This window comes from Canis lupus, chromosome 15 (assembly GCF_011100685.1).
Source record: "Canis lupus familiaris isolate Mischka breed German Shepherd chromosome 15, alternate assembly UU_Cfam_GSD_1.0, whole genome shotgun sequence".
Taxonomy (NCBI): Eukaryota; Metazoa; Chordata; class Mammalia; order Carnivora; family Canidae; genus Canis; species Canis lupus.
In genome coordinates, this window is record NC_049236.1 from 6,580,638 (window position 1) to 6,650,215 (window position 69,578).

The 69,578-nt window shown below is 50.9% G+C and overlaps 3 protein-coding genes across 7 annotated transcripts in view; 1 reads left to right on the forward strand and 2 right to left on the reverse strand.

Annotated features, from left to right (window-relative positions):
- The first annotated feature begins 2,073 nt into the window (after window positions 1-2,073).
- Window positions 2,074-35,549, forward strand: PSMB2 (proteasome 20S subunit beta 2). 2 transcript variants are annotated; one of them, XM_038557931.1, is made up of 6 exons: window positions 2,074-2,273; window positions 7,508-7,630; window positions 10,816-10,886; window positions 31,579-31,741; window positions 33,264-33,313; window positions 35,314-35,549. In XM_038557931.1, exons 1-6 carry the CDS (start codon window positions 2,183-2,185, stop codon window positions 35,419-35,421), a joined length of 606 nt encoding a protein of 201 aa, XP_038413859.1. In that variant the 5' UTR covers window positions 2,074-2,182; the 3' UTR covers window positions 35,422-35,549. The 2 variants fall into 2 exon arrangements, with proteins under 2 accessions (XP_038413859.1, XP_038413860.1); XM_038557932.1 differs by having other exon boundaries at window positions 2,103-2,239.
- Window positions 35,550-42,993: 7,444 nt separating this feature from the next.
- TFAP2E (transcription factor AP-2 epsilon) lies at window positions 42,994-58,476 on the reverse strand. Its single transcript, XM_038557562.1, has 7 exons — window positions 58,450-58,476; window positions 57,407-57,871; window positions 56,937-56,988; window positions 45,812-46,034; window positions 44,404-44,522; window positions 43,820-43,961; window positions 42,994-43,273 (listed from the first exon to the last, which is right to left on the reverse strand). Exons 1-7 carry the CDS (start codon window positions 58,474-58,476, stop codon window positions 42,994-42,996), a joined length of 1,308 nt encoding a protein of 435 aa, XP_038413490.1.
- Window positions 58,477-64,445: 5,969 nt separating this feature from the next.
- Window positions 64,446-69,578, reverse strand: part of NCDN (neurochondrin) — a 9,262-nt gene continuing 4,129 nt past the window's right edge. For 3 of the 4 annotated variants that reach the window (XM_038557937.1, XM_038557938.1, XM_038557935.1), the window contains 4 exons: window positions 69,055-69,296; window positions 68,248-68,472; window positions 67,754-67,896; window positions 65,519-65,955 (listed from right to left, as the gene is read on the reverse strand). In XM_038557937.1, the coding sequence (XP_038413865.1) occupies window positions 65,519-65,955; window positions 67,754-67,896; window positions 68,248-68,472; window positions 69,055-69,296 (1,047 nt within the window). Of the gene's footprint in view, window positions 65,956-67,753; window positions 67,897-68,247; window positions 68,473-69,054; window positions 69,297-69,578 lie in introns of all 4 variants that reach the window. The other variant, XM_038557936.1, reaches the window with a different exon arrangement.

Sequence of the window (69,578 nt, forward strand, 5' to 3'; positions counted from 1 at the left end):
TTTTTCCTTTAAATACTCAATTATTTCTTAATTTTTTAACTTTAATTTTTATTTTTTTTACACAGGGAGGAGGGGGAAGGGCAGAGAGAGAAAAAAAAATCCTAAGCAGGCTCCACACCCAGCAGAGAGCCCAACATGGGGCTTGATCTCATGACCCTGAGCTGAAATCAAGAGTCAGAGGCTGAACAGAATGAGCCATCCAGGTGCCCCTATTTTAAGACTTTAAGTAGAGAAAGGATTCACCCTGATTCTTGGTGAGAAAAGGTAGGTCTTGCAAATCTACTATCTTTTATCCTAACAAGAAGTTAGAGACTCTCTAGTGTGACTTAACTAGAGGGAATTTCCTGGGAGGAAGAGGGAAGATACAGCTTAAAAGATCATTGGGTCTTTTGGGCGGCAAGGGGGTACATTTTAAAACTTGGATTTTCCAATTCAGCATGCTGCAGTTTTTGTGAATGAATGAATGAATGAATGAATGAATGAATATTGGTATGTACAAAGGGGGGAAAAAAGGTCTGGAAGGATACAGATATCTGGTGGGTAGTTACCAGTTACCTCTGGTGGGAGGAGGAGAGAGATTTAACTCTGTATTTCTTCTGTATGATTTGTGTGTATAGTACAACTGTGTACTTTTTGCAATTAAAAAAATATACAAACACACAAAGAAAGGGGGCGGGAGAGAGACTCAGGAGACTTCTTTCACAGTGGAGTTTAAGAAAAGAATCTTTTTGGCAGCCAGGGTGGCTCAGGGGTTTAGCGCCACCTTGGGCCCAGGGTGTGACCCTGGGGTCCCGGGATCCAGTCCCATGTGGGGCTCCCTGCATGGAGCCTGCTTCTCCCTATGCCTGTGTCTCCGCCTCTCTCTGTCATGAATAAATAAATAAAATCTTTTAAAAAAATGAAAGGAGATGATCATGCCTATTTAAAAGGTTAAATGAAGGGTTCCCTGGGTGGCTCAGTGGTTGAGCATCTGCCTTCGGCCCAGGGTGTGATCTTGGAGACCCTGGATCGAGTCCCAGGTCGGGCTCCCCGTATGGAGCCTGCTCCTCCCTCTGCCTGTGTCTCTGCCTCTGTGTCTCTCATAAATAAAATCTTTAAAAAAGAGAAAATAATCTTTCTAGGATGATGGATGCATCTGTGTTTTTAGCGGTATGGCTGACTTAATGACCTCACTTGCCCCTGGCATCCAGCATCCAGCCCATGATAGATGGACTGCCCCTAACTCCTCAGGCTCTGCATTCCTTCACAGGCCGGGAGCTGGAAGAAACGTTCTGAAGGGAGTGAGAGGACTGCAGATTTCTGCAGAAGCAAATGAATCGCACAGTAGTGTTGGAACTGGAATTGCAACTGTTTTGCCATTTCCCAGGAAGCTGGGAAGGCCAAATTGTGAGTGTCCGGAACCAATCAGGGAGTATTTCAGATTTCCCCAGAATGGCTGCAAGATACAAAGAGATGGTCATGCTTGCCCCTATTTAAAAGAGAGGAGCGCTGCAGTAGCAGTGCAAAAACACGCAAACGATGCTTGCCCCTGTTTAAAAGAGAGGAGCGCTCCAGGAGCATTGCAAAAACATGCAAACGATGCTTGGCCCTATTTTTTTTTTTTTTTTTTTTTTTTTTTGCTTGGCCCTATTTAAAAGAGAGGAGCGCTAGAGGAGAATTGCAAACACGCATGCAATGCAGGTAAGTCTAAAATAAAGTAAGAGTCCTCCCTTCGAGTCGCTCTTCACCAGAAGTAACAAGTGCACATAATCTGCAGCGGGGACAAGTGTCAGTCGAGCTTTTGCAATTAGCCTCCGCGCTCAGATAGTGAACCGGAACACTTCTGCGAAGCACGGACGGAGGGACTTTCCGGAGGCACTTTACCGCCTCGTAGGGACGTGCCTTCTCGGCACCCACGCGTGCTCGGCGCTTCCCGTGCAGCTCGTGACGTCACCCCCACGTCGGGTTTAAGCTCAGCGTACGAGGACACGCGGCGTCACCCAAGGCAACCCGGGGGCGAGCGCGGAGCTCCCGGCGCCTGAGGCCCCGCCCACTCCCCCACCTCTCGCGAGAGTCATGCGTCATCCGAAGGCGCCGGCGTTCCCGGGCGGTCGCGCGGGATCTCCGGCCGGCGGTGCTGTCTCACCGGCGAGGCCAGAAGCCGCAGCGGAGCCCGGCGCGCCGGGCCGTCGCCTCCGCCGCCATGGAGTACCTCATCGGCATCCAGGGCCCCGACTACGTCCTCGTCGCCTCCGACCAGGTGGCCGCCAGCAGTATTGTCCAGATGAAGGACGGTGCGAGGAGGCGGGGAGGCCCGGCCGGGCCTGGGCGAGGGGAGGGAGGGGGAAGGCCGCGGGAGGGGGATGGGGGGGACCCCGCGGGGCGCCAGGCTCCCCGGTCCCCGCACCTCTGATAACGTCTTCCTGTTGTGGTCGCTCGTAACGAGGGAAACGGGCGGGCGGGGGGCTCCTGGGGACGCCGAGGCCGTGGGCACCGCCGGCTGCCAAGTGTCCCAGTGGAGTTCGGGGACTGGAGCCTTAGGGTGCAGGAAGTCCGGCGCCGGGCTTAGCGGAGCGACGCATAGGGGGCAGCAGTGCGGCTACGCGCCTGGGTAACAGGTGGGGTCTTAAGTGATTTACATGAATTCGTTTTTATTTTTTTTAAAGATTTATTTATTTATTCAGAGAGAGAGAGAGGCAGAGACTCGGGCAGAGGGAGAAGCAGGCTCCATGCAGGGAGCCCGATGGTGGGTCTCGACCCCAGGACCCTGGGGTCACACCCTGGACTGCAGGCGGCGCTAAACCGCTGAGCCACCCCGGCTGCCCGATTTACATGAATTCATTTAACCCTTTTTTTTTTTTTTAAATAAAATTTTATTTATTTATTCATGAGACTCACACAGAAGCAGAGACCCAGGCAGAGGGAGAAGCAGGCTCCACGCAGGGAGCGCAACGTGGGACTCCATCCCAGGGACCCCAGGGTCACGACCTGAGCTGAAGGCAGATGCTCAACCCCTGAGCCACCCAGAGATCCCTTCATTTAACCTATTAAGATAGGCACGATCATCTCATTTTACAGGTGTTCGTGCTGAGGCCCAGGGGGAAGAAACTCGCCTAAGGCCACGGGAGGCAGAACCCAGATTCACACCACGCAGTTTGACTCTGACCTTTTTGCTGGTAGCTACTATAGTATACTGTCTCCCCATAGGCCAGACTTAATAATTTTTTTAAAGATTTTATTTATTCATGGGGGGGGGGGTGCAGAGACACAGGCATAGGGAGAAGCAGGCTCCATGCAGGGAGCCCAACATGGGATTCCATCCCAGGACCCTGGGATCATGCCCTGAGCCAAAGACGGATGCTCAGCCGCTGAGCCAGCCACTCAGGAGTCCCAATACCTAGGGTTTTTTTTTTTTTTTTTTTTTTTTTAAAGATCTCGGTTGTTTCCTGTGAAATCTAAGAGTGTGTTTTCATGATGGATCATAGACATGCTCCTGTTGAAAAAGTATTCTACTTTGGCTCAGGTGGCTTAATGTTTATTTGGCCAATAGACTTTGAGCACCTGTGTTGCCCATTACGGTGCTGGCTTCTGAAGGGATGCAAAGAAGAAGATGTGGACTGTTCTCTTTAAAGTTACAGTTTAATAAGACACTCAGATGTGTATACGAATTATTATAGTGCAAGCTAGGAAATTTTGCTGCATATAAAAAAAACTCAGCACAGAGGAAGAAGATAGTGTTTAGGTAATTCAGAGGAAGAAGAGATTCTTTTTGATTGTAGAGATTAGGGAAAGCTCTTTTTTTTTTTAAGATTTTATTTATTCATGAGAGACACAGAGAGAGGCAGAGACACAGGCAGAGGGAGAAGCAGGCTCCATGCAGGGAGCCCAGTGGGGACTCGATCCCAGGACCCCGGGGTCACGAGCTGAAGGCAAACGCTCAACCGCTGGGCCACCCAGGCGTCCCAAGACTAGGGAAAGCTTTGAGGGCAGGTTATGATTCATCTTTGGTTTAAGTAAAGAAAAATTACTAAATCTGGGATTTTCTGAAGTAAGTGTCCATGACTGCTTTTATAAGTGACAGGCATCTGATTGTCAGGCTGTCATCACTTGGGGAGATGGAAAGCACTCTGAGGGACTTTGCTGGAGTTCTGTGATACCTGAAGAAGAGAGAGGCCTGGAAATGGTTTGGTAGACATTTATGGTATGGATTATTCCTCAAGTCAAATGACTTTATGTAATTCCGTGATCAATTCGTAGAGATTTTATTTGTAGATCCTGCTTTCTAAAGGAGTCCATTTGTTTTGAGGGTAAGTCTGTCCATTTTGAAACCTAAGACCTTCGATAATACAGGTGATTTTAGCAGGTAGCACAATAACCACGTCAGTACCTTTACCGCTATTCTATATAATCCATACAGGGGTCTAAGGCATTAAGAAAACGAGGAAATAGGGACAGGTTGGGTGTCTGGCTTCAGCTCAGGTCATGTTACCAGGGTCCTGGAATCAAGCTTCATGTGGGGCTCCCTGCTTCCCAGGGAGCTTGCTTCTCTCTCTGCCTCTGCTGCTCCTCTTGATTGTGCGCGCGCTCGCTCTCTCTCCTATAAATAAATAAAATCTTTTAAAAAAGAAAGAAGACAAGGAAATAAGTACCACAAAATGATTTTGTATGATAAAAGAAGTTTCATTAGTCAGTATTAGGTTAATTTTTCAACTACTGATTTCAGGATTAAAGCCTAAGGGTATTTAGAGGAAAGAAAGATCACTGTGGTGTGGAAAAAAGATGAATTTGAGTTAGTTCTTGAAAAGTGGTTGGAAATAATTCCACTCAACTCTAATTTTCCCTATTGTCTTTTCTGGTATAAAATGTTTTATGATAGGAGCTTTAGGATTCCATGAGGACCTTTTCCTACCTTTCGTTTCATGAAGGAACTTGTAGGTTAAGCAAGAATGCTGAAAATGAGTAAACCTTTTGGGATTTTTTTTGTTTTCTGAGTATAAAATAAGGATGATACTTTGATTTTTTTTTTTTCTCATCACTTTTTAAGATATTTTGATATAGGGAAGATATTTCCCAGAGATTGCTTGCTTATGCAAGTGCCCCAAGTCTTCAGTTTGGTTATATGCTATATTTCATGTCTCTGGTCTCCTGGTCTGTTTTAAATTACTCAGAGCATTTAAACCCACACAGAGTGTTTTTTTCCCTGAATTCATACAGCAGGTGTAATCTGAACTACACATGCTAGGTAATAATATTATACATGTACAGTTTTCCCTAACTATGAGTTAGGTAGGGGTGATAGTATAACCATTTAAAATTTTTGGGGGATCCCTGGGTGGCGCAGCGGTTTGGCGCCTGCCTTTGGCCCAGGGCGCGATCCTGGAGACCCGGGATCGAATCCCACATCAGGCTCCCGGTGCATGGAGCCTGCTTCTCCCTCTGCCTGTGTCTCTGCCTCTCTCTCTCTCTCTGTAACTATCATAAATAAATAAAAATTAAAAAAAAATAAAAATAAAAAAAAATAAAATTTTTGGAAACTAGGGCCCAAGTACATAGTGCTGAGGCCAGATTATAACGAAGGTCTATTGGGGCACTTGGCTGGCTCAGTATGTGGAGCATGCAACTCTTGATCCTTGGGGTCATGAGTTCAAGACCCACCTTGGTTGCAGAGCCTACTTAAAAAAATAAAAATAACCAAGGTCTTTTGGGTTCTAGTGCAGTTGGCCTTTTCACAGTATTGTTTACTGATGTTGTTCAGTTTGTTGTCCATTTGTTTCATCTATGTGGATCTTCTAAGTTCCTTGTCAAGGATCAGAAATTCCCTAGTGCTATGCAGGCTGTTTCCTCAGGAGCCATTAGTATGTATAATATATCCCTTTATTACTCACTAGACACATGATAAATGTTTAAAAAACACTTTGGCTTTGTATTAATAAGTTCATTTCAAAATGACCTTAAAATAGTTTACTTCAAAACAGTTTACTGCCTAGAATTTTAACATTTCTTCTAAGTGTGACATTAGTTCTTTGTAAACAAACTTTCTTCTTTCCAAAATAAAAACAGCTTTTTTCCTCATTATTAAAACAATGAAAACTTTTTTTTTTTAAGATTTTATTTATTTATTCATGAGAGACACACAGAGAGAGGCAGAGACACAGGGAGAAGCAGGCTCCATCCAGGGAGCCTGATGTGGCACTTGATCCCAGGACCTCGGCACCACGTCCTGGGCTGAAGGCGGCACTAAACCACTGAGCCACCCAGGCTGCCCAAAAAATGAAAACTAAGTAATGTGTTCTTAAAAAAGTGATACAGATTTAGCATAGGCATTTTAGGAAATGCTAAAAAGCAGAAAGAAAGAAATAAAAATTGCCTATACTCTTGTCACCGGCAAGAAGTTAGATGCCAGTGGCAGTTAATACTCTTCTCCTTTTTCTTTGCATAGATAGTATATCCATAAGTGAATTTTTTTTCGTTATGACCAAGTTTGCAAACTCTAACAGTCTTTGAGTCTCCATAGCCTATAACAAATAAAAGTATGTTTGTTTAGGAGTTTCAAGGCAGTTTGATACTATCTGCAGGTACAATTTATGTGTTTTTTCCAAAGTTTAAGAAGCTGTATTATGGTTCTACAACTCTCAAATGTTTGTAGAATATTTGTAACATTTTGTTCTTTAAATCCTATTAAGGGATTTTGACATTTCATAAGCTTTCAGACAGGAAACATGTCTCCCAGGGAAGATTATTCAGTACTATTTGAAAAATGAAAAGTGAGAGTGAGATAGGGAGAATTATGCTTTTTCTGAAACTACAGACTGAATATGGAGTTTTCTTCCTTAGGCACTAGTTGCTATTTGAATATTTATCTATGTAATCTAAATGAGTCTGGTTCAACTAGATAAGAGTAGACTATTGGGATGTTTTAGGTGTTTTTAAATAGCTCAGTGTTAAAATATTAGTGTTAGAATTTTTGCTCTGGCAGTCATTTTAATTTTCTCTTTGCTTTTGAAGTGGTGTTGATTTACCTTTAAAGTTGATTTATATTCTAAGTTGATTTGTTCTTTCTCGAGGTGATCCTTAATTTTCATTGTAGCACTGGTTCTTAGGTGCTTTTGTGTGTAAATAAATAAAATAACTAACATTTGTATTTGTAGAGACATTTCAGGGCTTTGAAATCATAAACCTGAAGATCAAGCCATTGGCTTGATTCCTTCAGTTTCTTTGAAGGTTCAGTTTTTGTGTTTCAAGCACCTTCAAACGCATTTAACTGTATTTTCAGTTGTCCGCTTTCAAATATATTCTCCAACTGGGATTGACCTTAATACAATATGCCAGTGCGTTTAACATGGAGCGTGAAAGAGAATAATTAACATAGTTGCCCATTAAAGTCTTCTAAAAACAGTGATTAGTAAAATTATTCAACATGGTGATTGATCAACCTGTTTGTGGTTGCCTATAAAATAGTAAATTTCTGATGAGGTAATTTTTTTTTTTTGATGAGGTAATTTTTAACGCTATTTTTTTCTTTGTGCAGATCATGACAAGATGTTTAAGATGAGTGAAAAAATCTTACTCCTATGTGTTGGAGAGGCTGGAGACACTGTACAGTTTGCAGAATATATTCAGAAAAATGTGCAACTTTATAAGATGCGAAATGGTGGGTAATACTTGGAATGTAACTTTGGTTGAGTCCTCTTTAAATTTGAACTAAAAAAAAGAATACGCTCTACTGACAATTCTACACATGAGCAGACCAGTGTGGTCATATTTTTATTTGACTCTTCCTACTTTTGAAACTTTATCTAGATCCTCCTTCTGATCCTAAAGATTTTCTGCAAAAATCCCAGAGTCGAAAAGGGAACCATTTTACCACTGATACTTGAGGGCTACTTTGGAGATGAATATGGTAGTATCAGACTTTTTAAGTGTTAGATATTTCGGAGGATGTTTTTGGAGCCAAAGTATATCTGAACCTCAGAGCTAAAAGATTTCAGCTAAACTTGGTTTTACTTTTTATAGTGTGACAAGTCACTTAGCCTCCCTGGGTCTTTATTTGCCTCACATCTAAAATGGGATAATAATATTAATGAATTATATTTATATTAATGAATTATAAAAGTTTGTAAACTTAAAACTCTGTAATTGTGGGAGATTTACTGTCATAGAAGAGTACCTTGCCTTTTAGGTAGATTCTTGTTCAGAAAGATAATTAGGATTTTTGTGAGTTCTTTCTGGGGCTAATGAGCTCCAATCCTCATTAGAGGATTCCTCACTGGATATCCTCATTAGAGAAAGCCTCACTATCAAATGACACTAACCACTGGCCATGTGATCCAGGAAAGTTTATCGTGACACCCTAGCAGAAAGGACCTTCAGTTGCTTACTTCACAGTTTAATACACTTATACACAGCACTGGTATGTGGAACCGTAAAAGAACTTAATTTGAGTATAATTGTATAAAATGGCTAGATAGGACTCATCTATATAGATTTTAGGCAGCAAATTTAGCATCATGCGTTCAGTTCCAGTTTGAGGGTCTCCTCTCTATTAAGCACTCTGGCTAGTACCACAGAGAACTCAGATGAAAAAAGAACCTAAAGCATGTGGCACTTAGGTTTAAGCAAGTTGAGAATGTTTCAAAAATTATTTTTCAGTGGTTCAACTTTGTGCCTACATGGCAGATGAGGGATGCCAATGTTTCTCAAATACAGTATAGCTACAGCAATATTTCACTGCCCTCTCTTGGGTGAGGAAAGGATAGTAAACAAGAGTTGAGAGGGTTGCATGTTGCATGGCTGTCATGGTTTATTTTATTTATTTATTTTTTTTATTTTTTTAATTTTTATTTATTTATGATAGTCACAGAGAGAGAGAGGCAGAGACACAGGCAGAGGGAGAAGCAGGCTCCATGCACCGGGAGCCTGATGTGGGATTCGATCCCGGGTCTCCAGGATCGCGCCCTGGGCCAAAGGCAGACGCCAAACCGCTGCGCCACCCAGGGATCCCCTGTCATGGTTTAAACTCTGCACAAAATAAAAATCGTGTATGGTTAAAATTGCCTTTAAAATCTCTTAAATTGGACAGCACCGGTGGCTCGGAGGTTTTGCGCTGCCTTCAGCCCAGGGCCTGATCCTGGAGAGCCAGGATCGAGTCCCACATCGGGCTTCCTGCGTGGAGACTGATTTCCCTCTGCCTGTCTCTCTCTCTCTCTCTCTCTCTCATAAATAAATAAAATCTTAAAAAAAAACACAACTTAAAAAAAATCTCTTAAATTACCTGTCAGTGTTGTTTTGTGTGTGTAACCCTACCCTACGTAGCAGTTGTTACGCATATTAAAGGTCAAGAACTGAGTTAAGGGAAGGGAGGAAAAGTCTCTATGTAAATAGGCATCAGACCTTTTCTGCTTTTCAGATAACTATCAAATCCTTAGTGGTATTTAGGGGATTAGGTATAGAATTGTAAAGTATTTCCTGCTTGTTCAGAGTTGCTTGCATTATGATTTATATGCAGTAATAGACTGGTTGTAAGGATGAAATACAGTAAACTATGGAAGCACCTGGCATAGACCCTGAAATATAGCTGCTGTTCAATAAATATTTGTTAGAATTTTAACCTAAATCATATCTGCTGTAACACAGGTGTTTGAAATGTTGTAGGGAACAACTTAACCACATGCTGTTGGTCTTTCCAAAGTGACATTTTCTGCATGGGTCTGCTCAATTGTGGGTCATTCATGGCTTTTGGCTCTGGTCCCATTTTACTAGGGGTGGGGGCTAAGTTCCAGAGTGAGTGCATCATTAAACGCACATGTGATGGCATCCCTCTGGGCTATAGTTTTGTTGCCATTGCAACTTTAGGTTTTATGCTTGAGATATCTATTTTTTAAAATGTTGATAGTGATGGAAACTTTTTTTCTATTGCTTGTATTTTTGAAAATCATATTTAACAAACTTTTTTTTAAAGAAAACCATATGAAGTATGACCCTGAGGCAACCCCAACTTCCAGCCTCTCTTTTCCCAATATTCTTTTTATTTTTTTTTAAAGATTTTATTTATTTATTCATGAGAGACACACACAGAGAGAGGCAGATACACAGGCAGAGGGAGAAGCAGGCTCCATGCAGGGAGCCCGACGTGGGACTCGATCCGGGGACTCCAGGATCAGGCCCTGAGCTGAAGGCGGTGCTAAACCGCTGGGCCACCAGGGCTGCCCCCCAATATTCTTTTAAAATAAACTTTAAAAATCAGTATCTTGGGCACCCTGGATGGCTCAGCGGTTTAGCGCCGCCTGCAGCCTAGGGCCTGATCCTGGAGACCCAGGATCGAGTCCCACGTCGGGCTCCCTGCATGGAGCCTGCTTCTCCCTCTGCCTGTGTATCTGCCTCTCTCTCTCTCTCTCTCTCTCTCTCTGTCTCTCATGAATAAATAAATAAATAAATACATTTTTTAAAAAAGAAAATGATTAAAAAAAATCAGCATCTTGTGACTTCTTTCTTTTTTTCCCAATACCTATATATTTGTACCCCCTTCCTTCTATAGAGGAAACCAGTCTGTTGATGAATGAACAGCTTAAGCAAGGCTGTGCATTTGCTCTCACCATGCAATAGTTACCTTGGTTCTGTGTTGTGACCAGGAATTACTGTTGGTGTTAACCAGCTATTTCACAGCTGTTGAGTGGGAAAAGGGATAAGAAGTAGGATTGTACTCCTCATTCTGTGTACTTCATGTACTCTGGGTGTACAGGGAGTGGAAAGATGTGAGAAAAGGAGTAGTGGAATGGTTTGGGGTGCTGTTACTCCTTCTGGTTTACTTTAAGTATGACTATTTATCTCTTGTACCAGGTTACGAATTGTCTCCCACAGCAGCAGCTAATTTCACGCGCCGAAACTTGGCTGACTGTCTTCGGAGTCGGGTAAGCAATATAGCAAGCAGCCTTATGTGACGGTAGAAAAATTACAGTGCTTTTTCTATATTATTATTATACAAAGAAAAGTATTTTTACCTTTTTTTGGACTTCCTACACCCTTCTCCTTAGTACTTGTTCATTCTTAAGTCTCTTTGGATTTGTTTTCTTTTTCTGTGTAGTTGCTAATTAAATCCCAAAGGGCAAATGTACACTTCCCTAGAGAATTTGGATGGAGCACACCAACATGAAGGCCTATGAAAGCCTTTAAACTTTTTTTTTTTTTTTTCCAAAGTGTTTTCATAGCAAACCATGTTCCTTAATTCCTGTGGCTGAAGGTTCTTACATGGCAGTGGGGGCGAAACTTTGAAAATAACAATGCAAATTTCATCTTGAGATTATGTGTCTTTCTGTGATTATTCTTGCCAAAGCACACAGAATTATTCATCTTCACTTGCTTTGGCCTTGTTGCTATCGTAGAGCTGTTTTTGTTCCATCAACAGTATGTTAAAAGATGGCAGCATCAAGTTAAGAACTTGTATTAAAGACTGTGTAGGATGTGCCAAGAAAGTGCATATGATTGCTAAAGGTGTGTATTATTCCCTTCCCACTGGGACTAAGTGAATGGAGCCTTACCACGTGACCTTACCCCCTGTGCCTGTTTACTCATCTATGTAATCGAGATAACTTCCTAACCCCACAGGAGTGCTAGGAAAATGAATGCTTGTAAATCATAATACTTAACATTCATATGACTTTTGCCCTAAGCATTTTGCTTAATAATTTAATCTACTCACTATTCCACTGAGATATAGTAGTCAGTTCTCTATCACTGATACGGAATGAAATGGCATAAAGTGGCAAAGGGACTAGCTCCAGGTCACACAGCAGGTCAGACCGCTACACTAATGGTGCTGTAATTGCTTGACTTATCTGCCTCACATTGGTTTTTCAGTAGTGTTGCTGGAACATCAATGGTATTCATGTTTTTATTATGGTTTTAGTTTTATCTGCACTCGCTTAAGCTGAGTTATGACAGAAATCTAAACACGTACAGATGTTATTTTTTTAAAGTTTCTTATTACAACTCTTTAAAACAGTTTATTTTCTAGTACCTAATAACTGGATTGAGAACTTCTCAATAAATAGATTATCTTTTTCTCAGTGCTACCTTTGGCCCAGGGACTTGTGCAATATAACAATCATGGGGTTTGAAGAGTTAGAGATATACCTACATTGTTTTGATCTGGGTTAAAGGTCAGTGGCCTTTCCTTGTTCACTGCTCTGTGAGAGAGGAAAATGGGTTAGATACGACCTTTTCTGCTGCTCAGACATTCCTGTGGCATTTGGTAAACAGTATGCTGTGGCTTGCTGTGTAAAATATTCCTCTGACTTGTCAGGCAGGACTGGAATAAGAATTTCAGCTTTGGGCACAATAAATACTTTATCATAAATACAGCAGATGTTAAGTGAAATAAGCTCCTTTTAGAATGGAGATAAGAGTGGCAATGTGCTTCATGCAAATGCAGTGGATCTAGTTAATCTCCTAGCAGAAATGTTTGATGTCTTAACAGATAAATATCCCTTGTAGACCGTGACATAGGGCTCTAGTAAATATTGACTACCTCTGCCTATGGTTCTGAGTCCAGTCTCTGCTCCCACACCCTTCTATCAAGTTAGATGGTTAGCTCTAAAATATGAGCCTATATTTTAGTCCTTTTATTCTGGGGAGAAAGGTGATTTTCTAATAAGTGTGAAATCACTAGATTTGGTACATTTATACAGTCACATCAGTTGGTACATGAGACTTATTTTGGGTCAGCCACTTACCATGTATAACTTTGTGTCTGTAGCTCAAATTGATTTCTAATTTGGGGTGTGTGTTTGGGGGTGGTATGTGGTTGGGTGGACATTTGTTGCAGAGTATATAATGAATTTTTTGTAAACTGGTTCTTTAAAATGCAAGCAGGTTTATCATTGTGGTTAAGCACTGTCCCTGGATTTAAGCTGCTGAGGTTTTTGTGTTTTGTTTTTTTTTAAAGATTTTATTTTATTTTTTTATTTTATTTTATTATTTTATTTTATTTTTTATTTTATTTTTTATTTTATTTATTTTATTTTATTTTATTTTATTTTATTTTATTTTTTATTTTATTTATTTTATTTTATTTGATAGAGAGAATGAGCAGCGGGAGGGGCCCGGGGAAGGGAGAAGGAAAACCAGATTGATTCTGTGCTGAGCATGGAGCAGTTGCGAGGCTCAGTCTCATGACCTCTGAGATCAGGACTTGAGCCAAAATCAGGAATTGTATACTTAACCACCTGAGCCACACCCAGGCGCCCCTAGACTGTCTGAGTTAGCTCACTGATTTACTAGCTGTGCGTCTTTGGACAGATTCTAACTTAATTTTTCTATTTACAAAATAATAGCACTTACTTACAAAATTATTATAAATAGTAAATGAAGTAATCTTGCAAAGCTGTTAGCACAGTGTGTGGCACATATGACTAATCACTTGTTTCAGTGCTGTTATTGCTCCTTGGTTGAAGAAAAAAAATTATTTATTTATTTTTTAAGATTTTATTTGTTCATGAGAGACACACAGAGAGGGAGAGACATAGACAGAGGGAGAAGCAGGCTCCATACAGGGACCCTGATGTGGGACTTGATCCCTGTACTCTGGGATCACGCCCTGAGCCAAAGGCAGACGCTCAACCACTGAGCCACCCAGGCGTCCCGAAGAAGCAATTTAATAGTTATAAGTTAGTTTCTTATGGGAGATTCTGTGTTGTGCTATTTCAGTTGAATGTATTTGCTGGTAAAGAAGATATGAAAAAGTATTAAAAAAAAAAAAAAGAAAGAAAAAGTATTGATATGGATAAGGAAGATAGAAATAAAGCAACATTGATCATTTATTACGCAAGGCTTTGTTCTAGATCAACACATCCCACTATGGTAGCCACTAGTCATAAATGGCAATTAAAATTTTAAATAAAATAATTAAATTAAATTTAAAATTAAATTTAATTCCTAGGTGAGAGTCTCTTGGGCTTTGAATGAAAAATAAGCTTTTGTTTCTATAAGAAAATTTGGTTCCTCATTCACATTAGCCACTTTTCAAGTGCTCAATAGTCACATGTGGGTAATGGCTACCATATTGGACATTGCAGATGTCATTGTCATAGGAGGTTCTCTTAGTGCTACTCTACCTAGTTATATATGTGACCTTATTTAGTGCTCACTAGACACCATAAGATGAATGTTATCCCCATTTTACTTATAAGCCTACTTAGACTGGTCAATAAAGAGCTTAAGTATTTCTGGTATGTGTCCAAGTATACCAAAGACACATATATAGCCTGTCAAAGGCTGAGGTAAGATTCTAACTTCAAATACCATCCTCTTTCATACTGTCTCCTTACTTTACTGGACTAGTGGTACAAATATGTGCATTTGGGGAAGCATAAAATTTCCAGTTTTATTAAAATGTCAAGATCTCCATATAGGGGGGCACTGAGTGGTTCAATTGGTTGAGCATCTAATTCTTGATTTGGGCTCTAATCATAATCTTGGGGGTCATGAAGTCTGAGGTCAGGCCCTGTATCCAGCTCCATGCTCTGTGTGAAGTCTGCTTGGGATTCTCTCCTCTCCCTTTACCACCCGCCCCAGCTCCCATGCACACACACACACATTCTCATTCTCTCTCTCTCTCTCTCTCAAATAATGAAATCTTTTCTTTTTTCAAATAATGAAATCTTAAAAAAAAAATCTCCATATAGGATTATGTGGGTAACATATAAATAGGTACTCATTGTAGGTGTTTAGTAAATGTTTGCTGAGTGAATGTCATCTAGTTGGTCCATAGATACCACTGAAAATGTTATTGTATATTTATATACTGGAAGGGAATTTCATTAAAATAAATGTTTTTAAAGATTTTATTGATTTATTTGAGAGAGTGTGTGTATGAGCATGGGGGGAGGGGCGGGGGAAGCAGACTCCTTGCTGAGTAGGGTACCTGATGCTGGTACCGTCCCTGGACCCAGAGATCATGACCTGAGCTGAAGGCAGACACTTAACCAACTGAGCCACCCAGGTGCCCTTCATTAAAAATTTTTGTTTTTTATTTTTTAAAGATTTTATTTATTCATGACAGAACGAGAGGCAGAGACACAGGGAGAGGGAGAGAAGCAGGGTCCGTGCAGGGAGCCCGATGTGGGACTCAATCCCAGGTCTCCAGGATCATGCCCTGGGCTGAAGGCAGCGCTAAACTGCTGAGCCATCCAGGCTGTCCAACTAGTTGGATTTTTAATAGGATTATTTTGAAAATTTTGTAATGGCTTATAAGCATAGTTTGCAATGATGCTTATTTAAGTTCTCTTTATGATTTGATTAATGGACTATAGAAGAGGAGTGATAAGTTAATGGGACTGTTTCTTGCTTGAAATTAATTAGGTGGCATATTTGGTGTAGTATTTGAATGCCCTAAAACTATGTTATTATCCAGGGATCCCTGGGTGGCTCAGCAGTTTAGTGCCTGCCTTTGGCCCAGGGCGTGATCCTGGAGCCCCGGGATCGAGTCCCACGTCGGGCTCCCGGCATGGAAGCTAGTACTAAACCTTCTGAAACAGAGCTCTTTCAATTACACCACTGGTTTTCAAACTTTGGTGGGAAGGGAACAGCAAAGCTGCTTTTTTCAAATAAAATTTTACATGGAACCTCAACATATAAAATAAATAATAGTGCTGATCTATGTGAAGCAGAGCTAAAGTTTTACCATACTGGTCTTCCTTGGTGACTTTCCTGAGGCAGCTTCATGGAACAGAGTTTGAAAACCACTACGCTAGGCTGGCTGATATATTTTACTTCTATTTTTTAGGTGCTAAATATTAACAAATATAGCCCTATAAAAAGATAAATTACCAAAGGCTTACCAAGTACTTGGCAGAAAAGGTTCTATGAGAACACTATGGCCAACAAGTAAAGCCCTGAAGATTACATACCAAAGAGGGCAGTGTTCTACTCTAAACCTTGCCATGAAACTCCACATTCCCCAAAGATACCGGATTTGGCTGATTCATATCTGTTTCTACATACGCAAAATGGAGATCTGGGTGGATAATAACATAATTTTTTAAAAAGATTTTATTTATTTATTCATGATAGACATAGAAAGAGAGAGGGGGGCAGAGACACAGGCAGGAGGAGAAGCAGGCTCCATGCCGGGAGCCCGACGTGGGACTCGATCCCGGGGCTCCAGGATCACAGATTCCTGAAGCTGCCTCAGGAAAGTCACCAAGGAAGACCAGTATGGTAAAACTTTAGCTCTGCTTCACATAGATCAGCACTATTATTTATTTTATATGTTGAGGTTCCATGTAAAATTTTATTTGATAAAAGCAGCTTTGCTGTCCCCTTCCCACCAAAGTTTGAAAACCAGTGGTGTAATTGAAAGAGCTCTGTTTCAGAAGGTTTAGTACTAGCTTCCCTGAGAGAGAATTGAAAAAAACCTTGGGATAAAGAAGGAATTTGATTGGAAATTTAATAGTATCTTCTAGACTCCAAATGGTATAACTTAAAGATCTAATGTCAAGACCATAACCAGACTTAAATTCATTTTTTCAGGGAAACAATATGTCAGAAAGAATTTCAAGTATTAGTCATTTCTAGAAGTGACCATGACTTGTCCCAAAACCCTGGCCTGAATTTGAGTGTGTTACATCTGGCTTATAGTAGGCATGTATAGTGTGTCCTAGAAGAATCCTGGTTGCTTTGAGCCTCTAATCTGACCCCTAGAGTTATTGTCCTCTTGCCTTTGGTGGGTGTCACAAAGACATCATCTGTTTATTGGTATCAGTGAGGTCATGTGACATGGTGAGCAGATGGCCCTGGTGAAACCTTGGCTTTGCAGGTCTTGTCCTCTAAACACGATTAACCATTTGTTACATATGATTAAAATATCCCTAACAAGGGTAATTTCACATGCTTTTTGTCAAATGGGGTTAGCAGGATGTGACATGACACAGCATTACCTTCTTCCTCCATGTGCCATCTCCCTTGAGGCCGTGTCTCCCCTGTTCACCTCCGTCTCACCCATGCCTAGTCTTGCCTTCCAGCTCACCTGCTCCAGATGGGCGACACAGTGGGAGGACACTGGCAAAGACAGATGTGTTTATTTTCCGGAGACAAAATGTTTTGCTGCCACAGATGGCAGTGCCTTCAAGCAAATGGCAGCCTTTGACACCACTGCCACACAGCCTGGGCATCTTGACAGACAAAGCTGGCTTACTTTTGGTGATGAGGAAATTGAAAAAAAAAAAAAAATCAAGAGGTTCATCATGAAACTCATGGAATTTCAGTGCGAGCAGCAGTCCATTTAGACCTGGAGAACAGTTCTTTCCCCCCAGACCCCAGGCAGCTAGTCAGCTAACTAGATTTTCATGATGGGCCCAGAGTTATATGTCTGTTGATTACTTTGTTTCCTAGCCTGAATAGGACATACAATAAAAACTGAAAACATATGGCTACCTTTAGATGGATATTCAGTGGTATGCAAAACACATGTGCATCCCAGGTCACATCTCACAGGAGTTGCTGAGGATTGAGGTGGCTTATGTCTGTCCCATTGGAGATAGCTCTGTTCTATTTTTAGTGGTCATTTTGATTATCTAACGGCCCAGTGACAGATATGCCTTAAAGTTGAGATGACTTAATGTGACACTTTGTGCTTATAGTGTTTTCCTACCAAGTAGAATAAGACTTCTGACAGCTGCCCTTTAAATAAAGCACTTTACTTACGCAGTCATTAGGGTTTGACTAAGTCCATTAGGAAGACAAAGACCTATATGTTGAATCATTACACTTACTCATTTTCTAAGAAAAAATGGTTTAAGAAGATCCTTCTTTGAAAGTGACTGGCTTTATCAGGAATCCTTCTTTTTTTTTTTTTTTTTTTTAAATATGTGCTGTTTTTCCCAGCCCTAGTGCTGATGGAATTAGGAGTTCGCAGGTGTAAAGCCCTCCTCCCTCCCACTCCCCATCTCTCTCCAGGGGGTTGTATGTGAGAAGGTGTTGCTTTCTCACTCAGAGAGCATATCTGTGCTACCCTGTGGATGCCTGCTGTGAGCTGAGAGAACCCCGTTCTGGTTGAAAGGAATGAGCTTATTGGGTAGCCGGGATCATGCAACCCCGTAATGCCACCTTGTACCTTAGAGCATCTTTCCTTCTCACAATGGGGTTGAAGGTAATTGATACTGTTTTGTTTTTGACAGTAAATTCATACTGTTTTTGAAACTTGTGTAGTGAAAATTACACGGTTTCCTATTAAGGTATGGTTTAAGGCAGGAGCAGCAGAGTACTGTGTCTGCTTAGTAAAAACATGCTTTTGTTTTGAAAATATTTACCACTAGAAGTACAGGTTTATCCTACCTTTTAGGATTGCTTCAAACGTGGTGTGTGTGGGCATTTCCTCACACATGCTCACAGATACAAGTACACATATACTCTGACATCTTGATGCCTCTTCCTGTGCCCGTCCCAATCTCTAATGCTTGTTTTATTTTTAAATTTTAATTCCAGTATAGTTCGCATATGGTGTTATATTAGTTTCAGGTGTACAATATGTGATTCAACCTGGTGTCTCTTTTTTTTTGGCCTGGCCCAGGATCACTCAGGCATGTGAATTCAGGGGCTAATGCCAAAAATTCTGTGAGATTTTCCTATACTCTCCCCAAAAAGTGATCTAAAGTGAAGGACAGTGGGACATTTTTGAAGGGGGAAGGAGTTGACTGTTCTATTTCTCAATCTAGAAGGTAGTTACATGTATAATCATTTTATTCATTAAGCTATGTATGTATATTGTATGCACCTTTATGTGTGCACAAAAAAAGTTTAAGCAAATAAAAAGGGTAAAAGGGCAAGAAAGCATAACACATTTTTTGAAAAGTTAAAGAAGGGGCACCTGGGTGTCTCAGTGGGTGAGCGTCTGCCTTTGGCTCAGGATGTGATACTGGGGTCCTGAGACTGAGTTCCGCATTGGGCTCCAACAGGGAACCTGCGTCTCCCTCTGCCTGTGTCTCTCCCTCTCTGTATGTCTCATGAATAAAATCTTTATTTAAAAAATTGAAGAAAAGAAGTTCAAATTTACCATTGCTTTGGAGTGTAGACGGTAGAACAAATAGGATTAACTAGATTGGAAAGAAAAAAGGCAGGGAGAGGAAATAATGATATCTGAATCTTTATAAACTAAAATAACCTGCTGAAACTCTATATTGCCGTTCTGATGCCTCCTAACGTGTAGTTTTCCATAGCTGAGAAGTCCCACTGGTGCTGATAATCATTCATTCAGTAAATCTGCCTGCATTGTCCTTGGGGCTGGGGAAACAGGTGCAGAGCTCAGTGAGTGCCTTTAGATGGAGAAATTGCACTGCAGAGGGACAAGTGCCACAATGGCTATACAGTTAGATCGGTGCTCTGGGAACAGAACCTAACCTGAGCCTTAAAGGACCAGCGGTCATTAAGGCAAAGGTAAAGCAAAAAGGAAAACCAGAAGCACAGACCACCAGAGAGTTGTGTAAGGGAGTGTGTTAAGTGAGGCACAGGGTTTTTCTAATGATGTTTGGGACAAGGACAGAGTTCTCTAAGTCTCCTCCTAATTTTCTGTTTTAACTAGTATACAATTTGTACTGTATACAAATTAGGGCTCTATTGATTGAAAAACATATATAAATACCTATCTCTATTTAGCTTTTACTACGTGTTCTACATATGTAAAATCCACAATCTAAATAGTTTGTTAAATATGGCTGAGATTTTCAGGGGAATGGAAGAGATCGAAACTAGAGAGGTAGTCCATGTTATGAACACTGATGAAAAAGCTTTTTGCTAAAGCAGTGGGGCTCTCTGGAAGCTTGTTGACTAAGAGGGGGAGTTAGCATAATCAGATAAGATTTGGTTAGACCATTGTCTCCTCTTTGGTGAAGTGTTTGGGGAAAGAAGAGAAAAGCAGGGAGACCAATGAGGAGCTTCTATGTCAATTGAAGAGGTAAGACTATCTTGTGTTGAACATAGGCTGCTAATGGGGAGCACTGTGTTCTAATAGAGGGGCTCGTAAACACGGTTTCCTTAGTGTTCTATATCTGATTGCTGTGGACATCCAGAAACATACACAGTCATATATAGTCCTAAGTATCTTTTCTAGCAGACTTACTTATTGACTCGGGAAGGTGAATCAGCTCTGATGTTCAATATTCATAGATACTCATGGGTATGCTTAGTATGTACAACCTAATATTTGCCTTGTAGTATACAAGGCATGGCTTCTGCACTTAATTTTTTGAGAACTGGCTTAAAGGTATATGGGATCTTAAATTTTCCCTGGAAACTGCCAGCTCATGAAAAAAGTTCAAGTGGTCTTGTTGCAGACATGGTGGTGTTGGTTTTACCATTGCACAATCAGCAATTTTATTTTGATGTTATTTAGGAGAAAGCAGTATTTTTGATTAGCAAGTAAAATTAATGTAGAAAACAAATCCCGTGTTAACTAGTTGGTATAATAAGGCATCTGTGCCATGTTGCATTTCAACTCATTAAATTTCTAAAGTTCTAATTACGGTAAGATTACAACTTTAACAGGAGAACTGTTCAAACTTGGGGTTAGTGATGGCTTTAGAGAAGTAAAATTTACAGAAATTTTGGAATTCTTGAAGGGGACCTTTAAAATCTAGTTTTGTTAAAAATTGAAATATGCACAATATTCAAATTTTTTGCTCCTTAGTTTCAGATTCAGTTGACATTATTTGGGCACCTACTACTTACTAGGCCTTCTTTCAGGAACTTTAAGAGAGACTAGCATTCTTTATTCCTCACAGCTGTCAGGCAAGCAATCCTATCCCCATATTCAGATGGGGCACTTGGCAGCTCCAGGACCAAATGACAACTCAAGTAACAAATGTAAAATGATAAAGCTGCATTTGATCTTGGGTCTTCATTGCTTTTTTCACAAAAATACATCCCTATCTTCTGACTTATAGCATTTAAAATCATAGTTTATTCAAATAATTTAAAAGATGTTTGCTTTTAAAGTTTAACATCTTGGTTGTAATTGCAATAACATTGCCGATCTTAAGTTCAAGAACTCAGCCGTTGTAAGGATTGTTGCCAGTGTGGTAAGCAAAACATTTGACACGAGCTAATCATTATAAAAGGAAAGTGAGGACAGTTCTTATATTAGGATGATTTCACATGCCAGCATCAAACAGATACACCAAGTAGACTTCCAGAGAAGGACCTACGGTGGAGAAAAGAGAAAGGGAAATTTTGGTTAGTCTCATTTTCAGGATAATGCTGCTTTTGTCTTGGGCCTCTAAAGATCAGAGGTTTGCTTGTTTCTATATTTTTCAAGTTAGTGTGAGACTCTGTAAACATGGGCCATTTTGTTTTTTAGTGCTACAAAGATAAATGTATCCGAAACAAGAGAAAACAAGGCAAGTCAAGCAGTCCGTTTAATTTAGCTTCCTTGTTGTGAAGCTCAGATAATATTCTGATCCTGATCAGTTTAAACTCCCTACTTTTTTTCAGTCGCAGGATTAGGCCAAGACTGTTTACAGCTTCCAACTTCATACCTCCTTTTTCCCTGCCCTCAAAGTGGATAACAGAGCTGGTCCCAGCTTGTGATTTTGAAAGTCCAGTTTTTTCCCAACTCCCCAGAATGTCTCCCCAAACTTAGTGCAGTCTTTGAGATCAGCCTCTGCTCATCAGTCGCCATCTACTGTTTGCCTGGTCTCTCCAGACCTGCCTCACCCCTGTCACACTCACTTTCTCCACTTTATGTCCAGTCGTTCACACTCCCCAGTCTGCTGTGTGTTCTTTCTTGTCTCTTTGCTTTTGCTGACTCTGCCTGTTTACCAGGCATTCACGCCTGAATGTACCTCCACATCTCCAGATGGCTAGCTTTTAATAGTTAAGACTCAGTTTTCCAGGGAAGCTTTCTCTGTATTCCCCACCCCCCAAACACACGTCACCCTCAGTTTCTTGGTGGTCTCATGGCAGCCTAGGAATGGCTCTGCTCTGGTGTCCTGTTGTAATGGGTCACTTTCTTCCACATATGAATACAGGAATGAGTGTTTGTGGAAATGAAAAACATCCCAACTAGCTGGCTCTTCATTCAAATCAAATCCTGATTTGGATTGTATACTCTTTTCTCTTTCCAGCTGCCTCTGGACAGCTCAACCGAATAAGCTCATAGGATCCAAATTGAGTTTTTTATGTTTGCTCTACCTTCTTTCCCCTTACTGAGAGCCTACTTAACGCCTCTTTCTCCTTCATTTTCTGTTCTATTAGGTATTAATACCTGTCAGTTCTACCTTCTAACTAAAGTTCATATTCCATTTCTCCCCCTCTATCCCTACCACTTCTGGAGTGTCCTGTGACATGAAAAAGGCTTGGCCCAGCAGGGGGATAGGAGTGGTTTTCACCGGATCCTCTTTGATTGATATGCTGAAGTTCATATTCTTTAGGAAGCCAATGACAGCACCACCCCAGGTCTTCTGCTTCCTGCTAAAATCACCTAATTCACTCAGCATACATGTTCCCATCATCGCCAGTACCCACACAGTCCATGTCCTCCATGTTGTTTTACCTTCACATGTACTGTTTCCTTCATCTGGAATCCTCCTATCCCTGTCTATTTTATGAGCTCTTTCCACAACCAGGCTTCCATTTTCATCACCTGCCATAATGCTTTTCACATAGTAAATGCTCAGTAAGTAACATCTATTAAGTTTAGAATAAAGGGGCCCCTGGCTGGCTCAGTTAGTAGAGCATGCAGCTCTTGATCTTGTGGTTGTGAGTTCAAGCCCCATGTTAGGTATAGATACAGAGATTACTTAAAAATAATAATAAAATATAATCCCATTTCATTTTTGTCTAAGATTTTATTTATGTATTCATAGAGATGCAGAGAGAGACGCAGAGACGCAGGCAGAGGGAGAAGCAGGCTCCATGCAGAGAACCTGATGTGGGACTCGATCCCAGGTCTCCAGGATCACGCCCTGGGCTGCAGGCGGTGCTAAACCGCTGCACCACCGGGACTGCCCTATAATCCCATTTCAAATGCAAAAGCAAAGTTGGCTGGAATATCTGCCCATTTCATAATAACTCTGTGTTCTGGTCTCAGCTCTTGCAGGATTTGGTTAAAGCCTTTTATAAATTGTGTACGTTTATACTTAAGGCATAATTAGCATTGTTGTTAAAGAGATTGATGGATTTCCTTAAAAAGGACTGTGTTGCAGAGGATTAAAGTCAGAATACACATGAACTATATTGTTTGGGCAGTATGGGTAGATCTTCCCCAGCCCCATCCATAGAGCCACAGTCTTTTAGAGCTAGAAAAGGTTCATAGGTTGTGAAGACAGAAGTTGCTGAAATCTCTGAGATTTTTTTTTAGTCTTTATATAGTGAACAGTGCAATTCCAACATAAGTACAGAGTCTTTTAAATAAAATGGCAAAATTGACATTGAAATTTCAAGTTTATTTATCATTTTAGAGAGCGAGCGAGCAAGCATGCTAGTGGGGAAGGGACAGAGGGAGAGTGAGAATCTCAAGCAGACTCCCCACTGAGCATGGAGCCTGATGTAGGGCTCAATCCCATGACCTTGAGATCATGACTAGAGCGGAAATCAAGAGTTGGGTACTCAACCCAGCCACTCAGGTGCCCCGATACTGAAATTTCACAATTATTCCATCAAACCCATGCAAAGCAAGTAGCTAGTGAATTCTATTGATGATTGGAAACAAGCTCTTGATTCAGAGTTCAGAGCATTAGTATAAGAAAATGATAACTGATCCATTTTGTTTATTAATGAATTTGTAAAATTGGGCATTGGCAAAGCATTTATGGTATCGATATCTGCTTATCACAGGTGCTTATTGAGTACTTATTACATGTTTTATATAGTTTCAGACCCTATAGGGGAGCTGTGCGGTCCAACATTAAATTTATCTCTTTAAAACTTGGGGATCCCTGGGTGGCTCAGTGGTTTAATGCCTGCCTTCGGCCCAGGGCGTGATCCTGGAGTCCCAGGATTGAGTCCCACATTAGGCTCCCAGCATGGAGCCTGCTTCTCCCTCTGCCTGTGTCTCTGCCTCTCTCTCTCTCTCTCTGTCTCTCATGAATAAATAAATAAAATCTTTAAAAAATAATAAAACTTAAAAGTATTATTGGTCTTGTAAGATGTGATACATGAAATAGCAATAGATACTGGTATGCAAAATAGTATATTCTGAAATATTTGAGTGTGAAACTGACATTTACATATTGAATCGTATTTTCACACTAATTTCCATTTTGTGGAGGCAGCATGGTTTCCTAGAAAAGCATGCAAGCTTGGAATCAGAAAGCCTAAACTCTGGTCCTGACACTAACTAGCTGTGTGGCTTAGGGCACATCACTGTCTCTTCTTTAAAATTGAGTCCTCACATTTGTAAAAGGGATGTTGGGCAGACTAGTTGAGCTTTCTTCAACTCTATAGATGGCATTTTTGTGAAATACTCTCAATGCCAAAGATGAGATTTTTAGGAAGCTTTGACAGTTGATGGGGTAAAAGAAATTAGCATGCACTGTCCCTTTAAAACCTAGTCTCTGTTTAAAATAAATAAAATAAAATAAAACCCAGTCTCTGTTTAGTTTATTTAGAAGTCTATTGATTAAAACACTGTCCTCACTAGACAGACTCCTTTGTCCTATTGGTAGTTCTGCATCTCCTTCCAGATCACTCCAGGAATGGAAATATGCTTTACACACTGTGTAATGTTCCAGGGTACAGCACAGTGCAAAAGAAACTGCACCTCCAGAGCACCTCACTCATAGCGACATCATCCTATTCAATTAGAGGTGGCAAAGGCTGGCCTGGCTCCAAAGGAAGACTGTCAATTCCTCTCTTTTTCTGTGTCCACGCTCGGCAGGATGCTTCCTCACGCCCACCTCTCTCCCCCTTGCTGTGACTTTGGCTTCCGCCAGATGTCACACCGCTGCTTGTCACCGCCCAGACTCTCGTCGCTGATTTTGTTGTTTCTGTGTATTTATCACAACTGTTCTCTTTAGCTGTAAAATTTATGGAATTTCACACTTTTCTTAATCACTACAGTGTTTCTTTTTCATGAGAGAGGGAATATACGGAGTTGTATGTACCAGAGTTGGAAGGCTGGAAATGCTCCACCTAACTTGAGGGAAGTTTGCTTGTGTGTACCATGTACACCCCCCAACCCTCCATATGCACAGTGAAACAGAGCTCAGTTCTGCCGGACTTGGGTACTTAGGAAGTCCATTTCAGTCCCAGGGAGAAGTGCACAAGAGATGTGCTTATTGGTTAATTTCCCTAGCTTAAATTTTATCCCTTTTCGCAACCCAATAAAGGGTGTGTGTGATTTGATTGGTTCTTTGTGGGACATCTTGATCTTATTAATGCAGTCAGATCCTGAAAGTGACGGTGCTGATTATGGTCATAATAACTACTCTGTATTACTATCTAACAGGCATTTGTAATGGGCAGTTTATTATTATTGTCCCTGTCGTATAGGTGAAGAAATCTCAAAATGACTTTAAAGCTCTCCATTTAAAAATAACCTTATATCATGTATTGTGGGAGAGGGAGTAAAAGGAGAGGGAGAGACTGAATCTTAAGCAGGCTCCTCCCCTATTGTAGAGCCTGTTGCTGGTCTCAATCTCACAACCCTGGGATCATGACCTTAGCCAAAATCAAGAGTTGGATGCCTAACTGAGCCACCCAGGTGCCCCTCGTGTGTGTGTGTGTGTGTGTGTGTGTGTGTGTGTGTAAATTCATGAGAGACAGAGGCAGAGACAGAGGCAGAGACAAAGGCAGACGGAGAAGCAGGCTCCATGCAGGGAGCCCAATGGGGACTCGATCCTGGGATTCCGGGATCACACCCTGAGCCAAAGGCAGACGCTCCACTGCTGAGCCACACAGGTGTCCCCCTCATATATTTTTTTAAGGGAGGAAAAGAGCACATTTTTTAGCATTCCCCCTTACACTTGTAAACAGAGGCAAAATTTTGGCAGTACTTTGTTTTAGAAGCTAAAATTCATTTTGAATTACTAGGACGGTTCATTAAAATTTTTTTCTTTGTCAATTAGATAGATATATCTTTAAAACTAAGTATTCTGGTGTTTACACTGCAAACGGTTGACGATAATCCTCAGGGCTATCGGGCAGAGAATGTCTCATCTAAATGTTTGGATTCATTTATTGGTCATCTGGATGTTTAGTTCAGAATTGTATATAATATTTGGTCCTACCCTTTGTTGTGAAAGATGCCTTGACATTCAAGATACGGTTCTTGCCTTGGGGACCTCATAACTTTGTTTTATTACCTAGACTTGCTATCTAAATAATTAGAATAGTGGTGACAACCAAAGAGTCGATTATATCATGCACAGAACAAGAACTACTTTATAAAGGATAGAGGTTTCCCAGCAAATCTGTCATGAGTGATTAGTGTTTCCATTTCCCCAGAATAATTGGCAGATTCTCACAGGTAAAGCTAATCATGGGATAGAAAGGAATTGATGAAAAAATAAGTAGAAAGTGAGTCTTGGCACTCAGATGGATATATTTATATCAGCAGAAACAGCATGAAAGTACTTAATAAATAAATGGTACTTAACTCTCCAAGTCTGCATGTGGGGTTTGTTTTTGTTTTTATTTTTTCAGACTTCCAGAAAATCTCTTAAGTCTCCAAGCCTGTGTCAATCTCAAGATAGGTTAGGGTTGGTTGACTGTGAAGTGGATATGCTCTAAGTTAAGATGTTTGTGAATGTCTTCAACAGTGAATACAATCACCTTGAGGCCTCTGAAACAAGTCAGGGAAGCGGAGGGAAGGAAACTGTCATTCACGGCATTTCTGCCATGTGTCCGGCAGTGTGCTGGGCACTTGTTACTAACATCTCTCTGTGTCCCCTTTTGAAGACACCTATGAGAAATTGTATTTCAGTGCTAGGAGTAAGTGGGCTTCTCCTGAGTACTTGCCCTCTGTATTTCATGGACACCATGAACTTCATAGATGATTGTGTTTCTCTAGTAATAATTTTAGTATTTATTGAGTGTTTACTGTGTCTTGGCACTATGCTTATTGTTTATATGCATGATCTCTTTGAATCTTCACTGTAGCTCTTTTGTGTAGGTATTAGCCCATGTTTTTATTTTTTATTTATTTATTTTTTAAGATTTATTTATTTATTCATAGAGAGAGAGAGAGGCAGAGACACAGGCAGAGGGAGAAGCAGGCATCATACAGAGAGCCCGATGTGGGACTCACTCCAGGGTCCCCAGGATCACACCCTGGGCTGCAGGCGGCGCTAAACCGCTGCGCCACCGGGGGCTGCCCCTAGCCCATGTTTTTAATGAGGACACTAAGATTCAGAGAAGTGACTAGCTTTTCTAAAGCCACACATTGATTGGTAAGACAGCCAGATTTCGAACTCAGGTCTAACTGTACAGTGTAAGCCATCTGTTTCTTCCAAAGATACTTATTTATGCTATTGTTCTCTGCTTCGTTGAATTCTAAGTGCCTAACCTGTAGCCTCATTTTTTCTTTACTTAGCAACCATGTCTAAAGGGAGGTAGAAATAGAAGGACCCAGGAGTCTAGCAAAAAGCAACAATGTATGTACATTCAGAGAGAGCTGGCCCTCCATAAACATGAGTAAATTCTTGGAAATAAGACCTAGTACTACTTTATGACATTTGTCTAGTGATTTTCCTCATCATCTTGTGATACCTAGGCAGTAGCTACATATAAATTAAAACGTGTAATGCTTTCTGGTATGATTATTACTCATTCAAATACTTATTGAGCGTGTATGATATGCTTGTATATCATTGAACAAATCATACATAATCCTGCCTTCGTGGAGCTTAGAATTGACATAAATATTTGAATAGGTGAGTTGTAGCTTACAGGTAAGAATTTACCTAAACACACCACCAGTAGTCACACACTGTGTATGCTGTCAGAATAGCACAAAATTGAAGTGCTTGGAAATTGTCTCATTCCAGGAAAGTGGTGAGGAATCAATATGAGGGACTATAACAGTCAAGAAACCCATAACTATGGCTTTGTCACTTTGAACACCGTGATTCTGAGAGGAGCAAGAGTGACAGTATACAAGACTTTATTTGAAATTAAAAAAAAAAAAAAAAAAAAAAACTAGTGTGAGCCAGGGATCTTTGATGGAGCATTGTCAGAATTTCAGAAACTGCAAGTTGTTACACAGATGTATTGATTTAATTAGTCTAGATAACACCATTTATTTATGCTTGAGCATCTCACACTTGCAAAAGTTGGTAATTCAAAGTCACACAATAATTTGTGAGTTTTCTTCTCTACCACGTGTTGTGGCTTCTGAATACCAACTTTGATGAGTGTATCAGATGCTTCAGCATAAATAAATGATATTATATAGACCAGTTTGGCAGTACAGTTTGCTTTTGAAGTTCCATTGATACAGTTTCATGTAAAATCTTTTGGTGGTGGCCTTTAAAATCCCATGTTTTAAACACAGTGCAGTCTCATAGGATGGGCAGGATCCTCCCTGGAGACAGAGCATATCTGAGTTCCGTTGCTTAGACTTCTTTGGGTAGCTGAGTGCATCCTTAACTCACCGTTACAACTTGATAAAATTGTTCTGGTTGACTGTACAGTGGGTATTTTGGCCTGAGAATGAAGAATAGTAGTTAGCCTCTTAAGAAAAAGATGAACCTTTTTTTTGTTTTTAAATAGGTAAGAGGGATCCCTGGGTGGTGTAGTGGTTTAGCGCCTGCCTTTGGCCCAGGGCGCGATCCTGGAGACCTGGGATTGAATCCCACGTCGGGCTCCCGGTGCATGGAGCCTGCTTCTCCCTCTGCCTGTGTCTCTGCCTCTCTCTCTCTCTCTCTATCATAAATAAATAAAAATTAAAAAAAAAAAAGCTATTGTGTTAAATAAATAAATAAATAGGTAAGAGACTTTATTATGAAATTTCTTGGATTTGCTGAGATGCTAGAATCCGCATCTCAGCCGTCTGTCTCTCCCCTGCCCCCACTTTCCTTCTCTCTGTTTCCTCTTTGCTGTTCCACTTTGAATCATAACAACACGAAGGTATTCTATGTCGGCCTGATTTTACAGGACTGTTTTCACACTTAGAAAAAATTCTATTAGATATATATTTTTATCTTTAGCTAATTTAAACAGTTTTGTCTTTGTTGTTTAAAGTGGTAAGCTACTAAAAGGAGACTGGGGTATGGCTAATATAGGGAGATTTAGGCAGCATCTTTTTTTTTTAATTTTTATTTATTTATGATAGAGAGAGAGGCAGAGACACAGGCAGATGGAGAAACAGGCTCCATGCACCGGGAGCCCGACGTGGGATTTGATCCTGGGTCTCCAGGATCGCACCCTGGGCCAAAGGCAGGCGCTAAACCACTGTGCCACCCAGGGATCCCTAGGCAGCATCTTTTCTTCCAGAGTTTAGGATGCCTCACCTCTATTATTTTTTCTCACAATACCCCCTGGAAAATGGAAAGGGGAAGGATTAATTAACCCAGTTTTACACATAAGGAAATAAAAACTCATAGGGGTTAAATGTCTTGTCTAAGATCAGACTTACTAAGAACATAGTTGCAGAATGTGGCGGAGAGTGTGGAGCCTGGAGGCTGGCGGAGTGTAGCAAGCTGCCCACTAGGCAGGCAGGTAATTATTTTCAATAATTCGTCAATTAAGTCTTGACTGTTGCTGGTCAGTTCTTCCTCCTCTCAGCCTGTCCACCATCTTATTCCCGAGGCAGAAACTTGTTTGCAGTTTAGGGCTATTCTGTAGTCTTTAGGAAATGTTACTAGGATAACTGGCTTGGAGTTCCAAGTAGCATATGATGTTTTCCTGTGTTCTTCTAACATCTGTTTCTTCAAGCTTCCTAGTGCCCATGTTAATCATTGTTAAAGGAATGTACAGTGTCACTAGCTCTGACTTCTTTATGGTCTATAAAAGGGTGTGTAAATATATTGTTTCATTTAATGTGAATTTAATTGAATATATAAATTTAAGAATGGGCACATAGCCTTAAGCAGAGCCTCACTACCCACTGGAGCAAATGTAAGACAAAAACACATTTTACAGAGAAAAAGAAAGCCATTAAAATGGGAATCTCACCACTGATGCCTAGGGGCATAGACAGGCTGACTTTAACATGGTAAATAGCTGGTTTAGAAAAAAAAAAAATCATCCATTTGGAGATGAAGAGCAAGGCAGACTTAGTCAAGGTTCTTTGTAGAAATTTGCATGAGATTTGCTGGTAATGCAAAGAAAGGACACCTGTTATTACCTTGTATTTGTCTCATTGATATAAGTTACCTTTTAGTTACCTTAGGAGAGCCTTGTTACATGAGAAAAATATTACTAGCATTTCACTTAAATCTACGGTTCTCCTAGTATTACTCTTGCCACAGTCTAACATATTTATGGACTTCCATTATTACTCCCTGCATTAAAAGTTTAGTGATTTGAAGGATACCTGGCTGGCTGACTCTTGATCTAGGTAGGGGTTGTGAATTCAAGCCCCTCATTAGGTGTGGAGCCTACTTAAAATTTTTTTAAAAACTAAAAAAAAAAAAAAAAATGTATAGTGATTTGACTTAAATTTTTGAGACCTACTGTCCTTTTGCACCCCAAGAGTTGTTTCTTTAATACTGGGGCATACAGTCTACCACTTGAGATTTTGGTGCCCAGACTGAACTTGTTTATTTTGGAAGAGGTAATTGGGGTTGCTGCTTTCTTAGTCTGTGGCCTGACACTCTCAGAACTGTGTGTGTTGGTTTCAGCAATTAGGAAAGATATAAGAGCAACGATGCTTTGCCTTTGAAATGCTTTCATACGCCGGGATACCTGCACCCCGATATTTATAGCAGCAATGGCCACGATAGCCAAACTGTGGAAGGAGCCTCGGTGTCCAACGAAAGATGAATGGATAAAGAAGATGTGGTTTATGTATACAATGGAATATTACTCAGCTATTAGAAATGACAAATACCCACCATTTGCTTCAACGTGGATGGAACTGGAGGGTATTATGCTGAGTGAAGTAAGCCAGTCGGAGAAGGACAAACATATGTTCTCATTCATTTGGGGAATATAAATAATAGTGAAAGGGAATATAAGGGAAGGGGGAAGAAATGTGTGGGAAATATCAGAAAGGGAGACAGAACGTAAAGACTGCTAACTCTGGGAAACGAACTAGGGGTGTTGGAAGGGGAGGAGGGCGGGGGGTGGGAGTGAATGGGTGACGGGCACTGGGGGTTATTCTGTATGTTAGTAAATTGAACACCAATAAAAAATAAATAAAAAATAAAAAAATAAAATAAATCCTTGATGCAAAAAAAAAAAAAAAAAAAAAGAAATGCTTTCATAGGCTTTAAGAAGAAAGCAGTTTTTTTTGAATACCTCTAAGTGCTCTCAAAGCTCTCCAGAGAAAAAAAAGCCAACCTCCCTTTACGTCTTACCACACTCTTGGGCCTTTAAATTCCCCTCAATTTTTACTTTCATCATGACTTGCTTAGCTACTGCTGTTTTCTTACTCATCAATAATGGGAATGTTCCCTTTGTCACAGAAAGGGATGTTGGTGTCATTGCTTTGACCGTGTCTTTCTTTCGCAGACCCCGTATCATGTCAACCTCCTCCTGGCTGGCTACGATGAGCATGAGGGTCCAGCGCTCTACTACATGGACTACTTGGCAGCCTTGGCCAAGGCCCCTTTTGCAGCCCATGGCTATGGTGCTTTCCTGACTCTCAGTATCCTGGACCGATACTACACACCAAGTAAGTCCTCGCACTCCAGGTAGGGAGTAGTAGCAGAGTCCCGTCCTGAGTTGCTTCCCGGTTTTGTACACTACCCCTTGGAGTTGGGTGGTCAGGGTTTGAATAGCGCATGGATCTTAGGAAGCACATCCAGGTACCTTGTGGAAGCTGTTCTCGCCTGCAGGTCAGTAGGATTATTAAAAGGCTAGTAAAAATCCCTTTTTTGCCAGACAAAAAGAGATACTGTTGGTGTCCAGAGCTGGGGTTTTTTTGTTTGTTTTAAAGAGTGTTGGAGTAGTAAAACTAATTTTTCAGTTTTTTTTTTTTTTTAATTTTTCAGTTTTTTAACTCATTTTGTCCTGCCAAGATGCTTATTACCATCTCAGCTATAAAGAATGAGAGAGTAAACCAAATGATTTGTATGTTTGTTTTGAGCTTGTGAGGAAGAACAGGTTCCCCAGCATGACAACTGAGGATTTCTTTGCTTGAACGTTAATGCTTTCGAAGGCCACAACCTGGGCCCTTCCCTTGGTTCTCATCACCTAATGGCTGCTCAGCCTGTAAGAAAAAGCTGGCTTTCTACTTGTCAGTGAAATGTTAGCTTGGCAAAGCTTCCAGCACAGGGATGCTTTTGTGCTCATAACTTGTATCTTCTGATTCCAATCCTAAGCTTGACTTTAGCCACTGTGAGCAATAGGCACTTGGGATTTTTCGCTCTTACAGGCTGTATGTGCAGCACAGGGAGCCATTTCTTTCCTTAAGTTCCATTCTTCCCTGTCAGTACAGGAGAAATCTGGCTTCTCCAGTCTTTTTTGGTGCTGCCCTCTCACTCAACCTTAGCCATGACAGAGGTCTAGGCCACATCCTGAAAAGAATTAGCCTGACCTATTAGTGACTGTTTCTTGATTTGGCATCTGTCAGTAATGCAGCTGACTTGCCCACCGAAACCACGACTAACCACCCCTGAAGCCTAACTGCATAATATGTCATCCCAGTTTGCCATGCTTGTGGACAGTTCCTTTGGCTTCTGTTTTATGAGAGTCTTAGCCCTGCCCATGAATTCTCTTTCCATTGTTAAACTGAGACCCAGCTGGGAAAATGAGACTAAAACTCTGGCCCTATCCTCCTTTCCCCTGATTTGCAGCTGGCCTGGGCAGATGGAACTGATTTAAGCTCTGTTCTAAAAGGGGTGGTGGTGGTGGTGCGTGTAGGGTGAGGGGGATGGGCTATAAAGAGGCAAGCTGCTGGACCTTCTAGAGGCTGGCCCTGGCCCTGGGAAGCAGAATTCCGTCATGCTTACCCTTCTCTGTAGCAAATCAATTTGCCACGGCCGGTGGCGGCCAGAGTACGGGGTCTGGGGCGCCTTCCACTGCATATGGAATAAGTTTGTCGCAAGCTAAAGATTAGGCATTTTTTTTTGTGTGTGTGCCATTTCCATTTGTGTGACATACTGACCTGAAGAAGTTTGAAATGTAAAAGTTGTGGCAGAGAGCTGGACTTCCTGGCCACACCCTGAGTGCATGGCCTCTGTGTTCTCTTTCAGCCATCTCTCGGGAGAGGGCCGTGGAGCTCCTTAGGAAATGTCTGGAGGAGGTGAGTAGCTCCCACAGGATCCTGAAAGGAATGTTTATCTCTGTTTGCCAGTGTTGTTCCATTCCTTGGTTGTATTTTTCTAATCTTTGCCAGAAGGTATAATAAATACCCACTAACCAGATGTGAACTTGTTACCAGGGATAGAATTTGGTGGCTAACAAGCTGATTTTTTTTCCCCTCATGGGTTTTCTCCTCATTGATGTCCGTTTTACCATTTAGTTACTTCAAAAAAAAAAAAAAAAAAAATTCAAAAAAATAAAATTAAATAAATAAATAAATAAAACAGATTCATGACTACCCCACTCCCATCCCCACCCCCAGTTCTGATTCATTTGTCCTGGTGTAGAGCCTGAGTGTTGAATTCACAGTGCCAGGTGATTTGCTGCAGGTGGTAGCTGAGCCATACTTTAAGAACTACTACTGCCCAAACTTTGTGCCTATTTTTGTGCCACCTGCAGTTGCCATACTGTCTGCTCTCTCAATAGTGCATTAGTCCTGGAGAGAGCCTTCCCTGAGAATTCAAGAGGCCATAGAAAGCCCTGGGAAGCTTTAGACAGAAGAGGAGAGTAGCCTCTAGTTTACGAGTCCTAGGATACAGACCTCACGCATTCCACTACTACTCCTCAGAGTCTAAGGCTTTTGGGGTATGTCTGGGGGATAAGGAAGAGAAAGCATCTCCCTTAGGCTTTTTAATTCTTCTACTGTTCTTGGGGCCTAAGGATAAACTTGAATTTGTGGTCTAATGGCAGTGGGAGGGTGGGAGCAGGTGGGAGCATTGGGCATAATGTCAATTTGCCTCTTACACAGTCCTGTCATTTTCAGTCCACAGTACCCCCTTCTCTCTCTTGTTAGCAAATCCCCTTTCCAAAGCAAAAGCTGAGAATTGACTCATGTGCTTTCCTTAACCATGCAGGTAAGAGGCCATACTAGTCCAGCAGTCATAAGTGTTACAGGAGGCAACTAGAGAGAAGCCACTGGCATTTGAAAGTAGTGCTTTGGGCTTTTATTCACTGTGGATTCTAAGGATGATCATTATAGAAACCTACATTTCCTTGTTGTCACCTTTTTCTTGATTTTGGAGCTTATTTCTGGACACAGGAGTCATCAGCTAGAGGACACTCTGGAAATGGAATGCGTTGTTGGTGCCCAGTTCTCAGCAATAAAGGAGATGGGAAATCTGGGAAGGAGGGTGTAGGCCTGTGGAGGTGGGCATTTCTGGGATACGCTCCTAAAGGAGCACATAGCCTTATGCCTTCCCCCTGAAGACTAAGTGAGGCGTCCAGGAACGGTGGCCACAGAAGCAAAGATTTCCTACAGCTGTGTTCCTCAGTAATCTCTAGCCAGGCTAGAGGGGCCATTTGCATCCATGCACGTAGAGCGCAGCTCCTTTGGAGCAGCCTCTCAGGTCGGGAGATGTTTTTTTTTTTTCCCGGGAGATGTTCTTTTAATCACAGGTCGGCTGGGATTGCGGGAGTCAGAGGCAGGGTTGTTCTAAGAGCATCTCTGCCAACATCCTTCCCACTGTTCTTCCCACCATTCCACTTCCCAGCTACACACACCCAGTCCTTATATAATGTTGGAGGGTGGGGGTGCCTGGAGCAAAATCTGGGGACGTAGGAGTACATTGCTCTGGTCCAAAGCTTATTCCTAGGGCAGTCACTCCTTTGTTGGCTTACTACCTTGAGAGAGTTTTAAAAAGCCTGTGTTTACTGGACTGGGGAATAGAGCCTTGACTTGTCTTATTCTCTCATCAGCTGACTGACCAGAGACCAGCTCCCAGCTGCATCTTCCAGGTCCTGCCCACTGCCCCCCAGCCTCCAGCTGCAGTTTGGGCTTTCTTTGGTGTCTGAGTACGGACCACCCCCAGTAGGATATAAGCTCCACAAAAGCAGGGATTTTTATCTATGCGCATGTTGTATGCCCAGTGCCTCAGAGAGCCTGGCCTGTAGTTAGTGCTCAGTAAATATTTTTTGACTAATTTTCTTCATGTCTCTCCACAGCTCCAGAAACGCTTCATCCTGAACCTGCCAACCTTCAGTGTTCGAATCATTGACAAAAATGGCATCCATGACCTGGACAACATTTCCTTCCCTAAACAGGGCTCCTAACCATATGCTGTCCCTCCCACTTGCCAGGGAACTTTTTTTTGATTGGCTCCTTCATCTTTTTCTACTCTTTTGACATGTATCCTTGATAGATAGTTAATTCAGAATAAAGCTGAATCTGGATAAATTAAGCACTTTGTGGTTTGAGTCTCAGTTGCCCTAAGACCATCTCAGGACAGAAATGGAGTGAGGATTATCTGGATTGGACTTTTTGCTAGGACTGTCTTTCCTTCCAACCTCTTCCCTTCATTAGTGCTTTAATTGCCCTTCAGCAGCTGACAGCCCCACCTTCTAGTTCACTGCCCAGCTTCCTTCCCGTCGCTCTTTCATGTATCTTGCTCGCTAATGTCTCATTCCCCTAAAGTAGTGGTTCTTTTTGCCCCAAAGCTTAACATTTTAAAAATTAATCAATTTGAATAGGTGATACATACACTTACTAAAAAATGCAAATGATATGCAGAGACACATAGTAAAAAATACTTATTTCCCCATAATTTGGTCACTTGCTTCCCTTCCTAGGGTAAACTTCATCTACTAATTTCTTATCCTTTCAGATCTAAGTTGTTCCTGTATAAACCATGTTTGTGCTTGCGCGCGCGCGCACACACACACGTTCCCTCTTAAAAATACTTTTAAATGTTCTACACATTTTTTTCTTTAACACTATACTAGAGATTGTCCTGTATCTGTGTGTGTGTGTGTGTGTATAGCTATCTTTTTCTTGTTGACAGTTGTGTAATGTTCTATTAAGTTGTACTATAGGCAGTTAACCAGATATCTGTTTTACTTCCTAGTTTTTTTTTTTGGAATGAACAGTGTAGATGGTTTTTGGTGCCACTAAAACAGTGGTTCTTAACTGGATGTTTGTATCAGAATCACCTGGGGAGTTTTCTTTTTTTGGGGTACATGATGAGGCTGTACTCACTCCCAGAATCTTTTTTTTTTCTTAAGATTTTATTCATTTATTAGAGAACAGGAGCGGAGGGAGGGGCAGACGGAGAGGGAGAAGCAGGCTCCTTGCTGAGCAGGGAACCCATCTTGGGGCTGGATCCCAGGACCCCTGGATCGTGACCTTGAGCTGAAGGTAGATGCGTAACCAACTGAACCACCTAGGCTTCCCTTACTCCCAGATTCTAATTAAGTAGGTTTGGGGCCCAGACAGGAATATTTTTTGAAGCTTCCCAAGTAGTTCTTATCTTCAACCATAATAGAATACCTCTGGGTGAAAGTTTCTTTAGAGAGTGGTCCTCAAACTTGAGCCTGAGCCCCAGTCCTCTGGGGGGGACTATGTACTGAGCTGTATTGACACAGCTTGCTGAGTTAAAAAAAAAAAAGTATTTACTAATCACTCAGTCCAACCACCATTCCAGTTGATGCTGCTGCTGGTGGCCCAGGAACTGCACTTCAAACCCCATTTGATCTTTTTTTTTTTAAAGATTTATTTATTTATGATAGACACAGAGAGAGAGAGAGGCAGAGACACAGGCAGAGGGAGAAGCAGTCTCCAGGCCGGGAGCCCCACGCGGGACTCAATCCTGGGACTCCCAAGATCGCGCCCTGGGCTGAAGGAAGGCGCCAAACCGCTAAGCCCCCCGGGGATTCCCCCCATTTGATCTTAAACTAGGATAAGGCCTACTTTATCCAGTTCTCTGCTACTCTTAATACCAGATACAGATAGGTTTTATCTGAAAATACCATCTCTCTGTTACCTACAGGTTAGAACAGTCATACTAACAGTATTGTGTTAATATCAGATGAGAATGTCATAAACTCTTTGACACAACAATGGTAAATGCTTTCTACCATAAGGAGAAAGTCACTGGATAAATGGGGGAAAGAGATGATTCATTTCACCACAGCTGGCCCAGCACTCTAGTGCCACTATGAATATGCATGGGTTTGGGCTTTTGGCTTGATGCCTGAATCTTTTTCTAGGACATCCAGTTTTAAAGCTCCACAGGTGAGTCCGACGCTTGCCCCAGTTGAGTACTACTAAAATACAGGTGGTCCTTCCTGCTTCATGGTTTTCCCATCTGTGAAGTGGTCAAAATTGTATCTATTCCATGGGAGATGGTTATGAGGATTCCATGAGATGAAGTAAAGCATTTTGAACAGGGCCTGGCACGCGTACATGCTCCGTAAGTATGTAATTGTTGGTAAGTTCCGTATTTTGCATCCACACCTCCCCAGGAATGAAGTAGTTCTCTGCCTCTGAATGTTACGTGTCCCCAGACCAGTCTAGGTAAATAAGCCCACCAGCCCACCCTGATTCCCAGTCTTTCTCCAACCCAGGTCTCTTTCCTGAGCTCCAGATCAACTTATTAGCCATAGGGACATCAAATATGTATAAAGCTGAGCTTTACCATCTCCTTCCTCCAAAATTCTACAGCATTCCATCTTAGTAATAGTCACCTAGCTCCCAAATCCCCAAGCCAGAAACCTAGGCATCTTTTTTTTTTTTTTTTTTTTAATAATCTATAAACAGCGTGGGGCTTGAACTCACAGCCCTGAGATCAAGCATCAGATGCTCGACCAAATAAGCGAAGCAGATGCCCTGGCAACATTTATTATTTTTTTGTTAAAAGATTTTATTTATTCATGAGAGAGAGGCAGAGACACAGGCAGAGGGAGAAGCAGGCTCCCTGCAGTGAGCCTGATGTGGGACTTGATCTTGGGACCCCGGGATCATACCCTGAGCCAAAGGCAGATGCTCAACCGCTGAGCCACCCAGGCGTTCCAGCATCATTTGTTTTAAATAAACTTAATTTAAAATAAATTTGGTTTTACAGGAAAGTTGCAAAGATAATACAGAGTTTCTGTATACCTCTCACATGGTTCCCCCTTGTGTTAACGTCTTAAGTAGCCACTGTGCATTTATCAGAACGAAGAAACCAACATGGGTTGGTACATTACTATCAACTAAACTCCAGCTTTTATTCAGTTTTCCCACTGATGTCCTTTTTTTTGTTCTGGAATACAGGCCAGGATACCACTTGATACACAGCTAGGTGCCCTGTTTGGTGCCTTCTTTTTCTTCTACCTTCACATAGTCACCAACAAGTTCTAGCAGTTTGACCTCCCAAATCTTTTTTTTTTTTTTTTTAAGATTTTATTTATTTATTCATGAGAGACACAGAGGGAGGCAGGCTCCATGCGGGGAGCCCGATGTGGGACTCCATCCCGGAACTCCAGCATCACACCTCGAGCCAAAGGCAGGCGCCAAACCGCTGAGCCACCCAGGGATCCCACTTCCTAAATCTTTTTTAGTAAAAATCTCTATCTCTAGTATTCTGATGTATCCCCCATCATTCTTTCCTGGACTGTTTTAACACCCTCCTGCCTTCTCTACTTTTCATTTCTTTCCTCTCTAGTTCTTTCTCTGTGCTCTACAAGTTTGATCATCTGTATCTCTTTTCACTTAAAACTCTTTATAATTTTTTAAAAATTTTTTATTTTTATTTAAATTTTTTTTTAATTTAAATTCAATTTGTCAACCTATAACATAACACCCAGTGCCCATCCATTCACTTAAAACTTCCTGACGGTTTCCCACTGTTTATAGAATAAAACCCAGTTCTTTAGTTTGACATGGTAGGCATTTCATAATCCTCTCTCGTGCTAGCTCCCCAAGTCCCTTCCCTCTTTGGGACCTCATAAAGCCCAGGATCCAATTAAAAAAAAAAGCCCTGGATCCAAATGAAGTTCTATGGACTTAGCCTGCATCTGACGTCACACCTGTAGATACCTACAAGAAGAAGGTTAAGCATTGCATCATGAAGCCTTTTTTTTTTTTTTTAAGATTTTTATTTATTCATGAAAGACGCAGAGAGAGGCAGAGACACAGGCAGAGGGAGAAGCAGGCTCCATGCAGGGAGCCCAACGTGGGTCTCCATCCCGGGACTCAGGGTCATGCACCGGCCAAAGGCAGTCGCTCAACCGTTGAGCCACCCAGGGATCCCCCAGCATGAAGCCTTTCATACAGATTATGTGTGCGATTGAGTCATAAAGTGGTCCGTTCTGATGTTTTCTAATCTTTCTATCAGATTTTGTTTTACTTACTTGTTTTAAAGATTTATTTAGGGGATTCCTGGGTGGCTCAGCGGTTTAGCGCCTGCCTTTGGCCCAGGGCGCGATCCTGGAGACCCGGGATCAAGTCCCACGTCCTGCTCCCTGCATGGAGCCTGCTTCTCCCTCCTCCTGTGTCCCTGCCTCTCTCTCTCCCTCCTATGTCTATCATAAAAAATAAATAAATAAATAAATAAATAAATAAATCTTTAAAAAAAGATTTATTTACAAGAAGGTGAGAAAGAAAATGGGGGAGGGGCAGAAGGAGAGACTTTCAAGCAGACTCCCCCCTGAGTGGGGGGACAATGGGGAGGAGGAGGCGGCTCCATCCCACAACCCATGAGATCATCACCTGAGCTGAAACCAGGAGTCAGATGCCCAATCAACTGGGCCACCCAGACACCCCCAGATTCTTTTTTAAATGCCAACTGGGTCCCTCTAAATTGATTGCCTCAAGTTTGGAAAACCCTGGGAAGTCACTGATTTTTTAACACTCCTGCCCAAACTGCTCAGGATGGTCTTCCGATTGGTTCCCATCTGCTTTAGGTGATTAATACGTGGAGAACGATCTGTTCCTTCCCTGACCTGGGGGGAGAGGGGCCAGGATGGAGAAGAGCGGCTGGTCGGCCTCAGGGTCGGGAAGCTCAGCCCGGACTAGGGAAGAGGTTAGGGAAGCGGACAGAGTTGAGGTAGCCTGACAGGTGCTTGGCTTCCCTGCGCAGCAGCAGTGGCTGAGGCTGCTTTGCCCGAGTCCCCACTGAGCCGGCCCCGAGTCCTGTCACTGCCTCCTTTCCTGTCACTGCCTCCTTCCATGGCCCTTTGCCCAAAGCAGCGACGCTGCACGAGCAGGAGGGGCATCGGGGATTGTAACCGGCTGCCTTCTGCTCCCTCCCGTGTGAGTTAGGAACACGCCTTAGGAGGAAGGCCTCGCCCACCTCACTTCACGAGGTTTGAAAGTGGGCAGGTGTTTAAAGGCTACTCTTACTCCTCCTGGAGCCCCGTGATCCCTCAAAAGAAAAACAGGAAAGTCTTTTCTCTAAATGAACGTAAACTCCAAAAGCTGATGCTTGCCCAACTCTCCCATTTAATCCACATCTACCTGCTTTGCAAAAAAGAGGCTGCACAATCTGTCTGTATATACTTGAATTATCATCTGCTTCTCCTTAGGGAAAGACCCAGTTTATCAGAGGCTAAAACACAGTTTTTCCCGCCTGTGGAATAACGAACAAACCTTACTGGGAGGAACCAAATGCTGAGACCCCATTAGAAGCTTCTTAGGCCACCTATGTTCTCCTCCGTGCGTTCCTTCCTCTGCACTGTCCCCACCTTGACTGTATACTGGGGGACCAGAGCCTTGGACCTGCTCCGCTCCCTGCGCTCTGCAGAGGGCCCGTGGGGCAGTGGGAGTGGAGGCGCGGGATGAGACCCGCCTGCACGAGTCCCTTTTGCTCGCTCTGTGACCTTTGTCAAGTTATGCTAAGATAGACTTTTCCCATATCTAAAATAAGACTTGGTTAGGACTCCGTGGTTAACAGGGCAAGTTGTCCAGCCCCGAATAACTCATAATAATAACCGGTTTCCTCCTTGTCCACCTTAGAGACACTTAACAGCCTTTTATTGGTTTACTACGTGCTAAGCATTACGTGCTATCTGTCGACGTGTTCTCTCAGCTTCTCATTGTCCCCAACAGCTTCTGTAGTCGGGGGTCTGTGGCCGGGCCCAGGGCTTTGGCGGAAGCAGAACACCCACACTTCCAGCCTCCCCTGCAGTCCTCCCGTCCTACGGACGCGATGAGGCAGTGGCCCTTCTCTGCAGAAGAACGCACATCCTTGGGCCTTTGCCCGAGGGGACGGTGCCTAGAGCTACGCTCCCTCCACTTCCGCAGAACTCCACATCTGTGGCCACACCACCTGCAAGGAACTGGCTGGAGAACATTCCCGACAACGCGAACAGCGGGCGCTGTGGCCCCCGTGAGGCGTGAGACTAAGTGGTCACTGCAGGAACAGGCAGGAAGCTAGTGTGGCCGGAGCCCAGGGGATGGTGAGGAGCAGAGCTTAAGGGCACCGGGGGGTGGGGGGGGGGGGAAGGTTGAGCGTCTGCCTTCGGCCCAGGGCATGACCCTGGGGTCCTGGGATCGAGTCCCGCGCCCCGGCCAACAAGACCAGCGCCCAGGCCTTCTGATGGGTTGGCTGGAGGGGTGGGACTCCCCAGTTTCCGGCGTAAGCAGCTGGGTGGAGGGGAAGTGTGGCCGAGGTCGGATTGGGGGACCCGAGTCACGCGCCCCATTTTGGACGGACATCTGAGACCCTGTGAGTCCCGGGGAGACGTCGCACGTGCATGGGCACCGCAAACCTGGAGGGCAGAGAGGCGCCGCCAGGGAAGGTCACACCGAGAGGTCAGAGGAAACTGGGCGTGGGGAGCCAGAGAAGAGTCGCCGAGGAGAAGGTGGTCGGTCGCGTCGGGTGCCCCTAAGTCCAGAACCGGACACTGCAGCCGTCGGTGACCTTGCTAGTGGGTGGCAGCAGGCTGCTGCGAAGGAAGCCAGGCCGAGGCAGGCGGGGGAGAAAAGTGGGGGTGACGGGGGGACGGGGGCCTGTCACAGGCCTGAACCGCAGGGGACTGAACGGGACTGCTTGGGGGGCTGACGTGGTAGGGGCCTGTGCACAGAGGAGGGAAGAGCCGCCCGAGGATCGGACTCAAGAGAGTGGCCAGGTTAGCGTGGGACACACGCGGGGTCCCCGCATCCCTACTGCCGCAGACCCCCCAGCGACGCCCTGGTGCCGGGTCACACGCACCGACAGGCACACGGTCGCCTTTGCACGGAGGCTGCCAATCAGGAGTCCACGGCCCTGGCCCCCCAGACAGAAGGAACAGGAGTCCATGGGCCTGGGACTCGTGGCAAAGCCGGTAACGGCGCCACCTGCCCCTGGCGCTCCCACTGGTGCCCTCAGCACCCCCATGACTCCCCGAGGGCCCGTGCCCACCTGGGGCCCCACCGCGGCCTGGGCTACAGACGCGGTAAAAAGCTTTTATTAAGAAAATGGGGGAGCGACCGGAGAGTCGCAGGGGTGCAAGGACGGCGGGGTCCAGACAAACGGCAGCAGGTACAAAATCTCGGCCCCGGCCCCGTGTCCCCCGGAGCCCCCGGCCCCCTGCAGTCCCGCTCCAGGGCCTCTGCGCAGGACACAGTGAGCGCGTCCTCGGGTCGGGACAGGGGGGCTGCACCCTTTCTTAACCCTGCGCATCTGGGGACGACGGCCACTGCCCCACTGCCCGGGACAGACAGGCCTCTGATGGCTGCCGTCCTGGAGGAGGAGGCGCCTTCCTCCCCCCATCTGGGCCGCCCCGTCCTCAGGCCGCCGGCTGCCCCCTTCCCCTCCAGTGCCCCAAGCCAGGCCCTAGCTGCCGCCCGGGCAGCGGCACGCAGGTGGCGGCTGGGGGGCAGCCCCAGGGGTCCCTGCACCCGGGTCCCCGCCGCCTGCAGCTCTGAGCCCCCGGGGCCGCCGGGCGTCACTTGCGGCGCTTGGCGTCCTTCCCCGGGGCCTCGGGCTCCCCGGGCCCGCCGGCCGGGCCTGCAAACATCTGGTCCAGGCCCTTGAGCGACTCAAGCAGGTAGTTCTGGAAGGCGGTGAGCGCGGCGCAGATGGCCGGCCCGCCGAAGCCGTGCGTGAGCAGGCTGAAGTGCGTCAGGCGGCCCTGCACCCCCGGCTCCAGCAGCAGGCCCGGGCGGCTGGCGCCCAGCGGGGAGCGGTCCTGCGCCATCAGGTCGGCGAACTCCTTGCAGATCTGCCTGCCGGGGAGGTGCGGGCGTCGGGACAGAGGTCGCACCCACTGCCGGGGGCTGCCGCACCCACCCCCGGGGCCGCCGCTGCTCGCGGCCGCGCCCAGAGCCTCACACCCGCCGTGGTCACGGCTGCTCCCCGGCCTCCCGTCGCAAACACCCTGAGCTTCACGGATTTGGGGAGAACGGGGAACCTTCCGGAAGTGGCCTCGGGATGGCAGCTGGCGGTGGGCACGACGGAGGACTCGGTGCTGCGCCCCCTGCGCCCGCTGTCCTCGTGCCAACAGGTGCTGTCACCCAGCAGCCGCGGGGACGAAGCTGGGGTGCGAGGCGCGCCCAGTCCGTGGCCGGGATTAGGGTCCTGCACCCGGCACGTGGCTCAGGCCGGAGCCCAAGGCCTCACGGTCCCGGGGACCCGGCCGCGTGGCTGCTCAGGGATCGGAGGCCTGGGCAGGAGGCTGGGGTGGCACCTGCTGGGGACTGCGCGGCGCCCGGAGGCTCCGTCGCAGGGGGGGCCACGGGGTGGGGGGACAGGGCGCGGGGCAGGGTGCTCACCTGGCGGCCAGCAGCATGCTCTTGCGGCCGGGCAGCTGCGCGGGCTCGGCGTGCTGGCGGCTCACGTACTCCGCCGCCGCCTTGGCCGGGAACTCGGTCTCGCACACGTAGCCGAAGTCTCGAGCCAGGTGCACGGCCTCTCCTGCGGGTTGCGCACAGCGTGGGGCCTGGAGCCCGGGGCGCGCACCCCAGCCCCAGCCCCGGCCGGCTGCACCTGCGCCTGCTTCCGTGGCTTCCCTCCCTGCACACCCCGCTGCCGCCCCTTGGGGCCCCCGAAGCCCTGGGGCGGCAGGCGAGCTCACCAGGGGCCCAGGCTCCCGGCGACTGACCCACGGTCCCCGGGCTCCGGGCGACTTACCCAGGGTTCCGGCCTCCAGGAGACTGACCCAGGGTCCCGGCCTCCAGGAGACTGACCCAGGGTCCCCAGGCTCCAGGAAAGGGATGCTTGCGCCCCCTCCCCTCACCACGTGCAAGCCCCGGCCACCACCGCCCCCGTCCACAAGGCCCGCACACGCCCGTCTGCGTGGACGCTGCGTCGGGGCAGTCCCGCCCAGCTCGGTCACACGCCCCCAGGCCGCGCTCACCTTCCACCAGGGAGGTCAGGAGCGTCACGTTGGCGGCCTTGCGACGGCCGGCGGGCAAGTTGAGCCCGATCTTCTCCAGGCGCTCCCTCAGGCAGCGGCCCCCGTTCTTGGACTTGGCCCTTGGCGTCGAGGGGACAGACGGACACACAGACACCGTGAAGGCCACAGAGAGGCGCGTGGCTGCGCCAGCCCAGCAGGGCCCCGCCGCCCCAACCCCTGCGGCCCCCTGGGGCCCCTCCAGCCCGGGCCCAACCTCTTCCCAACCTCACTGGCTGTGCGGCCGAGATGGGGCTGGGGGGCCTGGGCCATGGCTCCAAGAGCCCCCCATTTCTCTCTAGGCCCCTCCATGGCAGCGGGGACAGCCGGGGTGCGGGAGGACCGACGGGGTCTGGGGGGCTCCCCCCACTTTAGCACAGGAGCCGAGCCACATGGTCACCAGGGGACAAGGCATAAGCACGCATCCACATGGACACGCACCCCAACAGACCCACACGCAGAGAGCGACACAGGAACACACGTTCACGCCAGCCAAGGTCCCAGGGACACATGTACAGACACGCATGGACTCCTACGAGCCCCCCGGGGAGCCCAAGGGGGCCGGGAACGGCGAACCCCCAGACCTGCACAACGCAGCTTCCGTGTGGGGCTGCGCACAGGTAAACACACACCTGCCCGTCTCTGCGAGCACACATGGTCACACGGCGAGGGACACACTCTAGAGACACAGGAAACACAGACTTCTGGGTGCCCCCCACCCCCCACCATCCTCAGACACATCGAACCCTGGGGACCCGGGGGGGGTTGCTCAGGTGGTTGAGCGTCCGCCTTGGGCTCAGGTCGTGACCCCGGGGTCCCGGGATCGAGCCCTGTGGGCCCCTGCTCCCGGGGAGCCTGCTTGTCCCTCTCCCTCTGCCGCTCCCCCTCTGACATCTCTCCCTCTCTGTATTTCTCTGTCTCAAATGAAGAACTAAAATCTTAAAAAACCAAAAGGCACAAGAAACTCGTGGCCCCGAAGCACAAATACCCTGGGTAGGGTTCCCCGGGACAGGGACCCACACAGACACACAGACGCCAAGGAAGACGGTGCACGGACCTCCAGACCAGAGGCCTGTGCTCCACGGGGGGCAGGGAGCCCTTTGGGGCCCTTTGGGGGCAAGGATGAGGACGGCATTTCTCTTCGCCAGACCCAGCCCGGTCCGCTCTGACACGGGGAGGTCGTCTGTCCCCTGCCTGCGGCCGGGCCTCTTCGTCCACCTGCCCCCAGCCCCGGGCCAGTGGGAGCCGCTAGGGCCCCGGCCTCCCCCAGAACATGCACGGGTCCCCACGGACGCGCAGGTGGCGAGGGGCTGCGGCCCAGGGTGGGGTGGGCCCCGGGGGCTCGGCCAGGAGCTGTGGCTGGCCGTCTTACCTGCGAAGGACACCACCCAGGAGGGACGCATTGAGGCACTCGGGAGGCGACAGTCGCCGCTGGACCTCCCCCACCGTCACCTTGTACTTGGACGTGGAGCTGAGCAGCGACAGGCGGCCTGGCACCGAGCAGAAGACCTCGCTGGGGTTCACGACGCCACCACCCAGGCCGTCTTTGGGCAGCGAGAGGGCCGCCAGGCCGCTGGCTTTGGGGGGCACAGGGGCTGCAGACGGAAGCAAGAGCGGGGGCGTGGCTGAGCCGGACTTTACGGAAGGGGACACTGAGGCCCGCGGGTGAGCGGGACTCCCCGAGTCCACGCAGCGGACGGGCGGGGCAAACGGCCGCGGGGCTCCCCTCTCCTGTGCTCCCCGCACCTGTTCCCCTTCCCGAGCTGGCGGGCGCCCCGTTGGGACCCCGACGGCTGCTGCAGAGTCCGGGTGTCCGGGCAGGTGCAACCCGAGGGAGGGGGACCCGGAGGCGGGACTCCAGGCCAGGCCAGTGGGGTCTGTGCCAGGAGCCCGCCACTCCCCCTGCCTGCTTCGGGGGGGGGGTGTCTGGGGACTTTGGGGTCCCTCACAGGGTGGGACGGGTCCGGCCCCTTTAGGGCCCTGTCGCCCTTCCCGCCACGTCACTGTGGGCCGCTCAGGGACACCGGAGTGAAGACACACACCCCACGGGCCGCCCCAAAGCTCTCTGCCTCCTAATCCGCGTGGGGCGGTGAAGGGACTCTCAGAGGTTTTCTTTTATTTTTCTTTCTTATTTATTCATTTGAGAGAGAGACACAGAGGGAGCACAAGCAGGGGGAGAGGGGGAAGTAGGCTCCCTGCTTGATGCAGGACTCGATCCCAGGACCCCAGGATCATGACCTGAGCTGAAGGCAGATGCATAACTGACAGAGCCACCCAGGCGCCCCCAGAAATTAATTTTCCTAAAACCTCCCCGGAGGGAGCACCTGGGGCACCTGGGCGGCTCAGCGGGTGCAGCGCCCCCTCTTGGTCTCAGCTCAGGTCATGATCTCAGGGTCGGGAGTTCAAACCCCGTGTTGGGCTCCACACCGGGCGTGGAGCCTGCTTCAAAACAAAACAACTCAGAAAAAACACCCCCACTTGGATAATCCTGATTCCAAAAGAAAGTTCTCTCTGTGGTCTAACCTCCATCCAGCTGCTTAGCCTCAGGGGAAGGGAGAGCCTCGGGGGAGAAAGCAGCCCGGGGTGGGGGGGCTGCCTGGGAAGCCTGAGGCCAGCAGCTAGTTCAGTAGCACCCACCACACTCTGCACTCGCACGGGTGATGTTGCGGGATCCTGAGCACAGCCCACGAGGGGCCCGTGTCTGCTGCTCCCATTTTGCAGCTGGGGAGAGTGAGGCCCGGAGAGGGGAGGCCACAGAGCCGCCAGGCGGGGCACCGGGAGCAAGCCCTGCACGCGGGTCTGCGAGGCAGCACCGCAGTCCTGCAGCCATCCAGCAACCGCTTGTGAGGCCCGCATGCCAGGGCATGAGAGGCAAGCAAGGCTGGGGACACGGGGGTGCATTCGCACCCGCACCCGGACACCCAGCCAGGCCCCGGGTGCCGCCCTCCGCACCGCCCCCTCCCTCCCGGCACCGCGTCCTCCTGCACCCACGGGCCCAGGGCCCCTCCCATGCACATCACCCTCCAGACTAAGATCGGCGCTGCCCATCACGCCCCTTGAGTCAAATCCCAGCTTCCTTGCCGTGGCCAGAACGACGTGGCCCATCCTTCGGCGGGCGTCAACTGCACACAAGGGCTTGACACCCACAGCTCTGCGAGGTCTGTGCTATTACGTCCCCACTGCACGTCGGAGAAACAGAGAGTCCAGAGGGGTTCAGACGGACGGCATAGCAGGCGGGGAGCACAGACGGGTCCTGGGCCCTGATCAGACTCCAAAGTCCACATCCTTAACCATCCTAGCACCTGCCAGGTGACGCCCTCGTTCGCCCACTTTGCGTTCTGGCCACTGCCCGGGCCCCCATTTGTCCTTTAGGCTCTTGACCCAGACTGACCAGCAAAAATATACTGTCCTATATATACGCATATAATTTATATATACATAGACTATAAATTTAAGTTTTCTAGTAGCCCCATTTTTAAAAAGCAAAAAGAAATGTGAGGTTAATTTTAATATTTTTATTTTACCCCAATATGCCAAAAACACTATCATGGAAGCACGTAATCCGTATTTTAAAGATTATTAATGAGCGATTCCACATTCTTTCCTTGTACTTAGCCTTCAAAATGCGACGCACGCCTTACATTTCCAGCGCATCTTAATTCGCACAAGCCCCGTTGCCGGTGCCCAACAGCCACAGGTGCCTAGTGGCTCTAGACGTCGAAGGGGGGCGGCAAACAGGTAGCCAGTGAGCAAGGTGTGGGGGACAGGTGCCGCCCTATGGAAACCTGCTACTCGGCTGTTGGTGATCACACAGGACACACCAACGTGGCCAGGACTCCTGGCTGGTTTGGTTACCGATGACTCCAGGATTTGGGATTTCTTTGTGAAGGCTCTGGATTCTTAGAGCCTGGCAACCAATCCCAAGTCTTAAAAAAAACCCAGCACAGGCCAAAGGGAACATGGGGGAGTGCCACCTGCGAAGGGGGGCCACTAGGCTATGAGCTCTTCGAGCCGCACAGAAGGACTCCGTGCTCCTGAGCAGGCCCCTCCGTCCCCAGCCTCAGTGCGGGCACCATCTGCGCCCCCAGCCTCCCAGCCCCGTCTAGACCTGGCCTCCTCGCCCTGAACCCCCACCCCAGCTTCCATGGCTCTTCCTCCCCGACCAGGAGGGTGCCTGGACGGCAGGGCCTCAGCACAAGCGGGTATCAGTGCCTGTGGGATGAGTGAGCGGAGCAGCCTGAACGGAGAGGGGGGCATCCCTGTCCTTTCCATTGGTAGTGAAACCACCCCTCAGGCACGGGCCAGGAGGTCAGAGAGGTCACGAGTGGAAGAAGAGAAAAGCGCAGGATGTGTAGGGGGTGAGCAGCACACGTCCCACTGCAGGCAAGTCCCCATCCCGGGGCAGGACCCCAGGGGGAAGCAAAAGAGCCACGTGCCCTGGGAAGCACCAGAAACTCATCTAGCAAGATGAACGGTATTTTACTGCAGGTTATAACTTTAGGGGGGGCAGAAAGCGAGAGATTGAGAGAGAGAGAACCTTAGGCAGACTCCAGGCTCAGCGCGGAGCCTGACCTGAGGCCCCATCTCACACCCCTGAGGTTCCGACCTGAGCTGAAACCGAGAGGGGGACACAACCGACTCTGCCGCCCAGGCGCCCCTTTAATGCCGTATATTTTTAAATTAATGTAAACAAGATTTTAATTAGAAACAGTCTCGGAGGGTGGGGATGCCTGGGGGGCTCAGTCAGTTAAGCGCCTGCCTTGGGTTTAGGTCATGATCCCGGGGTCCTGGGATCGAGCCCCAGGTCTGGAGCCTGCTTCTCCCTTTCCCTCTGCCGCTCCCCCTGCTTGTGCGCGCGCTCTCTCTCTCTCAAATAAATAAATAAAATCTTAAAAAAAAAAATAGAGTCTCTGATCCTGCTCTTGGCCCCACCCTGCCTCATGGACCTTTCATTTAAAAATTTTTTTATCTTAACATTTTATTTATTTAAGAGAGAGCACGCACAAGCAGGGGGGTGGCGACAGAGGGAGAGGAGGAGGGGGAAGCAGGGTCCCCGCTGAGGAGGGAGCCTGACATGGGGCTCGACCCAGGCCCCCGAGATCGTGACCTGAGCCAAAGGCAGAACGCCCAACCGACTGAGCCACCCAGGCGTCCCCACCGTGGACCCTTCCTTGACCGCAGCCTCCTCCCGGGGTGACGGGCCAAGGCGTCCTAGCCCAACGGGCCCGTGACACTGGGCTGACAGTGTGCCATCCCCACCTCCTGCTCTGGCGCCTCCCGAGCCTGTGCACAGCTTCCCTGCTCACCTGTGTCCCTCGTCCCCTGTGTCCCTCTGCCACGAGGAAACCTCATCTGGGTGATGGAGCTGTTCCCTATTGCAGTGGTTGCACGACTATGTGTTGACATTTGTCAAAATGCAAAGACACGTGCCTTTAAGGTTACCTACACCTCAAGCTTGACTTAAAAAAAAAAAAAACCAAACCAAACAACTCTACAAATCCATGAAATAAAAAGAAAAAGAAGGGTGGAATGACCGGCCTCCCTCTCGCATGACCCCGAAGGCAAAGGAACAGAAATAAGTCAGAAGGAATAGAAAATTCTGTCCTCCAGCCCCACTGTGTTCCGACCAGGGGCTCCCCAAGGCCAGGCCCCGGGAGAGGCCGCGCACATGGAACAGGTGGCGGCACAAACCGTGACGCCCGGCGTGGACGGGGCTCCGGGGTCAGACTGGCAGGTGCCCCCCCACCCCCCCGCGTGAGGCCCGGTCCCTGCTGCGCAGTCACAGCTTCCGTGGTCCTGGGTGCAGCGGGAACATGGCCCCAAGTGAGCCGATGGCTGCGAGGGCCTCAGCTCCTGATGGGAGTTCGGCTCAGGGCCTGCGCCAGGTTAATGCAGATCCAGGTGCCACCGGCGTAGGTGTGCGACAGGTAGACGCGCGCACGCGCATGTGTGTGTGTCTGTGTGTGTGAAAGGAAGTCCAGGCTCTGTGCCTTTCCCCGAGCCCCAGGATCTTTCCCATTTTCCTTGGGGCCTCTTCCCTCCAAAATGGCAAGAGGGGGATGCCTGGGGGGGGCTCCGCAGTTGAGCAGCTGCCTTAGGCCCAGGGCATGACCCCGGGGTCCTGGGATCGAGTCCCGCGTTGGGCTCCCTGTAGGGAGCCTGCTTCTCCCTCTGCCTGGGTCTCTGCCTCTCTCTCTCTCTGTGTCTCTCATGAATAAATACAATTAGAAAGAAAGAAAGAAAGAAAGAAAGAAAGAAAGAAAGAAAGAAAGAAAGAAAGAAAGAAAAGAAAAGAAAAGAAAAGAAAAGAAAAGAAAAGAAAAGAAAAGAAAAGAAAAGAAAAGAAAAGAAAAGAAGTGGCACGAGGAATGGGAACCAAGGCTGGGGAGGCGGTGGCGTGAGAAAGGGACAGTCATGAAGGTAGAATGAAAGCAGCACAGACTGCAGAGCAGGGACACTGGTGCTTGGCTCCCCGACCGCCTGACGCCCGTGGCGTCCTCCCTGCCTCCCCGGCCTCCCCCCACGGCACAAGCACAAGCCTTCCACACGCACACACTCCTACCACCAACACCAGAGCTCCTGGTCGTCCAGCCGGTCACACAAGACACCCACTTGTCTACACGCTGCGTCCACGGCGGGCAGCTACGGTCCGAGCACCGAATCTGGGGAGGAGGCAAAAGACTCTCCCAGGAAGCGGACTGAAATTTCAATTCCGTCTAGAAGCAAAGGCAGGAAAAAACTCCCTGTGCCCCTGGCCTGGGGAGTGGGTTCCAAGGCTCAACCCTGGAACCACGATCCGTAAAAGAAAAGAGTGATAAAGCGGGACCTCAGCAGAATTGTGCACCTCTGCACCTCGGAAGGCACTATTTAAAAAAAATGGAAAGACAAATCATGAACTTGAAGGAAACAGTAGAAAATCACATATGTGATCAAGGAGGCCGACGCTCAACCCCTGGGCCACCCGGGCGTCCCTAAATAAATTAATCTTAAAAAGAAAAAAAAGACAATGTCAAGTGTAGGTGAGGCCGGAGCCCTGTTGTTGGAGCAGAAATGTGGAACAGAACATTCTGGGAAGCAGCGTGCCAGGCCTGTAGGAAATTAAATACCAACTTACCGTGACGCCCAGGATGTCACCACCCGGGATTTACCGAAGCGCCATGAAAACACAGGTGTGCACACAGACGTGTGTGAGTGATCGGAGCAGCATGAGCACGGCAGCCCGAGGGTGCAAAATCCCGAGCGCCCAGCAACGGGTGACCCCGCACGCCGCGGGGTGCGGCCCCACAACACAAGGAAACAAGGGACCCAAGCAGAACTACTCACACCTGCCTGACACAGGTGAGCCTCCAAAACACTACACAGGGAGAAGTTGCTGGATGCACCCCTGGCATGTTTATGGATTCCACGGATGCAGCGTGTCTGGAAATGGGGCCGCCTTGGGCGGGAGTGAGGATGAGCCACAGGCAGAACGCAGAGATCTCAGGGTGATGCACAGGCCGTGGGCCGAACGCTGGGAATGACGGCTACAGGACTCTGTACATTGACTAAAAATCATCGAATTATACCATTACATGGCTGATTTCAGGAATGTACATTTTTGACTGCAGTGGCTGCGTGACGAAGGCAGGCTCCTGCCCGAGCTTGCAGGGCCCCCCGCTGCGAGAGGCACCCGGGAAACCTTGGCTCTACAGGCACCTCCAGGGCCTCTGATGCCTGCGGTTCCTCAGCCCACACTCAGGGTGCATGGGGGCAAGGGGTGCGGCTGGAGAAGGCAGACGGGTGGGGAGGCCACCCTGCCCAGCCCACTACCCCCCGACCCACTGGCTAAGTTTCCTTCCCACTAACTAACCTGGGCTCACCTGCCCGCCCTCCTGGCCTCAGCCACCACCCAGACCCCCACCTGCTCGGCACTGGGCCTCCCCTCTCCTTCTGGGGCGACCAGGGCCCGGGAGGCAAGTGAGGCAGGAACGTGCAAGTGCCGGGTCCCCTCCTCTCTCTACGTGAAACTCTGATTTTTTGTTCATCATGGATTTGTGGCAAGTGCTTCCTATTTTAAAATACTGCACTAAGAGGGACGCCCCAGGGGGCTCAGTGGTTGAGCGCCTGCCTTCGGCCCAGGGAGTGACCCAGGTTCCTGGGATCGAGTCCTGCATCGGGCTCCCTGCATGGAGCCTGCTTCTCCCTCTGCCTGTGTCTCTGCCTCCCTCGCCTTCTGTGTCTCTCGTGAATAAATAAATAAATAAATCTTAAAAAAAAAAGTCAGTGGGGTCCAATAAAGAGAAAACCATTTTAAAAAATATATTTCAAATAAATAAATAAATAAATAAATAAATAAATAAATAAATAAATAAATTTTAAAAATGCTGCACCGCTAAGATATGTCATCCACCTGAGGCGCTGGGTGGCTCGTTGGGTTAAGCACGTGACTCCCGACCCCAGCTCAGGTCATGCTCTCAGGAGCCCCGATGCATGCTCTCAGGGGCCCTGATGCCCCTGAGTGGGGCTCCGTGCTCAGCAGGGAATCTGCTTAAGGATTCTCTCTCCCTTTCCCTCCGCCCCTCCCTCCACTTGCACTCTTTCTCTCTAATGCAAACAAATAAATATTTTTTTAAAATATATTTATATTGATCCAATCCTTGCCTCAAAGGTGAGCACTTCGCTCTCCGCACCCGAGGCCTGGCCCTGCGGAGATTCACCCGGAAGCCCGCAGCCTCCTGGAGCCCCAGAGCCAAGGACAGTGGAGGGGACGGTGGCCGTTGACTTCAGCCCCTTCCTGGAGACCCTGGGTTGGACCACAGAGCCCAGCAGGAAGGCCCGTCCCCAGGCCCAGCTGACCAGCCACCTTCTTGGAAGGGAGGCGTGATTCGTCTCAGTTCTCCTCCCTGCACCGCGGCCCCCCAGCTGCGGCTGGACAACCTGGACCCACGCAGACTAGGCGGCCTGGCCCTACCCGCGTGGAGGGCCTTTGCACGTGCTGTGTCTCCTTGGGGGACAGTAGCTTGGCCGGATGTCTCTGCAGCGCACTCTGACTTCAAACCCCGTCACACATTCATTCAACAAACCCCCGTGGAACACCTGGAAGACCCGCGCTCACCTCTCCTGGAGGAAGCCCCCAGCCTCAAGCACTCAGCTTCCTCCTCGTCTCACACCTCTCCGTGTTTCTCCACCAGACAATACTCCCCCCAGGTCTGGCCCCCGCCAGCCCCCATTGCTCGGCAGGTTGCAAAACCGGGAGTACCTGACTTGGGCAGTAGATGCAGCGCTCGCAGCCTCTCCTCTCCTCTGTGCCCCCCACACCCAGGGGCCCCCACACCCAGGGCCAGCAGGCCAGCACCCCGTCCCAGGGGGGTCCTGGGCGCAGGCTTGGCTCCTCCTTCCCCCTGCAGGCCGAGTGCCTGGGGCAGCGAAGGTTTCACAGCCAAGGTCAGGCTCCCCTCATCGAACCCCCACTCGGCTTCTGGGGTTTGGTGCCCAGGACCTCAACCCGAGCGGCCCTCTGGTGGGGCTGCGGAGCCGCACAACCGACACAGCGAGCCCCGCCCGACTCACCCCCCCCCGTCCAGGGGGCCAGGGCCCGGCCGCCTCCCGTGGGTGACAGAGGCCCGAGGGCCGTCTGGGTGTCGCCGCAGCTGTCGCGTGGTCCGGAGGGCCCAGGAGGACACCAACCGGCCGCCCGGGGTCTTGCGGAGACAGAGACGGTGCAAGTCCCTGAGGAAACTGCTCACACCCGGCCACCTGCTTGGCCGCCGGGTCAGGGCCTGGGGACAGCTTTGTGGGCCCTGTCCCCTGCTCCCTGGTGCTGCCACGGAAGGCCCAGCTCGCACCTGGGGACCCAGGCGCTCCCTCCGCACGAGCCTGGCTCCCACCCCTCTCTCTTGGCCACTCCGCTCCCGGGTGAGCCACGTTGGCCCAGGGGGGCACCCAGGTGGCCAAGAGCTGGCACTGTGTGCGGTGCAGGGGATGTGCACGCCCCACCCCCGGGCCCAGCGGGCACCAGCGCCCACCCCCCCCAGGGCCCAGCAGGTACCCGCACCCCCCCAGGGGCCCAGTGGGCACCAGCACCCACCCCCCCAGGCCCTAGCAGGCACCAGCGCCCATCCCCCCCAGGGCCCAGCGGGTACCAGCACCCACCTCCCCCCAGGGCCCAGCGGGCACCCGCACTCACACCCCCCCCCAGGGCCCACTGGCCACCAGCGCCCCCCACCAGGGCCCAGTGGGGAACCAGCACCCACCCCCGGTCCCCAGGGCCCAGTGGGCACCCACATCCACATCTGCTCCCCAGGGGCCCAGCGGGCACCCACACCCACCCCCGCCCCCCCGAGGCCCAGCAGGCACCAGCACCTGCACGGCCCAATGGGCCCAGTGGGTCACACTCAGGACAATCCCGCGGTCCTCCCTGTGGTTCTGGAGCCACTGTTGGGGAGCCCGGTGCCTGCCTGGAACCCAGAATATATGGCAGCTCCCATCCTTTGAGAGAAACCATGTCCGGGCCAATCCAGGGCCTCGTCACCGCCAGTCTCCTGGCCGGGGCCTGGCTCTGGACTGGAGGTCAAGGCACTCTGAGCCCCAGCGGAGCCTTCTACGACTTCCCGCGGAGAGGTTCGCAGGCTCCGGGCATGCTTGGGATGGGGGGGGGCTGGCCCCCAGGGAGTCAGTGAGCCTAGTCCCCCTCCCTACCCCATTCCAGGCCACCCCCTGGGCAGAAGTGGGGAGCTGGGGACCGCAGCCACACTGTCTGTCCGGGGCGGGACGCAGCCCAGCCGCAGGCCCTTGCCAAGCGCAGATGGAGCTCTTCCGTCCTGCGTGTTCCCAAAAGTCCACTAAGTCAGGGCCGCATCCACCACCTCAGCGGCTCCTGGAAGCCGGTTTGGTTTCCCCTCCACATCCCTGCATCCGGGTGACACAGGCCAACACTAAGAGGCCCTTCTCTTCCAGGCTCGGGGCCTGTACCCCCACACTCTAGGCTGGCCAACTAGCTCTCCGCCCCTGGCAACCCAGCCCCGGCCCCTGGAGGGTCAGGCCTCACGCCCCATCCTACCCCAGCCTCAGCCCAGCCTCCCCCGAGAACAGGTGAAGTGCAAACGATGCCTGGGCTTGAAACGGCTCTTTCGGAAAACAACCGGAGCCAAATCCTGAGGGAGCGGCACCTGACCAGGCCCCACAGGCTCGTGTGTGCCATGGAATTCCTCCTGGGGCCCCTGCCCTAAATCTAAGGAGCCCACCCGAAGCCTGGACCCCTCTGACTCTCTGTGTGTCTCTTTCTCTCACTTTCTCACCTTTTCCTGGCACGTCCAGAACTGGGTCCTCCAGCGGGAAAATCCACTGGAGGGCAGGTCTCACGTCCCCAGCTTTCACTAGTGCAGAGACACAGGCACCCCCCAAAAGGCACAGGAATGATTCTCACATGCCTAGAGATCCTCTGGAGCAAAGAACAAACTCCAGGACACAACAAAGACCCTGACACACACAGAGAGACTCCCAAACTCCCAGAAATGTACACCAACATCCTGGGCACGCATCACACACTCAGCAACGGAGACACACTCCCAAGCCAAGAAACACCAGAAAGACACCTGGGAAAGGAACACGCCAGACACAGGAGCCCGAACTCACGCAGGACATCCAGGGGCAGGACATCCCACCCTCGGACGAACACCCCATATATCCACACGCCAAGTCCCATCACCCTAAATGTGGAAAGAGGCTCCGGCAAGAACAGGAAATGCCCCCAGGAAAACCCTCGCTTCCCCCACCCCACTCTGCGGCGGCCAGGCTGGGAAGGAAGGCTCGGAAGCCGGGAAGTGCTGAGGCTCTGGAAGGAGGAGGGCGTTTAGGGAACCCCGGGAACTGCACTCCGTTCGGCCTCTTAGGAATCAGCGAAGTAGTTTAACTCCCACGGCCAGTTAGTTCCGGAGCCCGAGTGCTCCCTCCCCTGGGCAGGGGCGGCCAGGCCCCTCCGTGCAACTCCAGGCCCCCAGCTGCAGTGAGCCCCGGGGGTTCAGTGTGCCCAGGCTGCAGGCTCTGGGGGCCACACCCCGACCTGCCATGTGCCTGAGCTCTGGAGGGGACCCCTCTTTGCCGCCCCGCTCTCTCTCCTGGGCTAGGAAGCTGCCGGCCGCAGCTGAAGCCTGCGGTGCACAGGAGGCAAGCTCCACAGGGTAGGGCCTGCAGCCCGCACCGTGTCCCCGGTACCCGCCAGCCTGCACCGTGTCCCCGTCCCCCTCAGCCCGCACCGCCTCCCCTGTCCCCCCAGCCTGCACCGTCTCCCCCAGTTCCCCCACACACACACCGTGTCCCACAGTTCCCCCCCCGCCCCCCCCCGCAGCCCGCACTGTCTCCCCCATCTCCCTGCAGCTGGCACCATCTCCCCCAGTTACCCCTGCAGCCCGCACTGTCTCCCCTAGTTCCCCCTGCAGCCTGCATCATCTCCCCCACTTCCCCCCTGCAGCCCGCACTCCCCCTCTGCCCCCCGCAGCCACCTGCTGTGCCTTCCTTACCTTTCTTGATCACAGACTGGTCCAGGAAACCCATTCCCGGCTCATCCACGGCCTGAAAATAGGAGAGGCTGTGGTAAGGGTGCTTGGGGACCTAGGCCCCGTCACCTCCCCAGGCCCCACTCCCCTGCGCTCAGCACCCCCATTCGGGGGCGGCCTGGCGGCTGCAGCCCCAATACCTCCCTCTGGCCCGCGACCTTATTTGGAACCTTAGCCGATGCCTGGGCCTCTCTTTGTTGCAGGCACGGCCCCAGCGCACCCCCCTCCCCCCCCCCCCGGGCTCTGGGGCGGGGCCACAGGGGTGCCGGGGCCACGGAGAACTCGGGAAGGGGCTTGGGCTGCCGCGCTTGGAAGGCACCTGCAGCGCCCCTGCTGCGCCCCGACGGCACCTGCTGCGCCCCGAGAGCACCTGCAGCGCCCCGAGGGCACCTGCTGCGCCCCGACGGCACCTGCCGCGCCCTCCCGGGGCTCACCTGCAGGTCCTCCAGGCCGGGGGGCGCCGCCAGCCCCGGGAGGCCAAGGGGCGCTTCGGCCAGGCCGTGCAGGAGGCGGGGCGCGGCGGCGGCGGCGGCGGCGGCGGCGGCGTAGTCGCGGCGCGGGTCGAGGCCCAGGGCGCGGGCGGGCGGCGCCAGGAGGCCGGGCGGCTCGTCGTGGGCGCGGGCGGCGGCGCGGGGCGCGGCCCAGGCGGGCTGCGGGGGCTGCGGCTGCGCCAGGGGGCCCAGGCCGCCGAACGGGTCCGCCGCCAGGTGCGGGAAGGCGGCGGCGTCGGGCGCCGGGCCGTAGGGCAGCGGCGGCTGCGGGTAGGGCGGCGGGAAGTAGGGCGGCTGGAAGTCGGCGGCGGGCGTGTGGCTCAGCGGCGGCGCCGGCCCGTAGGGCGCGGGGGGCAGGGGCGGCAGGCGGGCCCCAACGGCAGCCGCGCCCGGCCCGTCGGGGCGCTCCTGGGGGCGGGGGGCGCGTCAGGCGAGCGGCCGCCGCCCAGGGACCCGCCCCGGGCACCCCCCACCCCGGCCCGCGGGGTCCGACCCGTCCTGCGCGCCCCGCGGGGCCTGGGGTCTCCCTCGGAGCGGCGCGCGGGGGCCCGGGGGCGACACGGGGGATGGCTGGAGGAGGGCGCGGCGGGGCCGGGCCGGGGGTGCCCGGGGCGGGGCGGCGGGCGGGGGGTCCGGCCGCGGGGCCCGGGGGATGCTTACGGGGGTCCGGCCCCGGCCCGGGGGATGCTTACGGGGGGGTCCGGCCCCGGCCCGGGGGATGCTTACGTGGGGTCCGGCCCCGGCCCGGGGGATGCTTACGGGGGTCCGGCCCCGGCCCCGGGGATGCTTACGGGGGGTCCGGCCCCGGCCCGGGGGATGCTTACGGGGGGGGTCCGGCCCCGGCCCGGGGGATGCTTACGGGGGGTCCGGCTCCGGCCCCGGGGATGCTTACGGGGGGTCCGGCCCCGGCCCGGGGGATGCTTACGGGGGTCCGGCCCCGGCCCGGGGGATGCTTAGGGGCCGGCCGCGGCCCGGCGCCGACTCACCATGGCGGGGTAGGTGTGCACCAGCATGGGGCGGCGGAGCCCTCGCCCGACGGCGGGCGCTGCAGGAGGACGCGCGGGGCCTGCGGAGCCCGCGGGGCTGCGGGGGGCGCGGCGGGGGGCGAGGCGGGCGGCGGGCGCTCAGCGGCGGGCGCCCCGGGGCGGGTCCATGGGGGGCGCCGGGCCGGGCGGGCGCGGGGCGCGGTCGGGCAAGCGGGTCCCGGGGCGCCGGCGCCCGCCCTCCGCCGTCTGAGCGCGGCCGCTCCATGCGCTCCAGTTATAGTGGCGGGGGCGCGCTGGGCCTCCAGGGCGCGCATTAAAGAGACACGCGGTGGCCGCTCCTCCCTTCTCCCGGCGACAGTTCAGGGGGAGGCGTGGCGCAGGCGGGACGGCGGGGAGGGTGGCGGGGCGGGAACCGGCCCCAGCGGGGCGCAGCTCTCCCAGCTGTGCGCGAACCGAGAGGGGTTGGAGGCCAGGATGCGGGGGCCTGGCCTGGGATGGGCCCTGTCGCCTTCACTTGCCTTTGAGCAAAGCAAACGCTGCTCCTGCGCATCCTCAGCCTCCTGGCCTGTAAAATGGGTGTCAACCCTTCCAGCAGGCGCCTGGCCCGACTGCGGATGGGGCCTCGGCAACGTGGAAGCAGTGTGAGAGCGGCAGACTCCAGCCACTGGCCCAGGGCACGCGTGTGTCAGCGTGTAACGTGTATGCCTGCGGGTGTGCAGTGCCAGCCCAGGCTCCCTGAGCCGCCTCCAGAGGGGCCCCTGTCCTCAGCCTCCTGACGGCTGGTAAGTCCCAATGCCAAGCCAGGCTCCGAGGAAGCAGGTTGCACAGAGAGACAGCAGGCCAGATGGAGGCTGGGCAACAGGGAGTGTAGGCCTCTCACACCAAGACACTGTTGAGTGACTATGTGTGCAACTGCCCCACTTGGACGGAGTGCAGTCGTCACACTGACATGCGCAGGCTGTGTGCTCGTGTGTCACTGTGGCAGGCGCTGGCCGGCGCTCAAGCACAATCCAGGCCCCAAAAGGTCCTGCACCTTTCCTTCTCCCCACACCCAGCCCTCTCCTCCCGAGAAGCAGGGGCAAGGATGAAAGAAAGGGAAATGAGAGGAATACTAGAGGAGCAGGAATTTCAAAAGCAGGAGGGGGGGGGGCGTCTGGGTGGCTCATTTGTTAAGCATCTGCCTTGGCCTCTGGTCATGGTCCCAGGGTCCTGGGACTGAGCTCCTGTCCTTCGGGCTCCCTGCTCAGCGGGGAGTCGGCCTCTCCCTCAGCCTGTGTACTCTTGCTCTCTCTCTCTCTCAAATAAACACAATCTTTTTTTTTCTCTCTTTAAGATTGCATTTATTTACTCATGAGAGACACACAGAGAGAGGCAGAGACACAGGCAGAGGGAGAAGCAGGCTCCCTGCAGGGACCCCGACTCAGTACTTGATCCCAGAACTCCAAGATCACACTTTTTGAGCCAACGGCAGGCACTAAGCCGCTGAGCCACCCAGGGATCCCACACTTTTTCTTTTCTTTTTTTCCACACTTTTTCTTTAAGATTTTATTTATTTATTCATTAGAGACAGAGAGGAAGAGACACAGGCAGAGGGAGACACAGGCTCCATGCAGGGAGCCCGATGAGGGACTTGATCCCGGGCCCCTGGGGTCACGCCCTGAGCCGAAGGCAGACAGACGCTGAACCACTGAGCCACCTGAGGATCCCAATAAATACAATCTTTAAAACAACTTGAAAAAATAAAAAGCAGGGGCAATCCTGGTGGCTCAGTGGTTTAGCACCGCCTTCAGTCCAGAGCATGATCCTGGAGACCCAGGATCGAGTCCCAGATCGGGCTCCCTGCATGGAGCCTGCTTCTCCCTCTGCCTGTGTCTCTGCCCCCTCCGCCCTCCCGCCCGTGTCTCTCATGAATAAATAAAATCTTAAAAAGAAAAAATAAAAAGCAGAAGGAAGCGAGGAAGCTTCCTTGTTTATTTTTTTTTTTTTTTTTTTTTTTTTTTTTTTTTTTTTTTTTATTTATGATAGTTACAGAGAGAGAGAGAGAGGCAGAGACACAGGCAGAGGGAGAAGCAGGCTCCATGCACCGGGAGCCCGATGTGGGATTCGATCCTGGGTCTCCAGGATCGCGCCCTGGGCCAAAGGCAGGCGCCAAACCGCTGCGCCACCCAGGGATCCCAGCTTCCTTGTTTAAAGGAAGAAGATGCTGAGACCAAGGCCTAGAAGAAATCCTCGCAGAAGTACTTAGTACAGGGTGTGCCGTGCTCTGTGCTAAGTACCTGGTGGGACTGGGTCATTTCAGCCGTGTCTCTAGAGGGGAGGACGAGGCACAGAGGACTGAACCCGTTTGCCCAAGGTCGGGTGGCTGGCTGAGGGTTGGTGCTGGGAACTCCTACCCGAGACTGCCTGCCACTCGGGCACTGGGAACGGAGTTCTGACCCCCTCGGCCTGTGCTCCCCCACATCCCTCTTCCTCTCTGACACCAGTTCCTGCAACTCCAAGCAGTGGGACAGCAAAGTAGGGGGGTCACAGAGGCCTGTATGTTTCCGAGGCCCCTTTCCAGGGAAGCGGATGATGCCAAAGGAGAGGTGACAATGTGGCGGTGGATGACAGAAGGGGGGGTTAGCCCCAGAAGGTAAGTGGAGGAGAGGATCCCAGTGAGGTAAGTGAGGGGGGATCCCAGAGACATTTGGCAGGTGCGGAGCTCAGGCCTGGGTCATCCCAGCCTGGGGGGCCGTGGGGCAGGAAGAGGCTAGAAGCAGCATCACTGAGAAGTTTCTGGAGGCTGGAGCCACCAGCTAGGTGGACGAGCCAGTCGGACAGGGCGGACCCGAGGTCTGGTGTATGTCACGCAGGTCTGTGCGTGCGGGGGTGAATCTGTGACGAGACCCCCCCTCCTCGCCTCTTGGATTCAGCGGCGGGACATCAGAAGCGAGGCTGCAGGACAGGAGGGTGCGGGTGGGTGTGTGGCACCCTTTGGGGGAGGCCCAAGGCTGGCGATGCCCATGCCCAGCCCTGGGGACCCCCGGCTGTGTCCGGCAGGCTGCAGGAAGGGCGTAAGGAGTGGACAGGCTGTCCGTCCAGGGGCCTCCAAGGGCTTCCTCTGGCTACTTCCTTGCGGCCTGAGACACCCCTGTGGCCTCCTTGTCCCCCCGCCCCGCGACCACTCCTCAGCCACGTTGCTACTCACTGTCAGGGGCGCAGCCTCGGCCCTTCCTTCCCATCTACGCTTGACGAGGGCGAGTCATTCATCCTCAAAGCCCTGGTGGCTGCGGGCGGGCTGTCACCCGTGGTCTGGTCCGTACCTCTCGCGAGGTGCGCACACCCAACGGGGGCGGCCGCCTGAAGCCCCCCCAGCCCCCGGTAGTCCCCAAAGTGTGTTTCCGGGACCGGCATCCCCTGCCGCCCCTGTCCTGCCAAGGTGCCACCTCCCGGACGTCACCCGGCCTCCTGAAGCGGGGCCTCTGAGCCTGGGGCCTGGAATCTGCGTGTTGTAGACTCGGAAGGGGACGCAGCAGCTCGCTGGGGTTTGCCTACTAGGGACGTGGTGACAGCTCCCTGATGGCTCTCGCGCTCGGCGTCACCCTTCCCACCTGCAGCTGCACGAAGCGGTCGGGGGCCTGGAGTGTGTCACCTTCTTGCCCGGAAGGCTCGGGAGGCTCCCCGCGGCGTCTTCGGGGCACACACAGTGTAGGCACCCTGGGCGCCCCCACCCCCTGGGCTGCGCTGATCGTCCCTTCAGGCTCATGAGCTGCTTCACAAGAGGATGATGGGGGGGTGGGGACCGGGAGGCCCCTCCAATGCACGATGGATGCCGGAGCTGGGGGGGGGGGGGGGCGCAGCCGGCTGTCAGGGAGCCTGCATGCCAGCAGGCCCTGGTGGGGGACACACACACAGGGACGCAGGAGACACAGCGGCGCTCGTGCGCAGGTAGCAGGGCACCGTCTCCCCGGCTCATCGCGACCCCCCTCTTCAAAAAGTGAGTTTGTGTCTGGATCGGTTGTTAAGACCGCGGCCGGCTTGCCCTGGTGACACAACCAGGCCGGGCCACGGGACCAGGTGGCACAGGAGATGCTGAGGCGCCACCTGGCGGTGTCACGACGGCAGCTCAGGTCGCCTGTGGCCCTGGCCGCAGAAGCCCCAGGAGTGAGCGGGCCTGGTAACGTGGCCGCGCCCTCGCCGACCGGGGCCCAGGACTTTCCAGACCCCGCACCTGCAACTCCCAACTCCCCGAGCTCCGGGCCACAGAAAGCAGGCGACCCCTGGGTACCCCACAAGCAGCATGAACTCGCCATTTCCCGAAATGAGCTTGTATTTTGCATTAACCTGTTTCCCAGCGTTCCCGGTGATGGTGAATGGCCCCATTATCCACTTAGTGGCCCAGATCGGGTATCCAGGAGGGCTCTGGATCCCTCCTCACTCCCAATCACCAGGCCCTGATAACTAACTCCTTCCTGCATCTTCTCCACCTGCCCTGCCACGGGCTTAGTTCAGACTCGGTACTTCCTCTCTGAGCTCCCTGCCTCAGTTCCCCCTCGCAGCCAGTCATCTTTCAAAAATGCAAACTGGATCACGTTCGGTCTGGCGAAAACAAATCTCAGCGTGGTCCCACAGGTCTGCTTGTGAGCACGGCACACCAGGGCTTGCAAGGTCCGGTCCGTAGCCACTGGCCCAGCCTCCTCTTCACGTGCTACGTGGCAACAACGAGCTACTTGCAGTTCCCAAGCCCGCATGCCTTTACACCGCGGTTCCTCTGCTCGTCTGCCTGGCAAGCCTCTCCTCAGCCCCAGGTCTCAGGGCAAAAACTTCCTGAGCTTTCTCAGACTATTGAGTGTAAGAGCAGAGGGGCTCCTATGCTCCGGCCATACTTTGCTCAGACGCCCATAGAAGCAGCTGATTACACCTGAAGGGGCTGGTGCCTCGACTGTCCCCTCCCTAGATTTTAAGCTGCTTGACGGCAAGGCCCGTCTTTCGTATTTCCTCCAGGGCACCCAATGTAGGAACGGGACTGTCAGGACCTCTAGTAAGTAATGTTCCTCCGCCCATGCACAGCCAACAGCAGAGGCACATGGGAAATGCTCAGTGAGCGCTTGTTGGCTGGAGGGCCTAGGTAGGGAGGTCCGCCAGGTGGGGGCTGGGGCTGGTCTGGCTCCAGTCTGACCACTTCGGCTCAGGCCCGGGGAAGCAGCAGGTGCTTGGCTCCAGTCTCCTGCTGGAGCTCTCAGGACCCTTCTCCTTCCCCCTTGGCATAGAACAGAGCTGAACAGTTGGCTAAGTGTCTGCCTTCAGCTTGGGCCACGATGCTGGGGCCCTGGGATGGAGCCCCACTGCAAGCCCCCCATCCTGGCTCCCTGCTCAGTGGGGAGCCTGCTTCCCCTTCCCCCTCTGCTGCTCTCCCTGCCTGTGCTGTCAAATAAATAAAATCTGCAAAAAAAAAAAAAAAAAAAAACCATGAAAAACAAGAGGTGAACCGCTGGTTGCCTAAAAGCCACGTTTGGCCTGGAGATGTAGTTGGGGGCAGTAATGATTTCATTTTAAAAAATGGATCAACATTCAAAAATCAGATTTTGCATAAAATTGAGGGTTTCTGACTTGTCTTTGTTTAAAAATTGGAGGGCGTGGCAGTAGTACTGGGTGGCCCTCCTCGTCAGCACTTCACTTGTACAAAAGCCCCGAAGCCCCGCCGGGCCTGGCCGCCTCAGCACGTTTGCCACCCTGCCCTGGGAGGTCCAGGCTACGGGCTGGGCACTCAGCGGCCTGCTGGCTCTTGGCTCCGGCACTCACTAGCACATCATCACCTCGAGCCAACCGCCTCCCCGCGCTGAAGTGCCTTCACCTGCAAAATTGGGATAATGCCTGTGTCGCAGGATTCTTGGGCGGGCTAAAGGCCAGGACACCTGTGAAGTGTGCTTGGCCGGGTGTGTGTCCAGCAAATGGTGGATGTGAGCTGCGGGAGGCGGGAAGGAAGAGAGAAGGTGCAGGACAGACCACGCGTGGGCCACCTTGTCACCAATGAACATTTATTGTGTCTGCATGTGCACAGCTTTGAACGTGGCGATCACAGAACGCACTGGGGGAGGGAAGGGGAATGGAAGCAAGGGGTCAGAGGGGGAGGGTCCCCCGGGTTCCTAAGGAAGGTGGTTCCTGCTGGAGCCGCCAGTCGCGTCTCTCTGCAGAGAGGAAGCCTAAGCAGGGGTGGGAACTGAAGCCAGGCACCATGATGGTAATGGGGTGCAATCACTAGGGAAACATGCGGATTCTGGGGACAGGTCCCTCCTGTTCCTGGCTCCAGCCAAGCCAGATGGCACGAGGGGGACAGGGATTAGATGCTCAGGTGCCCAAGCAGGGATAAGGACAGGCAAAATAAATAACCCCCCAGCCCCCATCGTCACTCTGCTGCAACACGACACAGAAGCTTAGACACCAGGCCCTAAGGAATCCTGGGTCCCCTCAAGGAGGCTCAGGTGGAAGGAGGTGTCCCCACCCCCACACCAGGCCTGCCCACCCCAGAATTCCCTGGGAGGACGGGGCAGCCCAGACCTTGGGTCAGCAAATTTGATGGGAAGAACTGCCATGTCAGCGGTCTGAGCCTGCTCTCTACCCAAGGGGCCAGGGGCGAGAGCCAAGGGGCCAATTTGAAGGACGCGGACCTGGGAGGCCAGAGGGGACACCACAGCCTGGGGGAGCCCACACCCTGGCCGGCAGGGCACATGGGCCGAGGCAGCCAGCTCCTGCCAGCCCCGTCCCACCCTGGGGCCTCCCTCCTGCGGGGGGCCTGCCGTGGGGACCATGACACCCAGGGCCCCCTCCTGGGGGGGCTGCTCCAACCTGCCCCAGCCTGGCAGGGGCGGCCGCGTGGATTTCCAAGCCAGTCCCTGCCCCCGGGGGGCGGACGCAGTTCCTTACACTTGAGGGCTGGGCCCTGCGCCCTCGCCCTCGGGAAAGAAAGCCAGAAAGCTGGGGTGTTGGGGGGAGCTTGGGGAGGGGGTCCAGTCTGGGGGCTTCAGGGCAGATGCCTCCTCCCACCTTCCCTCGCCGCCCACCCCCGGGTCCGTCCCCAGCGGACACCCGCTCAGGGCTCCGACAGGCACTGCTCTAGGGCGGCCATGCGATAGTGGCTGGCCGTCTCCTCACCCGCCTGCAGCCTCATGGCCTCTCGGCACAGCCGGTTGGCCCGGGCCAGCTCCACCAGCACGCCCTGATAGGCTGCGACCATCTCGGGCTTGACGGAGTTGGGGCTGACGCTGGCGAGCAGCTGGAGCAGCTCCTGGGGCCAGCGGGAGCGTAGGGCGGCGGGCGCCAGCCAGGGCAGCAGCGGCACGCAGCCCGTGAAGGCCTGCATGCCCAGGAACCACAGCTCCTGCAGGTCGGCCCACACGCCCTCGTAGTCGGGGGACAGTGCCAGCACGGCCTGCTCCGAGCCGGGGGTGGCCCGTGCCACGTGGGACTGTGACAGGAAGAGGATGGCGGCCGCGAAGAAACCTCGGGAGGCCGGCGTGCCCTGAAGAGCTGGAAGGCAAGGGGGCGAGGGGCCGTGAGGTGGGCGGGCGGGCGCCTCCCCAGGCCCTCTCCTCCACCTCCTCCGCCCTCTCCAGGACTCTCCTCTCTGGCCCTTGGCCTGGGTGCAAGCCCTACCTCGCTTCACTGAGTGACCCTGGGGAATGCACTTTCCTGGCTCCCGTTTCCTTACTTGTTATAACGGAGCCAACAGTGCTAACCTTAGTGATCCATTGTGAGCATTAAATATAATAATCTCGGGACACTCCCCCTCTGGGTGCCCTTCCCACTGCCGGGGTAATGACAGGATTGTGACAGGAGAGCCACGGGCTGGAGAGCCATGGGCCGGAGAGCCATGGGCCCGGGGACCCACGGGCTGGAGAGCTATGGGGCTGGGGAGCCACGGGCCTGGGAAGCCATGGGCCTGGAGAGCCACGGGGCTGGGGAGCCATGGGCCTGGAGAGCCACGGGGCTGGGGAGCCATGGGCCTGGGGAGCCACGGGGCTGGGGAGCCATGGGCCTGGAGAGCCACGGGCCTGGGGACCCATGGGCTGGAGAGCCACAGGGTTGGGGACCCACGGGCCTGGGGACCCACGGGCTGGAGAGCCAGGGGGCTGGGGACCCACGGGCTGGAGAGCCACGGGCTGCGGACCCATGGGCTGGAGAGCGGGTTGGGGAGCCACGGGCCTGGGGACCCACGGGCCAGAGAGCTACGGGCCAGAGAGCCACGGGCTGGGGATCCATGGGCTGGAGAGCCATGGGCTGGGGAGCCACGGGCCGGGGAGCCATGGGCCGGAGAGCCACGGGCTGGGGATCCATGGGCTGGAGAGCGGGCTGGGGAGCCACGGGCCTGGGGAGCCACGGACCTGGAGAGCCACAGGCTGGAGAGCCACGGGCTGGGGAGCCACAGGCTGGGCACTGATTTGACTCTTAGGCCAGAAGAGGGTGCCAGAGGGGGCCCAGGGGGTGGTGATGGGGCTTCCCTCACCCCCATGCAGGGGCCCACCTCGCTCCCGCAGACCCTGTGTGGAAGGGGGTCAGGCCAACCAGTGGCATCTGTGGGGGAGCAGCCCTGGGGCTCCACTCAGGGGCAGAGGGGCCACAAGCTGGAGCATGGGGCTGACCCTGGCCCACTGCCTCGCTCCCTTCCCGCTGCCAGGAGACTCTGCTGGGATCCCTGCGCGGGGAACAGAGAGGCAGCTGAGGGGACAGGCTCGTTACGCCCTGTTCCCAGGCATCTGCTCAGCTCCTCCAACCTGACAGATGGGGCACAGGGAACAGGCGGGGACAGAGGGACCCAAGCAGACACCCACGGCCGAAGTGGGAGACAGGGAGGGCTGGCAGGGGCTGGAGGGCCTGGCCCTCCCCCCGCACACAGTCGGGGTGAGGCAGGCTTGCGGAGAAGGTGCGTGCAGAGGAGCAGCAAAGTGCTGAAGCCTGTCACCAGGGAGGTGAGGTGCTGAGCAGAGAAAAACCTCAATGGGAGGAATAAGGTTTCTGACTCAAGGCCTGGGTGGGGGCGGCTCCACCTTGGGCTGCTGGGATTCCAGGTGCCTATGCCTGTGCCTCTGAGCAGGCCTGTACTTACACCCACCAGACCTTGCCTTAAAAGTCTTCAAGAAGGAAGAGAATGTCATCATTTGAGGAAGAAGGGTGGGGTAGAGTGGGGGACGGAGACACAGAGAGATTTCCTCTCCTTTGGAAAATTCTGTAAAAACATCCCCTGAAAACAGGGACTTCTGCCTGGAGGCCCACAGGTGCAGCCAGGTCTTTGGCCCCTACTCCTTAGGGCCGGGGCCCCAGGCCTTACCTGGAGAGGTGCTGAGGAGCCGGGCCATGAGCAGGCCCAGAGTGGCCACGTTGGCAGCCAGCAGGAGCCTGCCACTCTGCTGCACTAGTGCGGGCAGTGACGTCATCAGGGTGTTCATTAGAGACGTGAAGCAGGCATCTCGCCTGGGGAGACAGGGAGGGAAGGGGGACTGTTTGAGGGTTGTTCCTTACACCGAGGCCTGGGGGAACCTGGGGTCCTGGGCTCCCAGTTTCACCAGGCAGGATTAGAGACGAGGCAGCAGGGTTAGGAGCTAGCGGTGGGCCCTGGTGCCATCTGGGAGCGGAGCCTGGGTTACGGTGGGAGCTGCGGGGCTCCGGCCAGGCCCGGTCCTCGTGCGGGGCGCCTCTGCTCTGAGAGCCATCCATTCTAACACTAACGGGAACGCACGGGCGCAGGGAAGCAGCGTTGAGATGCAGATGTGAGACAGTCTGAGCAGCCCCCCTTGCTTCCTCCAACCTCCTCCCCGGCCTCACTTGATTAGCCCTGGTGCGGTGACCACAAGGTTGAGGAAGATGTGGCAGCAAGTCTGCAGGCCGATCTCCACGCTGTCGGGCAGCACTGAGGTATCATGGCCCGGGGATGTGAGTTCCCACTGCTGCAAGAAATACTTGCAGAGAAGTGAGGGGGCTCCCTCTTTGATCAGGATCTCCCGGGGCCCATCTTCGACAGTCAGGTGGCACCAGCCGGGCAGGAGGAGCCTGGGGGTGTGGAAGGAACACATGCGTAAGGGGTGCGGAGACAAAGGCACGAGGATTCCCTTTCTTGGGGGGCATCCCACCTGTGAGAAATGACAGCGGGGGTGAAGGACCCGGCCTCGTGGGCCCCACAGAGACAGCACACGCGGTGGTGCTTCAAGGGCCTGGGCTTGAACCTGGGCTCCGCCACGTGGCGTGCGCGTGGCCCACTTACTTTAACCCTGAGTCTTGGTTTGCTCATCCTGAAGGCGCGGATGAGCCTTAGGCCATAGATCTGCCGTGTGGACCAAATGGGATTTTTTTTTTTTTTTTGTCAACGGTAGAGCAGAATGCCTAGTGTGTAGTAAATGCTCGGAAAGCACGAGTTCTCTCTCTACGGACAACTCGGAGGTGGGCAGGGGAGACTCGGCTGACCAGGAGTCCTGCGTGAACAAGCCCCACCCAAGAAACCAGAAATAATCCTAGAGGAAATCTCGTGCCCCAGTTGGGAAGCCTGGCACGGACAATCTAGGGGTGAGGCGGTGTCCCCTTGTTGCACTTTTCTTTAGGACAGTCTGGCTGGACAGACTCTAACTACCAACTCACCGGAGAGCATCCCCTGGCCAGGTGGGCCCTGGGGCGGTGGGGGAGATGGCCAGGGTGGCCACCTGCTGGGAGAGGTCATTCGCCTCCTCGGCCTCCTCGTAGAGGGTCTTGGCATAGCGCACAAGGAAGGGCAGCAGCTGGCAGACCTCCTTGCGCAGGGATGAGGTCTCCTCGGCCAGCCAGGCCCCCAGGATCCGCACCGAAGCAAACACAAAGGGCTCCTTCTGCTTCTCTGGCCCCACCTGTTGCCATGGGACCCCCGTGAGATGGAGCAGGACCAGACCCCCTCCCCGGCCGGGACAGCATGCCAGCCAGCCTAGGAACACCACACCTAGAGGGGAATTCCAGCCCCTGAGCCCTTCGAAGGCCGGCCCTGCACACCCAGCACCTGGCACACAGTGAGCACACACCCGACAGGCGCCTGGCACGGAGCAGGCCCTCGGGGCACGCCGCTGAGCTAAGGGGGCTTCAGACAACATGTCCCCACACTTGCTGCGACTCCACTCGCATCCCCGTCCCCCCTG

Bases quoted from the DNA above. Each gene is read 5' to 3' on its own strand.
- TFAP2E (XM_038557562.1), bottom strand. From the start codon at position 58,476: ATGCTGGTGCACACCTACCCCGCCATG. The intron at 57,872-58,449 runs GTGAGTCGGCGC...CCCCGCCCCCAG, and splicing joins TGCACACCTACCCCGCCATG to GAGCGCCCCGACGGGCCGGG. The intron at 44,523-45,811 runs GTAAGACGGCCA...CTCGACGCCAAG, and splicing joins CTGGGTGGTGTCCTTCGCAG to GGCCAAGTCCAAGAACGGGG.
- PSMB2 (XM_038557931.1), top strand. From the start codon at position 2,183: ATGGAGTACCTCATCGGCATCCAGGGCCCCGACTACGTCCTCGTCGCC. The intron at 2,274-7,507 runs GTGCGAGGAGGC...TTCTTTGTGCAG, and splicing joins TATTGTCCAGATGAAGGACG to ATCATGACAAGATGTTTAAG. The intron at 31,742-33,263 runs GTAAGTCCTCGC...GTTCTCTTTCAG, and splicing joins GGACCGATACTACACACCAA to CCATCTCTCGGGAGAGGGCC.